At 38.6% G+C, this 72089-nt stretch overlaps 1 protein-coding gene across 3 annotated transcripts; it reads right to left on the bottom strand.

The window, feature by feature from the left end:
* Positions 1 to 18744: 18744 nt before the first annotated feature.
* On the bottom strand, positions 18745 to 63506 carry LOC18433358 (MADS-box transcription factor 23). Of its 3 annotated transcripts, none has more exons than XM_088862599.1 (8): positions 62352 to 63506; positions 59727 to 59802; positions 49720 to 49784; positions 49507 to 49606; positions 49313 to 49354; positions 36612 to 36653; positions 36331 to 36506; positions 18745 to 19270 (listed from the first exon to the last, which is right to left on the bottom strand). In XM_088862599.1, exons 1-8 carry the CDS (start codon positions 62531 to 62533, stop codon positions 19180 to 19182), a joined length of 774 nt encoding a protein of 257 aa, XP_088718725.1. In that variant the 5' UTR covers positions 62534 to 63506; the 3' UTR covers positions 18745 to 19179. The 3 variants fall into 3 exon arrangements, with proteins under 3 accessions (XP_088718725.1, XP_088718729.1, XP_020522230.1); XM_088862603.1 differs by lacking the exon at positions 62352 to 63506 and adding an exon at positions 61184 to 61240; XM_020666571.2 differs by lacking the exon at positions 36612 to 36653 and having other exon boundaries at positions 62352 to 63409.
* Positions 63507 to 72089: the final 8583 nt, after the last annotated feature.

Raw genomic sequence — 72089 nt, 5'->3', positions numbered from 1 at the left:
CACAGATGAGAGAGATATGATCCGCTAAAGTTGAACCCTCTCCATTGGAAATTACAGTAGCAAAATTAGAAATTTACGAGTACTACCACTTCCGCCACAGGGGATTATAGACCCTAGGGATATAATAATCTTGTGGAGGGGACTACAACATACATCTTTACATAATTTGGGCTCAAGACTTCCTATATAATGGGAGATACTATCCATTGCTGGTCAAGCTTTCTGTAAAGTGTTTATGACGACTGTTGCAGGGCTTACCACTTTCTCCTAAGAGAAGGAAATGATCTCTCACTTTTAATGGTGGAGGGTTAAGCCACCTCCAAACGAATGAAGCTTTGAGTGATGCCCAACTTGGGTAATTCTTGTACTAGAGGCTTAGGAGGCCTCATGGAACATATTTGTAAGGATACATCTCATTGTGATATCCTATAACGATGGTTCTTTAAGCTCCATCTATCAAATACTTTATCTTTGTCCGATGACAGATTCAAAAAGACTTATCGTACTACACCAAACTCCTCCAGTATCATGTGGAGAGCTATATATGGGCTTGTGAGTATATGTATCCTAGAGTTTGTCTCAAACTGAGATGGCTTGATAGTCTCTTATGATCGATTGTTAGTCAAATGTACATATATGACTAATGATGGATTAGGAACTATATTGTTCTGCATCAAATTCCTCAATATCATGTGGAGAGGCATATAACGGCCTTAGGAGTATATGTATTTTAGAATCAGTCTTAAACTGAGATGGTTTGACACCTCCCAATATCATTGGTTGTAGGTTAGGACATATATAGGTTGACTAACGACATATGATATTCTTCATATCACATCAGGAGCATATCTTTGCAAATATCTTTCAAGATTGTACCTATTGAGATTGCCTAGTTTATCTATTGTTTTTCACGACACTGATCTAGTGTTAAACACTTATCTTCTGATTACATTCTCAATTCATTGGTGCAATTACCAAAGTGTACTTAGTCTCATATGATGACTAAAAAATACACCCAACAAGAGCAGGTTGAATGATGATTCTATTTCAGACACATAGAATCTAACTATCTAAGCTACCAGACCTATCCTGAGAGTGATTGGCATTATACCCTTTACCTGCCTCTTTGTCCCATCGTAGGTGGTGATAGTGATGGTGATGGTGAGGTGAGAGGGTTCAAGAAAAGTTATTTCTATATCCAACTTCTCAATCATCCTTAATGGACATATGTTGAGGGCCATCCCTTGTCCACGAGCACTCGGGGAATCCCAAGGACCATAGCATGTATAGTAATGTAAAGGGGTTGCTTGTGGAACCGGCTGAAACCAGGCAGGATGTCGCCATCACTGAAGGTGATAGGCGTTGAATCCATTAATCGTGCAATCATTCCCCTAAGTTCTTCTAGTCTCGTATCGAGAGAAACACATGCTTTCCCAAGTATGTTCTCCACTTGTCGTCAATGAGTATGGGAGTTCCTAAGTAAATCTAGAATGGATATAGAGGCAGGTATTTTGCTTAGATGCGCTGGGAGGTTGTAGGTCGTGGGAGTGCTAGAGATTCCTCCCTCTTGGTTTGGCTGAGCGGACAGGCAGGGGATATTTACTGTAGGCTGAGGTATTGGAGTCAGGTTCCCCAATCTCTCCATCAAGGTGTCAGCTCTGAGCTGTGCTGACTGGAAGTGGCGCCCTTGCCTTGTTAGACAACTGATTACCCCATTGGCAAGGACTAAAGAAGGTTCATCTTCAATCAATGTGATTACCTTCTCAAGGCCTCCTTCCAACTCGATTACCTTTTAGAAAGACTTACTACACCAGACATGGGTCATCCCTATGTCGGTTGCAGGAGAGCAGATTTCTTGGTTGGGCTCCTCCTTAGGGAGTGTCTCAGGACTCTGGTGTCGGGACAAGGATTCCTAGGAAGTAACCCCCTTGAGAACCCTAGGCAATGCGACAGCTATCACATTGCTTGGGAAAATTAGCGTGGATGGGTCTCGAGTCACAGCTCCTTCATGGACTGTTATGATCGAGACCTTCCCTTTTGGGTCACCAGCTGGTACTAGAATCACGGCCGTAGGTTGCAAGCTAGGCTAGGGATCATTATTGGGAAGTGAACCACCATGGATCCCCATTTTTTGTTTGGCCTCTTTAACGGGCACTTCAGGTTTAGTCACATTAATTCCTCCTCCCTCGATCAAGTTCTGGACTTGATGTTTCAGGGAGACACATTCCTGTGTGGTGTGCCCATGATAGTAGTGTTATTCGTACTGTTTAGATTTATCTCTGACTTCATATGGAGCTGTCTTTTAACGAGGGAGTGTCAATTTTCCCACATGAATGGAAGTCAGGCTTTCTCCTCGAGAGGCCTCAAACATCTAATATTGTACTTACTGAACCGAGTGAGGTGATTAGATTATACCACTTTGTTTTGGCGAGAACCAAGCAACGGGAGAGTGCGCTAGTGCGAAAGCTGTTGAGCGGAAGCGCATCCATTTTCTTGCTGCGCGCTAATGCGAAAGCCATTACGCGGTAGCGCATACATTTTCTTGCTGGGACGAAACGAGCCGGTTCCCTTGCTTGCTTGCTGACCTTGAAGCAGGAAACCAGTAATGGACTTTATCGAACAGAGAGAAACAAACCTAAGTGACTTATGGTTCACTATAATCACACTTGCACTACCTTTTACTGGCTAGGAAACAGATAGAACACACTCTTTCCTACTCCAGGCAAGCAAAGCAAGCAGTACGATCGACTATAACTCAAGCCTACTGCTTTGTACAGAGTACGGATTCAGGGATTGAAAAAAATATAATGGACTATAACGAGCTGAGTATATAGCCCAGAGTGACTCTTGGCTACCTTCAGTGATACTAGCAATGACTCTTACTACTCTATTCCTACGAAACGAGACAGAGGGAAGGGACGGCTACCGACGTCTCTAGTGCTTGCTATAGAACAGTAGGGGCTTTCCTGGCATTGGGGAAACCTAGCTGCAGCAGGTAGGACTTGATTCTGTCGAACGCAGCTTGGCACTCTTCGTTCCCGTGCTCCTTTTCTGAGCAGTCGGCTTGCATTTTGAGGCGAGCTGAGAGACTTTGAATTGCTTGAATGTGTCCCTGTAGGCCTCTCAAATCCCTGAGTTTTCTCGACGGGGGCATGCTGACAATGGCCTTTACCTTGGCAGGATCGACCTCTATGCCTCGACGAATGACGATGAAGCTCAGGAGCTTTCCATATGAAACTCCAAAGGCGCACTTCTTGGGCGGAGCTCATCTCAACCGGTCATCCCCTTAGAGAGATGAAACTTTGTGGGTGCGCGACTTTACCATCATATCATCTACGTAGTCTTCCATCCCTACATGCATCATGTCATGGAAGATGGCTGTCATAGCCATCTGGTAGGTTGCCACGGCATTTTTCAATCTGAACAGCTTGGTAACAGTAAGTTCCCCATTCTGTGATGAAGGAATGTTTGATCTTCTTTTGCTAACCGTATCTAGTTGTAGCTCAATAAGCCATCCATGAAGGACAGAGCTTCAAACCCCACCGTATTATCATCGAGGATGTCGATATGAGGGAGAGGAAACCTTCCTCCTTTGGGCATGCTTTGTTTCAATTGAAAAATTCAGACTCTTACTACTGAATTATGTCCTTATTGGTAAAGGGGTACCACATTAGAGATCCATTCAGTGTGGTCCACCTCTCATACAAAATTTGCCTCCAGTAGCTTTTATATTTCCTCTTTTCCGGCGTATCTTTTGCTTCACAGGTCTCGCACCTAGTAGGCGATGCTCGACTAAAGAGGGAGCTAAGCCTGGCATGTCACTGTAGCTCCCTCTGACTGTAGTTGTTGGTATGTATTTTCAAGTTTCTCACTCAATTCAAGACTCGGCTTCCAGTGAGCCTATTTACGAGCGTAACGATAAGCCTTCCAATAGTGAGTTCAAGGGATTAAACGACTTTCTTTCCTGCCTTTATCTTTGCCTTCTAGTTTCGAAGGGGAGAAAGCTAGGAAGGAAGCCGAGTGAAGTAAGTGAGCTCTAAGCGAGTGAAGGAAGTGTGCTACAAGAGAGTGAAGGAAGGAAGCCGAGTGAAGGGAGTTCATGGAATCCCCTGAGTCTGAGGCGTCTCTAGTCCATGGGTCATATGCCTCCACTCCAGTCAACGAGTTTGATGACCTGCCCTTGAATTTCAAGAACGGACTTAATGAGAGTTCACCAAGTGCTATTGTACGCATTTAAACATCCATACATCGAGTTTTTCAGCTTCCATATCTTGACACAGATGCAGTGCGCTAGAAAGCGAGTTTCCCTCTCCCAGCGAGAGAAGTGCGTAAGCACTGAGTGAGCCAAAGTCTCTTGCTGACCAAGGTTCCCTTTCTAACCAAGCTTCCCATGCCTTCTGAGTGAGCTCCCTCTCCCAAGCTTCCCTTTCCTTTCGAGTGAGCTCCCAGGCTTGAATGGAGTAGCTAAGGCTGAGTCAAGTTAGTAGGTAGCAGTCTAAGACCGAATCCCTTATAGTGTGAATCTATAAGCTGGGTTCAAGTAGTAGCTGTTATCCTTGATCCTCGAGTGAGGAGGCTTCGCTTTTTGTTCAAGAATCGGTAGAATAAGTCTCTTGGTTTCAAGGGAATTATGAGCTTGAACTGCGTTTGAAGGGCTTTTGGTTAACTCACTTGAAGTGAGCTAGTTAGTCTCTCTCTTGCTCTATTAACTCGCTAACCATAGTCTCTCTCTGTCAATCTTAGACTATTCTCATAACATAATACGTTGTCAGTGGCCCGAGGCTTCAAGCAAGCTGTGTTTTTGCAAAGAGTCTTAAGGAAGGCCTTATAAGAGAGTGTAGAGTTTGATCTATCCCTTCTTACGCTTGACGTCTCATTCAGGCTAGTATGTCGAGTGAGGGATTACTCAGACTTCCAGCTTGGTTGCACGAGCATCTTTAGCTCCTCCCTGTCAAGTGGAGCCCTCGGAACGTCGACTCCACTGGTAAGAGGTGCTGCTTAAGTGAGTTGAGTGGGCCAAGCAGGCTCTCCATTCACCATCTCCCTTCAACTATATTCTTGGCTTACTAAAGATGAGGTTCATCTAGTCAGTCCCTTTGTCAACCACATGTGTCTATCTTTTTTATCACCTCATCATTCACAACATGCTCTGTCATTAGGTTGTTCTTTTCCTTCAAGATTTATGCCAAGGGGACATGAGCTCTTCATTATTGCCTGAGGTAATATTGTTCCCACTATCCAAGGATTGACATGGACCATCACAGAGAGAGGATAGGATTTGTTGACTTTGGTCTGTGTGTGTGTGTGGTCGTTCGACATGCTTTTGGCTACTCGACTACTAGCTGTAGTTGCTTGACATGCTTTTGTCCACTTGGTGTGCTTCCGTTGGGGCATTTTTGTGCTTGGGGTCATGTCGGTTTCCACTAGTCTATTAATTTAAGAAAGTAGTCAAGTAGAAAATTGATTTGTCTCTCTCCCAACCAAACTACCACAATGTTTAGGGTCAAACTCATGTGAACCAATTGAGAAGAAGTAGAGGAGGGGTTTAGAGGATTCAGTCACTTATTGACTGAGTTAGAGGATTCCTTCTCGACGGAACGGTGAGGGGGAGCTACTGATCTGTGAGGTTCTGCGGGCCTTGAGGAGATTGGTGAACTGCTCGGCATTCTAGCCCCCTACCCCTAGGTTTATAGTTGATGCGCTTTGCATCTTAGAGAAGAAGACAAAGGGAAGGAAGCGATGCAGAGAATACTCCCGAAAAAGCTCGGCAGGTTCCCACTCAAGGGGTGGTAGTCGATAATTTGGGAGTTCTAGAAGAGATACATTACAGGACATCTTCAACAAAGCTCAACCCTAAAGCCTCAAAGCTTGGAGAAGATTTTGGACGTCTCTGCAAAGGCAGTCGAGATGTGTGGCAGGGGTTTCTTCATCACCAGGTTCGCCCTGAAGGAAGGCCTAGACACAGTGCTTGCACATCCAGAGGACCTTATAGGTTATCTAACCTTAGATGGGGAAATGGGAACCAGATTTTGACCAGAGGAGGGGAGGGTCGTTTCTTTCTTCCATTCCCAGGAGGAAGCATTGTAACAAATCGGGAAAACCATAGGTCAAGCAGGTAGTCCCCAGGCGAGTGTCGTAAGGCCTCGCTCCATGCTTATGCACTCTACTCGCTGTCTACTCCACGAGCCACCACAAGATAGGCAATGGGTTAAAAACTATGCAAGGATCTACGTGTTGACCTGGAAAAGGGCCTCCCAGATAGCGATAATGGCGTCGTGATTCAAAAGGCGTAGTACTACGAGTGTCATTTCAATGTTCGAACTGCCATGAACACACTGTCTCGGGAGTGCCTGAGAAGGATCATCGAGGAAACTCAGACTGTGGATAAGAAGCCACCGAATGACCAAGGTAAACTTTGAGGCCTCAGAACCAGGAATTGGATAAGACCTAAGGGGCACAGAGGCCCCAATGTCGCCAAGTGTGGGAGAGGGTTTTGGCCCACTATGTGCCTCAGGGGGGATACCGGAATGATAGAAAGTGGTACGATTTTATGAGTGGCCGACTGTAGCAAGGAGAATCAGACTCCCCGGAGAGCTGTGAGGTTGTTTTTTTGCCCAAGAAAGCTCCAGGGGGCATGTACCACATTCACTGCTGGTGTCCAAGAATAAAAACAAAAAGAAAAAGAGGGGAGGTGAGGCCTCTAGCAGTAGGAGGGGTCGGAACAAATGAGGATCATGGAAGTGACCCCAGCTGTCAGAATGCAGAGGAAGAATTGAGATGGTTTTTGTCTACAGTAATGTCATTTGAATGGGAGAGCGCTTTGCTCAAAGTGTCTTCTCCAACGCGAAATTGATCACTAAAGGTCGTACACTTTCTTGACTGTGTGAACCCCGTTACTAAAATGACTGAACAACGAGAGGAGTTTACTACACCTTGAATTTAAGAAGGCCTCGTTCAGCTTGACAACTGAACTCGTTGTCTTAAACATTGGCGGAGGACAGAGAGTGGTAGCAGAGGGAGGAGCAAGGAATTCCTACTAGGAGCAGTAACAAGAAGTCTTCCTGGGAGGAGGAGCATTTTTTTAGTGTGGCGAGGGCGATGGAAGGACAGGCTTTTTTTTCGGAGCCATATGGAAGTAACCTAATGGTCTTTATGTCCCGTGGCTTCTACACGTGGTGCAATGGACAAAGATAAGTAGGATCGACAGAGCTGTGATTGATGAAACATATTCCCATGCATGGCTTATGAAACTGAATGTGATTCCAAGCCTCATTTCAGATCACATAAACTACGAGTATAACGGGCCAACTTCGGCCCTTCTCGTAAGCTCGATTGACCTCGGCTTCAAGAATTCCTGTGACCAGGATTTGAAGAATCGGTCAACCTTGGTACGCAATCAACAGCTGCTCCAAAGGGGGCTTGAAGAATTGGTCGATCGAACTTCCATTGGCGTGGGTCGAGGGCGGCTATCGACGCAGCTTTCGGAACTCTTGATTTCAGGACCATTTTTCGATATAATCAAACTTAGTTGACCGCCTAGCCAAATCTTACTATAGACCTATAGACATTGTTCCCATGAGGGGATCACCTTTTCAATGGGTGTAAGGCTGACGTGCCTATCTTGGAACTATGGAATTAGGGTTAGACCTTTCTCTCCTTTCCCAGGGAGGTGGCATCGAGAAGTGCTCCAACTAAAGTAGGGGAAATAGTACGCCCAGAAGCAACTGGCAAGCCCTTTCCTCCTTTTCTCTAGTTGGTCTTTGCTTTGTCGAACAATTTACAAAGGATTTTGTGACGCGGATGTATGGAATCAATCAATGTCTGGGCTTTCTCCCTCTTCTACCGAGAGGCCACGATAGTCAACTCTATCTCATCCTCATCCCCTTTTCAAGTCAAGCTACGCCCTCCCCTCAGCCTAGGATTGATTGCTAGCACCTGAAGCACGGGATGTCTGACAAGGCATGGGACCTATAGATTCATTGTATTCTACGCAGAAGCTTCCTTCCTGCATGCGCGCTTCTGCAGAGACACACATCGTAACAATTCACCTCGATAGCTACCTTTGGCTCTACTGTAACTGATTCCTCGGGCAACGAGGCAGTGGATTGATTGCTACACCTATGGGCTTAGGTTCCTTCCTCCTCTAAAGCTATCTTGATTCGGACTAGATGAATGCCTTCAGCCCAATTCTCAAGACTTTTTCGCTCATACTGTCGTGTGGTTCCGAAATGACACGCTATTTCGTATCATCCTTTCCCTCAGGAAGAAGAAAAAGGAGGAGGGGGCCGAGGAAAGGAAGACTCGGACCCGCTTGTTTGAATCACTAACAGTTCAAGAAGATTGCGAAAGCAAGATGGAGAGGAACTTTGAGAGAATGGTTCTCATGTTGTGAAATGAAATGACTTTACAGTGGTATTCATACAAAAGTCTCATAAAGTAAAGAAGATAAATAATGAAATCAAAGAATAGAATAAAGAAACAAAAGAAATGCTAAAATGATTCATAGAAACTGTTAACACTCCCCCTCCAACTCGAGAGTGGAGGTCAGCCATCGAGAGTTTGCCAACTAAGTATAGATGGTGGTCTCGGCTCATGGCTTTAGTAAAAAACTCTGCAGCGCTAGAGAGACATGGTAAGTGAATGAGGCCCGCAGTGACTTTCTCCCAAACGAAGTGACAATCCACCTCAATGTGCTTTGTACGTTAATGGAAGACCGGGGGGTCGGGTTTGTGGCAATCTGAATGGCGCTTTTGTTATCGCAGAACCTATCAACAGAGGTGAACGCCAAGGGAGAAGGGAGGTGAGCCACAAAACCTCGCTGGCAGTAGAAGACATAGCCCGCGGCGAGGAGTCGAAGGATATCCACCATAGGTTCCTTTAAGGGCGTGAAATGTATTGCTGATCCCATGGGCCGATTAATTGTTTCTTCTTGTTGTTCTTGTTGTCATTTTTTGCATAATTTGTTTTTTGTCAGTCATGCCCAGTCTCAAAGTCTTGACCCTTAGAGTTTTCCTAGTTGAAGGTGATTTGGTTCACTTCACCACTTTGTTATGTTTTTCCCTTACCTGTATTCTTTGGATGCAATGATCTTTTGATTTTCATCTGGCTTAGTACTAACTTTAAGGATCTTCATCCTCTCATAGAATACGACCCTCTCTAACATGATATTAAAGGTTAAAGGGATGCCACCATGGCTTAAGAAAGTTTTATACTCAAGGTTGGAGTTTTCCAATATCAAACCGATTTTAGCATGGTCTGATAATGGACATTCTGTAACCCTCGCGGCCATGCCATGGAATCTCTCTATGAAAACCTTGAATGGCTCGTCGGCCCCTTACGTGGTTGCCGCTAACTCTCTGAGTTAGATCATGTGTAGTTTGTTGACCGGATAATGTGAGATAAATTTAGAAAACATTTTCCAGCAGGAGACGTTTGGATACTCCCTCACGAAGTCATTGTACCATGTGACAACGTCTCCTATAAGACTATAAGCGAATATGGCCTTTGAGGCAGTTGGCTTATTGCGCAATGTGGGAATGGCATGCAAGTAACTGGTCATATGTAGATGTGGGTCATCTTTCCCATTAAAGCGATTACAAAAATCTAGCATCATAAAGCTTGGCGGTAAATCACCAGGCCATCCAAATAAGACTCGTTATAGGATTCTGTGAGAGTTGGGTCATGGACCCCCTAGCCACTTTAATGCATCTTGCAAGCACTTAACAATCCCTTCTAAGGCTTGGTAATTGTGTTTGAGCAGGATTGACTAGTGGGTTATTCCCGAGGGTCAGTAGTTCAGCAGTTGGGTAGACGAGTGTAGGCTGTTGAACTTGTGGGTAGGTTAGCACTGCAGAGATAGGTGGGATAGGTGAAGTCCCCATGGGCTGAATGTGATAAGAAGGGAGTTATGGCTGATAATACGAGCATGGTAGGTCAAATGTGAGATGATCGGGTGCCAACCGGGGATCAAGGTGAACCCGGCTGAGTTGAGGGAGATATAGATTAGTTTGGGCTGAAAGATTTCCTACATGTCCTGGGCTTAAAGCTTGGAGGGTGGCTTGAACAACAACTGGATTTGTCACGCTACCTACTATAGGCGGGCTACTTCTAAGAGGAAATTAGACCGCAGCCAGGTCTGTTGCACTCTTATTATATGAGGGTTGACCCTAAGAGGTCAGAATTGGTCTTATGACTACTGCCTCTATTGGAGGACTTTGACCTATTATGTCTAGTGGGCACCTCCCTATTATCTAAAGTGGATGTTGCTTGGACTTTGGAGTTGCCCCTACTATGATCATCAGCCTACTCCCCACTAAGAGCTTGGACATGCGCCCTAACTTTCCTTTTGCATCAAGTAGGTTGCAGCATCCCATATTCCTAGAAAAGTGCCCCTGGTCTGATGCTCGAGCTATTCAGGGTGCTCCTAGCTGTGCAGATGTGATGACCTCTGACATCTAGCTAACAATCTAGTTGATCGTCAGTGAGATAACTAGGAGGCCTGACCATCGTTTTAGGCCGGTCCCAGTCTATTGAACAAGCATGATTTTCATAGTTTCAAGGAATGGCAGCATACTGCCCCCTTAGGCAGCTAATAGACGCCCTCGATCTATGCCAAGATGAAGCGATGGATTTGTTATCCAAGTCATGCATAATCACATGTGGGTTAAAGTACATCTCACTAAACTACCCAATCAAAAGCATGTGAAACAGCTGAGTACACCTCCAAATTGCTAATGGGTAAGGTTAAGGTTGAGGGTTCCTACCTCGATATAAATTTTTTAAATGAGGTAGGGCTTCAAAGTACCCCCAGCTTTGATCATAACCACTCTTATAAGTAGTTATGGGAACAAAGTATTGTGGGCTGCTCTTAGAGGCTAGGTATATACAAAGGGTGCATTCCTGTTGAGTGCTTACTCTCCTAATTTTCCTTCCTTTTGGAATTATGTGCCCGCTCCAGAAGCCTTAAGGCCAGATATAGGGTTTCTAAAAACAATTTTGAAGATGTTTTTCACTCGTGCAACGCGTGTCTGGAAAAGTGTGTAAATCAGCGCACGAGCACATGCAAAAAGTGTGACAATCAAGCATCAGTGCGTAACAATTAGGTACGCTCAATACATGCTGGGCAAGGTACGCTTCAAATCAGTTGGCCGATAGAAGCATGCTCTAAATGGAGGGGCTAGACGCCCCGACAAGTTCTAACAATGGGCACAGTAGTGCTTAGTGGTGTGTGCAACGGATCTGGGGTCTGATCGAAAGGAAATTTGAATGAGGGTTGAGAAACCCCAGAGAGGTGACATGGTGAGACTCAATGCGAGGCGAAGCTTGCGTCGGGGGCAGGGCACGCTCAAATCCAAGTGCAGTTCTTCTCGGAGCACGATTAGGGTGAGGGCATAAGGACCCTTGGTTGGGTTTATAAAAAAGGAAAAAAGAGATACATGAATGAAACAAACACCGAACTGGGCTACTATGAAGAATAACAGTGATCTGAGGTAGCTTGAGGCCAACAAGCACAGAAGCGGCGTCAACGAAAGCAGTAACCTCACTGTAATGAAAACCCACTGAAACTCAGTGACGGGGTTCTGGTTCCAGAGTGAATAGTGTTGATGTCAATAAGATTTTTCAAGCATTAAGACGACCCCTCACAACCCCGAACACAGGAAGCACAGACAACGAAAATAGAAAGCAAGGCCCACGAGGAAAAGAGGGCCAATGAGGGTCAGCATTAATGCCACTTTTGCTGACAACAGCAACAACCTCCTTGTGGTTAGACCTCAATATACAAACTCCAGGGGTCTCGTTACAACGAAATTCATGTAAGTGTCAATGAGTGCCTCAGTGGTGTAAACTGTGGCACTTCCTAACCTGACACAAGAAGCAAAAAAGGGCATGGGAAAAATCTAGGGTGTACGAAGCCATAGGGGCATGACGATACCAGCACCAGTGTTGACATTGGTACTGGTCTCGTAATGAAGAAACACTCTAAGGTTCTGAAATCCTAAAAACTAAAGAAGGTAGGAGGGGGGGAAATAGTGCAAACGCTACTAGAAATGGCATCGGCGCTACTTCCAATAACACATGGCTGCTTCAGGCTCCACGAAGAACGAAAGGCCTCAAGACGAGCCGAAACAGACTCGGGTTGATGGAGGCCCTTCTGGACGGAGTCTAGAGTGTCACTTCAACGATACAACCGTATCAGAAGCTTGACATGCCCCACGGTGGGCACTAAACTATTTATACTCAAACACTTCGTTAGGGAACGCAGTCCCTGCTTCATTTTCGCGTGTAAATTCATCAAAAAGGAATTGATAAAGAAATGACTCCTATCAAATTGCAATCCGATTAAGTTCGCTCGAATTTCTGATAGAGCCGGCTCCTGACACGATTAAGTCTGAAGTCTGAAGGAAAGTTTCAAATTCATGGTCGAAGAGGGAAAGGTTTCGAAAACAATTTAAGAAATAGAACTGAAAGTGAATAAAAGGGAAAAAAAAATGGGAATGTCCCACAATCAGTGCCGATTCAAAGTCAGTATGTGTGCAAGTTTTCTTGAGCCTTCAGGGGTCTGTCAAGGGAGGCAAATAGAGAAAATATGGCTGGGAATGCATGAGTATGCAGGGATTTTGGTTTGGGCGAGTTGACAAGAATTCTAGAGTCCAAGGGTCTAGGTTCGGCAAGAGTACAATACGATTTAAGTTTGGTGCGATAGAGTCTGGGCATACATTTTAAATATTCCATCCTCCTAAATTCGGGAATTTACCCCATATTATTTACAGACAAGTGTTTCCTATAATCATCGTCAAATCTAATATTAAATCCGGACCGTTCACTACAATCGGTGACAACAACAATGGTAGCCTCATTGCCTTATCATTACAGGTTGCGTAACACACCACCCATGATTTTATAATTAGATGTTATTTTGAGCAATGATGTGTTGAGTACATAACGAAAGTTCCACACTTGTTGGTGAAACTAAGAGCTTCTTCAGTGTGAAATCATGCGTGTTACATCAATGGTATTGTAGTTAACGCTACTGGTACCATCAACAATGTGATGATGACCATATCTTGCGGCTATCTTTCCGTCTTGAAACTTGGTTTTAGGCTGTGGGTTTGGCCAATTAGAATCCCTTGTTGCATGCAACAGTGTTAACAAGAATAGTACCCTCGTTACGGTTAATGATGAAAAATCTTCAATTCAATTCACGCATTCCAATGTCAAGCGATTGCTGACAGTTTCGATGAATCAGAAGCTAACATTACTGCTAGCAATGTTGACAAGCGTGTCACCATCATTGCCTATAATCATCACTTGTAAGCTTTTGTATTCCGAGATGTCGGTTGATGTGTTGGTGTAGTCAACTCCACTTGTTGTGTAGTTGCTCCAGAATTGGTCGTCCCTGATTCTGGAATGTCGACTTCCGATTTTATCTTGCCCGTGGGTTCTTTAGGGTTTGGCTCTTTAGGGTTCCGAGTAGTTCAGGTTTTAAGGTGGTCGTCTTGGGGGACTTTGGTTTTTCGATAATTTCCTCGATCTACATCGGGGTGTCTACAAGAACTAGATTTGGGTCAAAGATTAAGGGGAAAAAGTTCTTAGATTTCTCTCTAAATCATGATGGAAGATTTATGGGATGAATGGCTTAGATTTATTTCTCTCTCTCACCTCACAAATTGCCTAGATATCCTATGACCAAATTGAATTGTAAATTACATAGGCACACCCATAGCCCTTGGGCCTATATAAGGAGTGGGACCCATTCTACACACATATTTCTAGCCTCTCTCTCCTTTTCTCTCTTCCATGCCCCTCTCTCTATCTATTTCTCTCTCCCTCCCCTCTCTAATCTCTAGAGGGTGGCACGCCACCTATAGGTGAGAAAAAGGGGCATGCCCATCCTAGGAAGACCAAGGGAGGTGCCACTCTTGGCATGCCCTAGAGAGGTCCATAAGGGGTCTAAGAAACCCCAACTCTTATTTATGCTCTCAAATAGACCGTAGAATTGAAAGGTATTGCCTAAGGAAGCTTCCTGACTCGAAGAATTCATCATGTCAATAAGATCAGAGTGCACCATTGGTCAGGTAATCAAGCGTAGGGTATACCAAATCTTAAGAGGGTGACTGCAGTCAACATCAAGTAAGTTTCCTGGCTATTTTGATTTTAGTTTCAATCAATATTGCTCAATTTATGTCAATATCCATTAACATTATGTAAATTAAAATCCATAGTTAAAGCTCATTTTTCAGTCCAAGATTCAATGATATTTATTTGATAGTAAAAAGAAAGATCCCAAGTTGTATTTAGGTTTGTTCCTGTTTATAGCAGTATATTATGGCACATATAAGTGGAATTCAAATATATTAACTAAAAATAATAAATTTACTCTTTGGAATTCCACATAGCCACTACTTCGAATAAGGGAAAGGTTTTCATACTTCCCCTACTGCATAGAAGATATATACTTCCCTCCCTCCCCCCCTAATCCAGTCGTCAGCCGTCCAATTTAAATCAAGTGAGCCACTGATCGTTTGTTCTTAGATCTAACACCTCATAGCATTTATTTTTAATTTTTTTCTAGGTTATATAAATATGAAATCTGGTATGTATCACCATCTCAATGGAGTACACCTAAAAAGAATTTTTATTATAAAATATAATGACCAAAATACCCCTTGAAGGTTTCGGGTGTATTTTGGTTATGTTATTTTATTGAGAATATTTTTTATATTTTTTACAAGTGCAAGTTTAATAGAGGAGTGGACACCCAAAATTCTATGTCAAAATAATTTAAAAAAAAATTAAAAATAAAATAGTGTATAGAAATAACATTGTGAATGGGGACATCTCAGCCGTCCATTCAGAATGAACGAGTGGATAGGGGGAAGTATATAAGTTTCATGCGACAGGGGAAACATAGAAAGCTTTCCGTAAGAACAATGCCCAAAATAGATTCTCTAAAATATAAAGTAGATACACCAATTGCAAGGCAAAGATCTTGCCAGAAAACAAAGAGATATTTCACTACGAGAGTTCTGATAACAATAATTATCCGAATTTATAATTCCTTCTTTCTTCTTCAGGAAGGCTCAGTATCATTGTGAACAATTTGAAATGGACTTCCATTCAAATAAAAATAATAGCCAGGTTAATTTAAAAAGAGGTATTGCATGTTTTAATTCTAATAAGAAGATAATTAAATGCAAAAAAGATTTGAAGGCATTTCTTGATGAAATTATTGAGGTATAATGATTGGGAAAAGATAAATATATGTTGTCAAAGAATAAACTCTATTGAACCAAGAGTTATTAAAAGATACAGGGATGAGTATTTAGCAAATCAAGATCATGTTGAGCAACAAGAAGCAACTTTGGCTGAACTCTTCAAGTTGTTCAACCAACAGACCAAACAATGCATCCCCTATTAGAAAAAGACAAAAAGATTCTATATTCTCCGCATGGAAGAATAGTGGGAACTATTGGGAGACATACATGAATAAAATCTTTTTTTCTTTTTCTTTTTTTTAGGTAAAGATGACAACATAGATTCTCTTTGTTCTCTATTTATGTAAAGATTTTCTTTTTCTTTTTGTACAGAAAATATGTAGAAGAAAGATTCCTTATTTTTTCTTTATACCCTAAGATATGATGTAAATCACCTGATAAGTGTAAAGGTGATCTAAGCATCTTTTTCACTGTGTAAACATGTACCCATGTCATTCAAATGAGGCAAGCATGAACTGAGGTGTAAAAATTATCTCAGTTTTGAGATCTTTTTCTTGGTGCGTGAATCCAAGAGCATGTATTTCCTAAGACCCATATTACTAGAATTAAGACCATTGTGAGGAGGGACTACTAGGTGTTCATAGGTGAATATCGCATCACAGCCTGCAAATCATAAGTCCTAGTAAGCCTCTTCAGGATTTCTAGCTAGATCCTCTCTCATCTCCTTCAGTATCAACAGCCATCCAGGTGATTCCATCTCTCGTGTATTTCACATCCCATCTTCCTCTATTGACAATTTTTTTTTATTTGTCAAAAACAATAATTATATATTAAAAGAAATTAATATGTAGTCTATGGGCCTAATTCTCTCGTTAATTTTTTTTTTTATATCAAAAATACTGAAAACAAAGCAAAACTTTGTGTGCTATCCTCTCTGCCTTTCTCCTTATTAATAATAAGTCACAAAAAAGAGTCAATGTCCCTTCTCCCCATGTATCAAATAAAAAAAAGGGCAAATTGTATAAAATTTTCAAAAATAAACTTTTCTACTCTAATTTTTTTTAGCTTATTTTTTTCAAAATCAAGTTTTATAACAAATACCCCCAATACAAAAACTTCATTTGTTTTGGCGAAAATACTCTTCCCATACATAACAAATTATTTTTAGATACCAATAAAAGGAAACGCCAGACCGCAGTTGTATATGTTGGACCCATCCATTCTACCAGACCGGAACTGCACACTGTCGGGCTACCTATTCTAGACATAATTTTCAATTTTGCCGGACCGTAGCTCACAAATGCCGGACCGCTCATTAATCCAAAACAAATGCCGGACCACCTCTTCCAAACTCCGGACCGCCATTATGAAGTGTCGGACTGCCATGGTGAAGTGCCGGACGGCCATGGTGAAGTGCCAGACTATTTCAAATCAGTGACTTAAGCGCCAGCCCGCCATGGTCAACGTGTGAGGTAAAGGAGGGGTGTTTTAGTCTCTCTTTTTTTTGAGTTGGGAGGTATTTGCTAGGAAACATTGTTTTGGGGAAAAAGTTGTTAGAAAAAATTTGGTTGGAGGTAAATTGCTTAGAAAATCTATTTTTGAGAGCTCTATGCAATTTTTCCAATAAAAAAAGAAAAACAATAGTCAGAACCTTATAACCAGGAGTAAAAAAAGAAAAACAATAGTCAGAACCTTATAACCATTAGATCATTCATGGTCAACTTGCCAGTTATCCATCGGAAAAGCAAAATAAAGTCAAAACTTGTAGGTTCAACATTGATTCGAACCTGGCGCGCCTAGATTTCACCTAAACTTAGACCCGAGTGGGGTCCAAGTGACACCCACACCCATGTCTAGATATTTTACAAATTAAAATTTATTCTATAGACTGAATGCTATATGTAATTTCTATTTTTATATATTTTACAGCAAGTTGGGTCAGGTCAGGTCGACCCCATAGGGTCCATGCCAGACCCGGACCTGACCCAAGTCCAGTTCAGATCACTACCCAAATCGGGTCCAAGTCATTTAGACCCATACCGGATCCGTTGGGTCCAAAACGTGGTCTGGGACCTAGACCTAGACCTGGTTCAGGTCAACCCACCGGGTTGGCAATCCACCCGACCCAATTGCTACACCCTTTAAAGCCAATGGTGGGAGAGAGAGAGAGAGAGAGAGAGATCAGGTTTCATGCCCAAAAAGGAAAAAGAAGAGAATATAATGCATGTATGAAAGATTTTTATGTGACCCTGGTCTCAGCCGTCAAATCTGAGTAGATGGCTGAGATGACTTGAGTCGCAATGTCACAATGACTTGAGTCGCAATGTCACAAGCTATCTCTTAATCGTTACACTCACAGTTTTTTATTTTTTATTTTTATTTTACAAATAATTTTGAAGCAAAATTTTGAACATGCATAGATCTGACAAGACACATATGATAAAAAGAACAAAAAACATTTTCAATGATGAAAAATCATCAAAATACCCACAAAAATTACAGGGCCATTTTGGTCATTTATTTTTACAAAAAATATTTATTTTATATTTTTTCTAGGTGCGCCCTAATTTTGTGATGGGACATCCAAAATTTCTTCTAAAAGATTTTCGTAAAAAAAAAAAGAGAAAAATAAAACAGTGTTTGGTGTGACATTGTGATATCATAGCTTTTCAACCCAAGATTAAACGGCTAAGAAGTGCGGTCTCTTATATGTTGGACACATATAAACATTTCCTTATTACTAATGGGTTGGGGCTTTAACGGTTATGTATATTCATGGTAGTCCCCATCGCTATTTCTCAAGTTCAAATCTTTCCTGCTCGCTTTTCCGGACAAATCAATATTAAGGCCAGGTTCTAATTTCTCAAGTTTGAATTCCCTCATACCCGCCTTTTAAATTTTTATTCATCCTTAAACAAATTGAATCGGAATCCCCTCCTGCTTACCTTTTTAATTATTTATATACCCTAAAAGGATTATTTGTACTAGGTTGGGTCCTACAATGAAGGATTGGGCACTATTTCTCAAGTCCGAAGCCCCTCCTACCCATTTTTCTAACTTTGATATACCCTCAATAAAAAGGCCAGGTAGGGAATGGGGTCCGGACAAAGTGGTTACGGGGCAGATGCCTCAACATAACCCGCCTCCATTCACGCCATTAACTTATCAAAAAAACAAAAATAGGGCCAGGTCAGGCAGCCCACCAAGCAACAGATTTAAGAACAAATAACGCTCGTGACATTTTCACATAGGGTTATGTTAGGATACTTGTATATGTGAATATTTATTTAATGTACTCAATATTTTTTAAACTTTAATACCCTTATCTCATAAAGTAGTAACTTTTCAGCCAAGGGCATTTTAGATAATTATTCAAGGGTGAAAGAAAAATTCATAATAGAAAGAGATAATTTATGAAAAATGACATCAGCCACATGGTGTATGACATCACCCATATGAAGCATTAAATATCACTAAATAACAAAAATTACCCATGCTAAAAAAAGTTTATACTACCAAATAAAAGTGATTAGTGTCCAAAAATATTGAGTACATTTAATAAATACTCACATGTATTTGTACCATAACATAATCCTTCCACATAATATTTGACAAAAGAAGTAAGTTTGAAGACATGCAAAAGATCTGAGTATTTGTAAAAGCCATGACAGAACAGTATCCATCCTATGACATCTCATGCTACAAAATAGTATTCTCTCCCATCCAAACTTTCACCAATGCAAGACACCTTGGTGAACTACAAGCCCAAGAAAAAGGGAAAGCACTTGTGCTAGTTAAAATTGTGTTGAAATTCTTCCAGGGCCAATGATGTTGCCATGCAAAAGCCTCTCAAGGATGATGCTTCAAAATTCAATGGAACTCCAAGCACAGAATCATGCATGCCAACAATAGACTGAGATTCTGAGACCTAAACTTTGTCACAGCGCTGGAAGAGCTACATCACTTATGCCCACGGAGGCATTGGGGATCCTGAATCACCATTAGAACATGTTGTTCTCTCTACTGCTTTCCTCTTGCAGTAGATATCCGGCAAACTGAAAATCAGGTAACACAAATTGTGGGAAAAATCATTCACCAGCACAGCCCAATCTTTATGTAAATAAGTGTGTATGTGTGTGCGTGTGAGAGAGAGAGCAAACAAATGATAACTTCTGAAATAAGGACTAACGGCAGTTATTTAAAATCTGCAGAAACCAGGGACATGTCAGATGTTCTCCAAACAAAGTCTCGTAGCATCAATTAATTTCTCAGAATAACACAAAAGAAACAGGTATAGGAGCTTCAACTATAATAACATGCCTATTCAAGAATTCATAGAGACAACTTTGAGTTAAATTCCACCAACTACTAAAAGGTATTTACCAAACCATCATGTCCCATTTTCTTACTTTCTTCTATAGACTTGACAATTTTATTGATATAAAATGCATACATAATGCGAAAGCACATAAGAGATGTATAAATTGGGTAGCACAAGAGAGTGATGGTAGTTAAAGAATGAAATAGTTAAAAGATGCTATATATCCACAACCACAAGGGAATCAACAGTGATTCCCTCAGAGAGACCGTCCATTAACTTCCTTATGTTCATGTTGGAACGTAGAACCAAAATCACTAGGAATATTCCCCCATGATGTCCAACTCTGCCAAGGATAAGAAGCCTGGTGAGATGCTGTTAAGGAATAACATTGAGAGAATCACCCTCAATATAAGTGGCCCGCTAAAATGTCATATAAACAATCAGAAACGCATCATCAAAGCCAACAATTCTACCATGCTTGAGCTACATGTCTGCATGGCATAATCATATGGCCTTCACAATTCCTAAGAACCCAACCCACCTCTCACCCGGCCACCCTGGGGGGAAACCTTCTAGCTCTGGGTCTCCCATTGAACTACCATCAAAGTTGAACTTCAGTGATGCATTGGGTTAGGGGAGTGAAGAGAGGGGGCAGGGAGGATTAACTGAGGCATCGGTTGGCCCAATCCATAATGAAATCTTCCATAAAGACACCTCTAAACTCTGCCAGGCAAAGCTCCACGACATGATATCTATAATAGCTTCTCTCTAGGTCAGGTTGTCGGTCCTGCGATGCAGGAAGATCCTATTGTTCTTCTCTTCCCATATGCCCCTTTTAATTACTGGGAGGCCGCCATAATAAACGTCCCTTCCAACACAGTAGAAGAGATTCCACCAAAGCCAGCATAACCCATTAGGCCCAAAAAGCTTCAGAAAGAAACTTTCATAAAAAGTGAGTAAAGGGACAATGCAGTGGTGTAAATGGTAGACTATCTCCTCCGCATCCTAACATAGATAACATTTTGGGAAGGCCACAATGATGAAAGTGGCCCCCTGTGAAAGCTTTATCCAATGTGGCAATCTAGCCAAAGGTCAAGATTTTTGGCCGGGCTGATATGGTCCCACATGCGTCGCCGGGTGTGAGCCATATCAATATGTTACGTGATGAATGAGTGGAATGATCTGAGAAAAACACCACCGTGTCGTGGGCCCAAAAGCCTTGTCCATCCAATCTTCATCAAATGGAATTAAAACTGATTCATGCCTCAGAAACAATTGACAGAACTCACTAAACTCTTCATACCATGGATTATCCTCAAAGGAGAGCACTGCCTTCCACCACATAAATCACTCTCTGAAAGTACTGTTAGGATCAACAGCCAATGTTGCAATTGAAGGAACTCATGATTTTAAAGCCAACTTTCCAATCCACATTCGCGCCAAAACTTTACTATCCCCATTAATCTTAACACCCTCCTTGAATAAACACCTAATCACTGATTAAGTACCTCCCCATAGCCATGACATCCCAGTCTGTCTGCCCAACACCTGAACTCCCCACCACTTCCCTCCCCTCCCATACTTTCCTAATATGGTTCTTAACAAAAAGCTATTGTGTTGTATAGCAGTCCTCAATTGCCATTTCCCCAATAGTGCCTGCTATTTCCGTGGGGCGCTTAAATACCCAAGACACCACAGAACCTGGGCCCACAAATATCTTCCAACTTGACAGCAAGAAACTTTCTCACTTCCTTGTCTCCTTGCAACAAGAAATCCCTTTATAATAACTCAATCAGCATTGCCCATAGGCATCTGGAATAATGACATAAAATGTGCTGAAATGCTACTTAAGGTGAATTTAATCAAGGTAACCCGACCTGCCATGTGAAAGGTTAACAGCCTTTCACGGGGCTAGCCTCTTCTCACATCTTTCAACAACCGGGCCAACTATTGCTTTCGAGGATTTATAATTCACAGCGCACTACTAGCCAACTGGTTCATCGCATGATTTTCAACCCCACAGCTTTTGTGCAGATTGACCCTTGGTCCTCTACTAAGTGCCTCACCAACCAGTGAATGAGGTTTAAAAAAAACCTAGGGGAAGCACTCAGGTGGCCATGGGGGCTGGCTGCCTAGGCACAAGGTGGGCGCCTCAGTTAACATGAATGAGATACATATGAATATGTGCCTCTAAAACGCCCAATAATCCCTCTTATTGTTCCTCTAAATAACCCAAAACATTTATATAAATCATCTAAAAGTTACTCTTATAACCTCTCTAGATAATTCACAATGAATCCAATAAAAGAATTTTGGATTGAGATGATTTCTCAAACTTCTCAAATTCTTTCAATCTCAAAAAAAGAAAATGAGAAATCGGAGGATTGAACAGAAACGGGCGTAAGCGCACCTTGCCCAAGGGCAATTTCTACCCTCCGGACAAGGGTAATCCAGTAGGTACCCTTGGGTGCTTGAACGCCTATTGTAGGGCTGTTGAGGCCATTTAAAGGCCTTATGAGAGCATGTAACCAATTTTATTATAGTGAAACAAAGACAGAGGACCCAAGTCAGTAATATTGATGTTGAGACTCAAACTACACTTGAACTAGGCCAATTAAAATCTAAAACCCTAAGACACCTGGGTATATAGTACACCCGAGAAGGGTTAGCAGGATTACGCCTTTATGAGGTCAAAGAGATGCTCAAGTAGTTATCCAAGGGACTGTGTGACCCTTGTGTGTGTTTGGTAGGCTTGAAGGGACAAGGGCCAAATCCTCATCGTGACCATCACACGCTATATACATATGACAGTCGTATCATGAAGTAAACTCCCACTGAAGGTATTGCATGTACATGTGCAAGAGAAAGCCCTCATGCACCAATTGCAATGTGTGTGCACAAGTCGTTGTGACTAGGCTTGCTCCTAAGGGGAAACTAGGATTGTGTTCTCATCACCTATTGCAATGCAGGGAGAATGGAAGGAAGTAATTAAATAAAAATAATAATAATAAGTGAGAGAATAAACCCTCTCTCAAGGTCTGCATGGAATCCACCCCAAAAAGATCTTGACAATATCAGCTTTACTCAATTTCAATCTCTTCTGTTTACAATGAGAAACCTCTTCCCTTTAAATACACTTAGAAGCAAATAAATAAATTAATTAATAAATATGAACCCATAAAAAATTAATTCTATCCCTTTCTATTCTCCATGTAAATCTCCTCTCTATCTCTCTCATACGTTATCTCTATCTCCATCTATCTCTCTAAATCTCATGTTATCTTCTCTTTCTAAAAGATAATAAAAAATAATTTCTACTAATCTTAAAGAATAAGCTATTTCCTAAATCACAACTCTGGCCCCTACTAAAATTCACGCTATAAAACTCACGCCCAACCTAACTTATCCCAGCGCACTTTCTATTCCCAAAATTAAAAGAAATATAAAAATAAAAAAAAATTAAACAACCCCAATTTTTATTTGCATCATTCTCCCTAGGTTGGGAGAAGCTCGTCCTCGAGCTTATAGAACTCAAATATTTTAGAGGCCTTATCAAAAGTAGAACTCAAATCTTTTAGAGACCTTCTCAAAAGTTGGTGATGCAATCCCACCATGTGCCTCAGTACTTTTTTTCAATAAATAAACAATATATCCAACACGATTTGTAGTGGAAATTTGAGACACCAAAGTTTAGAATACCAAACTGAATCTTGATTTCTCCTTCATGCTCACAGGGTGGTATTCCATAAGCTGCAACACACATATCATTTTCTTCACAATTGATTTTTGAAATTTCTTGCACGTTTGGGCTATCAACATCGTCTTTTGCATCGATATCTACCTCTTCACACTCTTCTTCCTATTGTTGTAATATACTAAGTCGATCTTGTAGATATTGTTGTATTTATCTACAAACGTCTGCCATGTCTCTTTCAAATTGTTGATCTTGTAGATATTGTTATCTTGATCTGCAAAGGTCTTCCATGTGCCTATCGGATTGTTGATCCAATTGCTCAAATCAATCCATACGCTCCAATTGCTCAAATCAATCCAAATGCCTCATATGGTGAATGGATCTTTGATCAAGGCTCTGATACTAACTGATGTAGGGAGAATGGAGAAAAGTAATAATTAAATAAAAAATAATAATAAAGTGTGAGATAATATACCCTCTCTCAAGGTCTGCAAGGGAATCCACCCCAAAAAATCTTTTACCAAGATAAACTTTACTCAATTCCAATCTCTTCTGTTTACAATGAGGAACCTCTTCCCTTTAAATACACTTAAAAGAAAATAAATAAGAACCTACAAATAAATTAACTCTCTTTTTATTCTCCATGTAAATCTCCTATCTCTCTCACACGTTAGCTCTCTGTCCATCTATCTCTCTAAATCTCATGTTATCTTCTCTTTCTAAAAGATAATTTAAGATGATTTCTATCTATCTTAAAGGATAAGCTCTTTCCTAAACGACAACTTTGGCCCCTACTAAAAATCACACCCAACCTAACTTATCCCAATGCACTTCCAACTTCTAAAATTAAAAGAAATATAAAATACAAAATTAAACAACCCTACTTTTCATTTGCATCATATTGGCTGACTTTGGTAGCCCAATCATGAAATCCTATGATGGACTGAGGGTCATGAGAACTACTGGGTCGGTTTTAGAAAGTGAGTGTGGGACATGGTCTCTAGTACAGATGGAGTGCCTCAATATTTTTGCATTTTTCTTAATGAAATTGGATCCGATTCTCATCAAATTAATTTAAAATAATTAATTTAATTATAAATGATTTTTAGATTATTAAAATAAATTTTTGGAAGTCTCTGGATATTTTATTTTCTCAAAACAAATTTAGAAGTAGGTTGAAACTACATTGTATTTAATTATTCAGAGAAAATAAAAATGCTTATCGATTTCCAAAAATCATTTTCTTGATTTTAAAATTATTAAAACCTTTAAAAGCCCATTATACTCCATGGGCCCCACCTAACTAGCACTCTTGATAAGGGTGTGAGGCCCACTAGTGCCTCCTTGGGTGGCACGCCCCACATCTCTCCCTTTCTTTCTCTTTTGATAAGGCTTGTGTAATAAGCCAATATTTGATTGAATCAAGAAACTGTTTGAAAGAGGCTAAGTGAATTTTCAAAAGAAGCATCTATAGAGAACGAATAGAAATAAAAGGAAAGAGCGTTTTCTATACATTAAATATTTGTTGAGAGGTTAAGGAAGCCGAAGGATAAGTTCTAGCACTTTCTATGAGATCATGATGGTTGATGAATGGATTGTAAGGCTAAGATCTCTCACCCCACAAGTCTCCTTTGATCAATGGTCTAGATGGGGTCTTCATAAGGATGGCTAAACCCTAACCTTAACCACAAGTCTATAAAAGATCCTTTTGGGGGGTTTCTTCTCTCCACACCACAAGACTCACCTCTAGGTGGCATGTCAACCTCTCTCTTTATCTTTCTCTCTCTATCTCTGAAGCTCTTTAAGGAACCCAAAGGAGGGCACGCCCTAGCCTTATTAGACACCTAGAAGGGGCATGCCCTATACATTGAGAAAAGAAGTGAGAAAGCCATTGTTCCCCAGACTCTCATGCATTGTAGAGTTTTAGCCTTAGCTCCTCATAATTTGTGAAATCCAAGAAAAGACCTTGATCCGGTGCGCTATCAGTGGAGAAGACCCGGAGTAGGGTGTATCAAGTCCAATTGACGTACTCTTTTCGCATCTTCTTTTATTTTATTGCAGTCTATGTTTCTTGTTCCCAAGTTAATGGTTATGTATCATGATTAAAAATAGTTGTTAAAGTAACAGCAAATGAGAATCCAAATTTATGATCTTATTTGTTTATTTGAGTTTATTTTGCAATCTTTGGACTTATGTAAGTGTTTTTGCCGGTTTGGTAAAAGTTAAACAATTTAACTACATAAACCGTGCTAGTTCACGTTGTCCACTTTCACCAACTCAAGGACATGGAGCCCATGGAGGCCAATCTAGGCCTAAGCAGGCACTTTGGCCCTCTAGGTGGGCCAAGGCCACCTAGATGCTAGGTGGGAAGTTTTTAAACATTGTCAATGCAAATAGAAAGGTGACAGAGTATCACCCTGGCAAAGACCTGCTGAACTAGATAAGAAGCCTTTTGGTATCCCATTAATAAGTGCATAAAATGATGCAAATGAGATACTATCCCTATTCTACCGCCTTCATTTATCCCATGATTGCTAGTAATGGAGGGGGACTGGGAGCGGGAGCAAGGGATCATGAAAGGCTAGAAGATCCATGTAGTTGGGAAGTGTCATCTATAAAATAGCATATAATGGGCATCAGGGCATCGAGAAGGCATCTCGATCGTAATCTTTTAGGGATCTAGATCCAGACTTTTCAGGATCTTGTTACCAACTTTGAAGAGTATATAATTATATATAAACCAGAACTATATCTACTATTTAAAGTAGGGATTTCTTTATTTATGATCAGCAAGCAATACAATTATACATTGTTCAAAAAACCGGACTGCCCAGCGCTTAGGCGGTACGGAACCTGCCTAGGCGGCCACCCAGTGCCTAGACCTAGGCCGCCGCTCAGGACCTGCCCCCCCTAGAGGCAGAAAAGTATTTTTTTTTTTTTTTTTTTTCAAGATATAAAAGTTTAGAATGATGGGTTTTAGGTTAATTTGAAACCTAAACCCACAAGAACCCTTATAGAGAGAAGAACCTTCAAAAAACTACATTTCATTGGATCGAATCATCGAAGTGTTTCTCAATGTTTGGAGTTTGAGCAACCAAAGCAAGTGCATTTTTTAGATTGCTTGTTTTATTTTAAGATGTCTTCTTCAAGAGTTAGTTGGAGTGGAGATCCGGGTTCAAAATATGGATACAACTTGAATCCAAATGACAAAAATTGCGTTAGATGTAATTTTTGTGAAAAAGATACAAATGAGGCATAAACCGGTTTAAGAAATATCTTGCCGATATTAAAGGGGATGTTGCCCTCGTAAGAATGTTCCTGAAGCTATCAGAAAGAAGATTAAGCAATTTATAAGTAATGTAAAACAAAAACAAGAACAAAATCATTGTCATAGATCTTTTTCTATTTCTGCTACTTCTAGAAGAAGTGATCTGCTTTGGAAGTATGGGTACAACCCAAAACCAAATGATAAAATTTGTATAAGGTATAATTTCTGTGAAAAAGATACCAATGGGGGTATTAGCCGATTCAAAAAACACCTTGCTGATGTTAGAGGTAATGTTGCTTCTTGTACAAAGGTTCCTGAAGCAGTTCGGGATGAGATTAAACATTTTCTTAATTTTGAAGAACCAAAAAATGATGACAATAAGCCTTGTTCTATGGAAGTATCTTCTCCAAGTTGTAGTCGGAGTGGTAATCTGAGTTGAAAGTATGGTTACAACCTGATTCCAAGTGATAAAAATCGTATTAAATGTAATTATTGTGGAAAAGATACTAATGGGGGCATTTACCGGTTTAAAAAGCACCTTACCGGTATTAAGGGGGATGTTGCCCCGTGTAAAAATGTTCCTGAGGCTACCAAAGAGAAAATTATACAATATTTGAGTTCAGAGAAGTACAAAGAAAAGGGTAAAGCACCCAAGACTCTTAGGACCTCATATGTACAGACTGCAGATACTAGTAAGAGGAAGGTAAAAGAAGAGGAGGAGGAAGAGGCAGATTCAGAAGAAACAGAGGAGGACGAGTGTTATATTGAAGAGGGAGATGACTCTGATATGATGAGGCTTGCCCTATTGATATTCCCTCTGATGATGATGATGACGATGACTGAAGACTCTTGCCTCTTGGTGTTGAGTATGTTAACTGCTGTGTTGAGTATGTTAGCTGTGTTGAGTCATGAGTGTTGACTTTTGTTAGACTGTATATTTTCTAAATTTTTGTATATTTCTATTGTGTGGAGTGTTTACTTTTATCTTCTACACTTGTATGGCTTTATATTTTATTGTTTTAATAATATGGATTATCAAAATTCTCTTCTCAACGTCTGTTTGTTTTTTTTCAACTTGGAATCTGGTATATTGGTAATTTGGTATGTTTTTTACTTTTTTTCAATTGGGCAGCCGCCCAGGTTCTGGGTTCCCGCCTAGGCGGTCACCTAGGCGCTAGGCTGCTTGGACCCCCCAGGCCGCCTAAGACCCGCCAAGCGCTTTTTGATACACTGCAATTATATTAAATATATAGTTGTAGTGATAGCCGGCTATAAATGAAAAAAAACATCAATTTAGTTATTAGCTTGGTCTTTAAGATGGTGATTGAGATCCCTAAAAGTGGGGATCGAGATCCCAACATCTAAAAATCGAGATCTCTTGAAGATCTTTTTCCCAAAGTGCCAAAGCTAGATTCTACAGTGAAAGTGGACAATGTGAACTAGCACAATTTATATAACATTTTTCTATTTCAAATCGGCTAGAATACTTACAAAAGTCCATAGATTACAGTAAGAACTAAAATAATCAACTAAGAAAATTAAAAATAGATTATCACGTGCTGCCACATTAACAACTATTTATTTCATAACTAAAATGTATATCAACTTGAACTTGGGAACAAAAAACATAGATGTAATAAAATAAAAAGAGATGCCAAAAGATTACCTCAATTGGACTTGTTACACCCCGCATCAGGTTCCCTCCATCGATGGCGCACGGGATCAAGGTCTTTTTTAGATCTCACAAACTTTGGGAAGCTAAGGCTAAAACCCTTGAATAGATGAGAGCATGTGGAACAATAAACTAGAGGCTTCTTTCTTTCTTCTCTCTGTGGGTTGTGCCCCCTTTATGGATGTATCACTATGGGGTGTGCCCCTTTCCTTTTCCTAAGAGACTATGAGAGATGGAGAGAGAAAGATGGAGAGATATCTAGAGATGGTGATGTGCCACATTGAGTGCGAGAGAGAGAGAGACACAGATCTAGGTTATGTTATAGAGACAACCCCCTAAAACCCCATTGAGAGATGTTATAGATTTGTGGCTAGGGTAAGGGCCATCTTAATGGAGATCCCATCTGACCATTGATCAAAGGTGACCTGTACGGTGAGAGATCGTAGCCCTACAATCTATAGATCAATCATCATGATCTAATGGAAGATGCTAGAACGTTCATAAAATTCATTACATGCTCTCATAAGGCCCTTAAATGGCCTTATGATTTATCCCCAAATCCCATCCAACACCTTAGAGAATCCAAAGAGTCCCAATCCACTATATTTTAAGCCTCTTTTCCAAATCTATCGTGACCACCACCCCCATTCTTCACTTTAGGCCTCGAGTCAACGCATTCTTTCCAAATAGGCACCAAGCAGAATCTGCTAATCCACACAAAATGTTTCTTTCATTGGTATTGAATTAGATCTTGGCAAGACTTTGTGAACACCACTTCCAAAGTTGATTGGCCTGAACTCCTTGAAGTGTACAAGCCTTTTAGTTTCAATATTAGGGAGGAAAGTATAAGTGTCACATTTAGCCCTCAACTTAAAGTACACTTAAAATGAAACTTCTTCACGAGTGATAATATATTTGGTTTGATTACATCGGAAAAGTCTTGGAAAAATCCATAGTCAACCTATCACACCCAGGGGCCTTGTCCCTTCTGACGGAGGATAGCTGAATTAATCCCACCCTCTTATCAAGAGGCCTTGCTTGATCTTCATGGATATCATATCAAACTCCAATCCTTGAAGCTTGGGTCTCCATCCTCTATTTGCCAAATGAAAAAACATTGGAAAGTCCAATAATTGACGTTGTTATCCCTTATTGGTGCCATGTTGCAATGATAATCTAGTGAAAATATGAGGAATTCTAATCCGCTTCCCACACCCATTTAACATATCATGTCCCAATTGGTTTTGAAATTACACAAATGTTGAGAGGATGTCTAGTAGTAACGCATTGGAAATGACTTATCATACCCTTTGATTTCCAATTTTTTAGTGATAAGAAGATGTTTCCAATTTTAACAATCTGAAATAATTTCTTGTGTGACACAAAGTGCCATATCTCGTTCCCTCAATAAAAAAAAGTCACTTTCAATCTTGTACTTAACCTATCAAAAATAGACAACTACTTGAGTTCGTGAGTTAAAAGGAAAAACCCTCACGTTTTGCTCATGTAGTAAACCACACTTTTCAAATATGTAGAAAAGGTAGGTGGTCCACAAAAGATCTAATTGTTGTAGTGGTCCAAAATTTAATTATCCATCCTATTTAAATAAAGAAGTTGAGCCTAGATTGGCTTAGGGGGGGGAAGTTGACACATACTGGCCCTTTGTGTGTTTTCTTCCCCAATTACATAAATGGTATGGATAAAGGATATTTTGCCAAAAATAAACATATAAAATAGTACAGAGTTAAATGAACTAGAATAAATCCAGATTGAATTAAACAGGTCTTAATACTGAATATGATGGTCATCAGGCAATAGGTACTCCATCGGGCTATTCCTGTTGACCACAAATCGTTTCCTCAAATCAATCCAATAGATCCCATGCGACACAGTCCGAGCCTGGTACACATCATTAGTTCTGTCAAAACCGACCAATTGACAAGGCGACTTTTAGGATTTCGGTGGATTACAGGTGCGCCCCTCGAGGACATGCATTATTGAGAATGCGGGGGCTCCTCTCTCTGCACATGCATACATTTCTGATTTGGTGGATCTAACAAAAACATAACGGCTTACCAATACGACTGTTATTGTGTGCATGTTGTGAGTGACTATAATTGTCAGGGTTTTGGCATCTGTCCTCGCAATGCCTTAGTACACTCACACAAGACAAAAATATAAATCATAACACAATCCAATCACAAGTGCCCTGGCTAAAAACATGAGTTGTCTATACCGACCCTGACTAGAGGGAACCCATTAACCTCTCGGTTTAAGTGGATTCATATATCAACCTCATGACACATGGTTATTTAAGCTCTATCCGAGTCCCAGTTCGTATAGACTTCGGTTGCCTAAAAGTTCTCATCTTACTCCCACTGGAACTAAGAACGAAGAATAGATTTTTAGGCCTTGAAAGGCCACTATACTAACATTCTCCCACTTGGCCTTTTGAGGCCTAACTAATAAAAAGATAGAAATAATGTGCTTTAATATATTAAAGAAAAACTCTTAATAGAAAAACTGGTCTTTCTCCTTTGTTGCACATTTTGTACATCATAAAGGCTCCATACAACTCAATCCATCCTCTTTCTCATAGAATCCATGGATTAGTTTCAGGAAAACATCGTTATATGTCCCAATCTGGTTGAGATAAGACTGTCTTAGGACACTTAAAACCTTCAATCTAGTTAGTAAGGTCATTGTGTCATTTTGTTTATCTTAATAACAAATTTCTTGCATCTTTTAAGAATATGTGCTACTCCCACTGTTATAATAAGGGGTTTAAGAAAATCGAAAAGTTATGTTTTTCAAGATTTTTTGAAAAACGGTATTCTCAATTCCTTTACCCATATTTAAAGAAATTCCATACATCTTTAAAAATCATTTGTGGGTTAATTCATAGATGCACCAAAGCTATCACAAATGAAAATCTCCTTTTAATAAAAACAACTACTTGTTCATAGATGATGTTTTTGACATAAAACATAACATAGGACTATTGACAGCATGAAAATGTAGTCCATATGGTCACAAAACATTGAGTCAACAAAAACATAAGGTCCTTCAGTCTCACAACAGTCATTTCTCAATCAGATATAAGGCCCTTATGCAACAAAATGTGATAAACTTGTTATCAACCCATTCAAGAGCATTCCCCATTGCTCCTTTCCTCTCTTAAAATCACTCTCTCATAATTCCCGTAACTGAAATTGTCCTCTACAACACCCATTTTCAGAAGGAGGGGAAGAGGGTGAAGTAAGAGAGACTACCTGCCCTTTTGAGCAGTTCAACTGCAGCAAATGGATCTCACGATCTAGTTCTTTTTGTTCCAGATTTTCAGCTATCTCCTCAAAGGTGAATGGAGGGTCTCTACCTACCAGGTTCACGCCATAATCTTCCCACTCCGTAGGCAATGTGTACACAAGTAGTAATTGCGCATACTGAATGCTGAAATCAACCCCGATGGCTTTCAGAACTATATAGATTGCATTGATACTCATCACGTGATCCCTAACGCGGGTTCCTCCCACCATTGATTGTCCAAGTACATCTATCACAGCTTCTTCATTCCCCATTCTTTTTTTTCAAGAATGACTTACTCAAAATGGCTTCTCTATACTCTGAAATTGCCTTGAATTTACTCAAAGTGCCATTGTAACATTTGCATTGTAAAGAAGTGTCTTTAATTATTCAGAAGGAGTTGTTATGACTTAGCTCCAAGGCAATTGAAAAAGTGTTGATGTTATCAGATCGATTGTAAAAATTTTAATTTTCATAGCCTTGTGTAGTAACTCTGTTGTCCCAACAATTGGTATCAGAGCGAGGTCGATTCAGGGCAATCTCAACGGATAAAGAAGCCATTTTGAATAAGTAAGTCGTTCCTAAAGAAAAAGAATGGGGAATAAAGAAGCTATGATGGATGTACTTACAAGACCAATGGAGAGAGGAACCCGCATTGGGGATCACGTGATGAATTTCGGTACAATCTATGGAGTTCTGAAAGCCAACGTGGTTGATTTCAACATTCAGTACGCGCAATCACTACTCGTCTACACATTGCCCCTAGAGTGGGAAGATTATGGAGTGAACCTGATAAGTAGAAACCCTCCACTCACTTTTGAGGAGATAGCTAAAAATCTGGAACAAGAAGAACTAGATCGTGAGATCCGTTTGCTGGAGTCGAACAGCTCAGAGGGCAGGTAATCTCTCCTACTTCAGCCTCTTCCCCTCCTTCTGAAAATGGAAGTGTTGTAGAGGACAATTTCAGTCACAAAATACCAAACAGCAAGGACAACCTAGACCTTCTTATAAATCCTTTAAACATGTCCCTGAACTTCTTCAAAGATATACCTGCAAATTCTTCAAGGATAGTTAACATGAAGGTCAAATAGAATAAGATCTAGTACAGAAATATTCGTCGCGTAGAAGTTGGGAAGCCGTCCCCTGAACAACCAAACACTGCCAAATATTACCTCCCTGGTCTTTAAGACAACCCTTGAAAATGTCACTCTTTCAATGGCACTAGAAAGGGCTAGGATATTCAACCCACTTGGAAGCCGATAAACAAGCACTATATTGTCACACATGAGCCCAAGTATTTCCAATACTTGATCCCTTAATTTCCACAAGGTAGGCAATGCTCAACTTCAAAAGAATTCAATTGCTCGCACATTTACCAAGTTGCGTGTGTGTGTGAAGCAATCAACCAACCAAGAAACAATCATTGTTTCATTCATCATGGTACTCTCTCTCTCTCTCTCTCTCTCTCTCTCTCTCTCTCTTCTTTTGACTATCTCAAAGCATAAGAGATGTCACAGCTTTCCAAAATACTTTCAAAGATTTAAACTTGTATACCGAGCAACCAAAAAGGATCTCAGGTGTGACCAAAGGTGTGAGTGCACTATAATAACGTAAAAATCATGTAAAGGTTCGTGCCTTTAATAACATGCAGATTGACCTAGAAAGTCAAGATGGACACGAGCTGAACCAAGAATGCTTTAACATAGAAGAGTACGTGAGAACAAGAATGGCCATATCAGAAAGAGATCATGCTAAAAATTGAGCATATAATGAGGAAAGGAGCTCAACCAAATTACAATGCTATTGTTTAGCAATGAACTATGGTTCAAGCTCAAGCTTAAATAATGGTCAAAATATGATAGATAAAACTAATCTAAGCACATACGAAACTACTTTTCAGTAGCTAGAAAGTTTAGAAAACCAAGTGTTTTCCTGAACCAATATCCCTCAACAACAAAAGAGTGAAGATGGAAGATTCACATTGCTGGTTGGCAGCAGCAACAGAACTGCATGGTGATAAATTCGTCAACGATTAAATACCAGGCAGCGTGAAGGATTTTATGGCAACACCAACTGATTACAATTAGGTCTTATGGGGATCACAACAATCCTAACAAACAAGCAGCAGAAAATGGGTAAAATTAGTATCAATGGTGGTCTCCATGGCGTGAAAAGAAGACCCAATTCTCTGTGGTTTGTTTTGGATCACAGTTTCCGGTTCATGAAGACAAGAGTCTTTCAGTTGTTGGTGAGATGAGATGTTAATGATGGAGACCATTCAAGCAATGAAACAAATGGGAAGCCTCAAACATCCTTTTGCTGCTTGATGAGCAACAAAAACCAGCAACGTCAAGACAGGCAGCAGCATCTAGAACCAAAAGAAATGGCAGCAGAAAAACGAGAAGATACAACTCCAAAAACAGATGTGTTCTAAGGTTAGAGCCAGTCTTGAATGGGATAAAAGCTTTTGTAGAAAACGTGCCTCAAAGGTTTGCACCATCTGCTGCAGGAAGGTTTGAAACAACTGTTATCTATATGATAACAGTTGCTGAAAATCAGTTCTTGGATGATCAAAATAACTGCAGAAAAATACTAAAGGAGAAAGGACCTCTTTTAACTCAAACTGCTATGGGAATATATGAGCAACAAGTGACCAAATTAGCATGGTAATGCTTCTTCTTGCTACAGAAAATAGACCACAACGGTTTTCACGATTTTCTCAAAAACCAGTCACATATGTATTCTGCGATTTTTTTGAGCGAACGCAAGCTTATGAAAACATGTATCCCACCTCACAAGAGCTCCTTGTAAAACCAAAACTATTTTATAAAGATCATACATCACAAAATCAACCTTTGGTTTTATGAAGCCAAGTTCGTACTTGATACTATGAAGCATGGAAGCAACCAAGCAAACCACACTTTGCCTTCAAGTCAACTCCCCTTTTTACAGATTTTAATCGAGGGTAGAGAGAGAGTGTGATTTAATCCTAGCCCTAGGAAAAACAAATCAAGGGTTGAGAAAGGCCAACAATATTAGACTTATTCCATCACCATGCCTTGCCATCATTGGATAGTGAGGATTCATCTTAACACCATTAATCACCATGAGCCTTTTTAAAACCATCCATCATTTTAATTCACCGTATCACCATCTATTTCAAATATAAGAACATCACAAAGGAAGAAAGAAGCCAACATAGGTGGTGCGTGCCCCCTTGTTTAAGGTGACCCTCATCCTTAAGGTGACTTGCAATATAAGAAACATTTAAAGAAACTAGTCACGTGTATGACACAAAGTGTCATATCTTGTTCCCTTAACAAAAAAATCACTTTCAATCTTGTACTTAACCTACCCAAAATAGACAACTACTTTTAGTCCATGGATTAAAAGTGAAAACCTCCATGTTTTGCTCATGTAGTGAACCACACTTTTCATGTGTGTAAAAAGGGTAGGTAGTCCACAAACAATCTAATTGTTGTAGTGGTCCAAAATTCAATTATCCATTCTATTTAAATAAAGAAGTTAAGCGTAGATTGGCTTAATGGGGGGAAGTTGACACACATTGGCCATGTGTATATTTTCTTCCCCAATTACATAAATGGTATGGATAAAAGATATTTTGCCAAAAATAAACATATAAAATAGTACAGAATTAAATGAACCATAATAAAGCCAGATTGAATTAAACAGGTCTTAATACTGAATATGATGATCATCAGCGAATAGGTACTCCACCGGGCTATTATTGTTGGTCATATATCGTTTCTTCAAATCAACCCAACAGATCCCATGCGACACAGTCTGAGACTGGTACACATCATTGGTTCTGTCAAAGCCGACTAATTGACGATGTGACTTTCAAGATATCGGTGGATTATTGGTGCACCCCTCGAGGACATGCATTACTGAGAATGCGGGGCCTCCCCTCTCTGCACATGCATACATTTCTGATTTGGTGGATCAAACCAAATCAGAACGGCTTCCCAATATAACGGTTATTGTGTGCATGCTGTGAGTGACTATAAGTGTCAGGGTTTTGGCATATGTCCTCTCAATGCCTTAGTACACTCACACAGGACAAAAATATAAATAACAACGCGAACCAATCACAAGTGCCCTGACTAAAACATGAGCTGTCTATACTGACCCTGAGTAGAGGGAACCCATTAACCTCTTGGTTTAAGTGGATTCATATATCAGCCTCATGACATATGATTATTCAAGCTCTACCCGAGTCCCAGTCCGTATAGACTCCAGTTGCCTAAAGGTTCTCATCTTATGAGAACATTAAACCAAATGTAGCACATAGGCATTCGTATTCTTGCATTTGAATAAACATCAAGAATACTAATTCTATTCCTATTCTGATTACTACATCAATAGAGTGCATAAAATTTTATTAACTTTTCTTATCCAAAGGACTAGATGATGCTAATATTGAATAATGAAATGATTCCACCTGCAGAAAACCCACTCTCGATTTTATAGACATTGGTTTTGCCACAACGGACACATTGTTTAGAAGTGAATATAATGGAAAGTTCTCATTGCAAAGAGAATAATACGAGAAATGGAAAACAACCCAGCCTAATGATGTCATTAAATAGCAGAACAGATATCTACCTGGTTCCATATCGTTCAGTTTATTAGTTATAAAAGATAACTGTAAAGAAAACAGGGGCATACAATCATCATTTATGACAATAAAAAGAAGAAACAATCGAACATTTCAACTTCCCATGAACATTTTGCGACTGGGAAAAAAGAGGAAAAGTATATGACCGTTGTGGAAGACAATAAAAAAGAATAAATCATGCATCACTTAATTATGCAAGCATAAAGAATGAGTACTACCCCAGGTGCAAAGAAGTGTCAGAATGCTCTGCCTTTTCAAATGTGCACTTAAATAATGCACTCAGGTTAGGGAGCAATGGCTTCGTATGGGAAACTTTCCTTTCAACGGGATGAAAATCAAGATATTTTGTCACTGATCTTTCAGTTCCTGGCAGCAGACCCCGCAGATCCTCTACCTACAAAAGTTAGCCGGTGAATACTCAACAAAAGGTTACATTTCACTTGCACTTAACTTCATCAATGACATTGTAACAATGCACCAACAAGCTTCCATGGATTACCTGCTTCCGCAAAATCTCATTCTCCCTCACAGCGCATTGTTCCTAGTGTAAAATATATTCTCATGAAGAAATTTCTAACCAGTTCAATTGCAAGATATGAAAACTCATGAAGTTATAATTCTAAGAATTTATCTTGTCATGCATAACTACCATCTATTCCAGATGCCATGTGAAAAAGAAAAATAAAATAGTTCCTATTAAAAGGCTTGACAAGAAAAACATAATGTGTTGCATTGCAGCTTAGCAACTACTACTGCAAGTTACCCTGTTGTCCATTGTTGGTGGTGGATGGTTCATGTGACATGTCCTCCATAATATCCGCTCAGGCAAAGGAACTCACCACATCAACCATCCTTTGTCCCAGACACTAAAGGTGATGTGCAGTTTGCAGCTTGTAAACGGCATGCATCGTTCTACATGTACCCAAAATAAAGAGTATCCAATTTTTACAAACAAATGAACTTCCTTTGGATGTCACTTGTGCAGTAAATTTTAAAACTTGCATTTTATTTTCCAGAAACAGAGCAGCATGAGTGTCTTTTAAATGGAATACATGGCATTTTGAGCAATGTTGTTAAGAATGGAATGGTGGCTGAACCAATAAGGGCACATGTCGGTCTGACCGACCGGTTAAGACTAGTTCAATAGTCTGATAACTTAAAAATTTACAGAATGTGAAATAATAAAAAAAAATGGAAAAATTAATAATAATACGGAAAAATGGAAAAATATTAAGAAAAGGAAACAAGTAGAAATCTTTTAGAAATAAAAATAACCCATCAATATTAATATAGATAATAATACTGAAAAATGGAAAATATTAAGAAAAGGAAGCAAGTAGAAATCTTTTAGAAACAAAAATAAACCATCATTTTTAATACTCATTCACAATGAAATAAGTCAAAAATAAAGAGCCCATAACAACATGAAACTCATTAAAGAAAATGCAACATTGTTTTAAACAAAAAAGGTAGGAAAATCATTTCTAAAAAAAACCTAAATTTCAATTTTTCTATATTTCCAAATATAAATCAAACAATCAAACGAAGGGTATAATGAACTTACTTGGGGCTTGAAGTACGGCAGATTAAGGGCCAAAATAGAAACTCGCTAGAGTTTTCCCAAAAATTGGTAGTTTTTGAGTACACACAGACAGACACACACAGAATCGAACAAAAATCGCCAAAATGATCTCTGTCTAAAAATCCTCCTTTTAACCCCAAAACCATCCCTACTATGAAAAAAATTGAGCCAAAGTGATCTCTTTGTCTAAATATCCTCCTTTAAACCCAAAAACCATCCCTAATAAGAAAAACAATAGTCAAAATGCCCTAAACGAATTAAAAAGGATGAAAAAAAACCACTAAAAACACAATTTAAAGAACAAAAGTTTTCTAGTGTTTCTTTTTTACCTCATCTAAACCAGCCAGTTCGGTACTACACCAGTCGACCTGCCGATCCCCCAGTCCCGTACCAATTCACTAGACTATGCGGTCCAAAGGTAGAGCAGACCAGAGAGGCCACCGTTTCACAAATTTCCAACTCAAACCACTCGTCTGGTCTTAGCATCACTGGTTTAAAGTTTTCTTTTTTTTATCGTTCTATTTTTCTTTAGTATTTGTATTCATCACTTGGCCAACAATTCAGGTTTCAAATGCAGCCAGCATTTTTGTGACTGAACTCCTAATATTACATATGTTTGACGCCATACTTGGTTTCAGAAAAGTTCTCTCCTATCATCGCACTTCTACATATCAATGAATTGTGAGAGCTCTCTCTTAGGGGTGAATCCATATTCCAGCAATCATCTTAATGTTGACAATTATGTATCCTAGAATATAAGTCATACAATTACTCATATTAGAAACACATAAAGGGCAAGGGGTAGGCCCAAAAATACATGGTTGGAAGTAGGGAGTAAAGATACAGTGATTTATGGCCTCACTAACCCTTGATAGAGTAGAATGGCGGACCAGGATTCGTGTAGCCAACTCCAAATAGTTGGGAAAAGGGTTTGATGGACAATCTCATATTCAAACATAACCGCACCAATCATTGATATTCTGAAAGTGGATTGAGCCAAACCAGGGCTTAGGTGAAGGACTGCCCTTTTATTATCAGACAAGAATCCTAAACATTAAAGTAGTTGAATTGATTCGAAGTTCCCTGCAATGCAGGAAATTTTCCTGGTTGCCAAGTGTCGTTATTCACCAACTCTGTGAAATTGTAGCAAAGGATTCCCTTTCCATTGCTACCTTCAGAAGACACCAAAATCAGTATCTCCATTTTTTTGGCATGGGATTCAAGGGCTACTTTTTCTTGGTCCAAACAGTTGTTTCATCCTATACCAAATATTCTCACTGTCTTTTCTTGGAAGAGGGTTTTAAGAAGAATATCAGTGACATTAGAGTTAAAGAAAACGGTGTCTTTTCAGCCTCCCCATTGCTACTCATGCCACAATACAGGAGCTGAAGGAGATTCAAAGCAACTTTGCATTAATTGCCATGTTGTGATTAGGTATGGATAGAGAGGCGAGCATTTTCAGAACAGGGAACCCATTATATAAGGAAGAAACCAAATCATATTCTAAAGTGAAATGGGAAAATAAAAACCAAAACTAATTGAGCAGCTAGGCCTTTGTTCATCATATGACAAACATGAATGAAACCAAGACATGGTAAAGGCTCCAAGAGTTCACACAATTTTTCACAACTACTGCTACAGAAATCCCACAAAATGAACGCGACAGAACATGTAAAACACAACCTGGGAAGTGTCAAGGGCCAAGGGATTATCTGAAATGAATATAGTGACATAATCAATGCTTTCTTAAATTTGTATGGCCATTCAACCAGTAAGGTAGCATGGATGGGTTAAAGATTTATGAGTAGGCATTTCCCTCATACTGATTGAAAGTGATTTCACAATTCCTGGTCAACGCCATTACCTTTAACTCTATTTCCTGGAACTTTAGGTCTTTGCTCAAATATTCTTTGGCAACAAACCACAAAATAATTAACAGGGGTATCAAGCACATGGTCTGAGAAGGCAATGTGTCGGCTGCATGTCTAGAATATTGGTCATCAGGCTGTTACATGAATGGACAATAGCTATCATTCAACGTTGAAAGAGGTGTGCCAGACAAGCACTTAAGCCTTCTTTCCATATGGGAGTTAGAGATTAAAGCCCAATACACCTTTCGATGGCTGAGAGAGTTATATGATCATTCCAGATATATGTTTTGCACAACGATCTGCATTCTTTACGACATATACTATAAAAGATTATATTATTAGTTGGTTATAATGGTGTTTTTACAAGACAAAAAAGGTTCCCAACATATAAAGTGTTCATAATAAAAAGTGAACAAAGATTATAAAGTGACCAAAGTAGCATTTATTTGTGACAGTTTAAGGGTTTCTTCCTTCAAAGATAGAGGCAGCAATCAAGAACTGGAAAACTAAGGACTTCAATTTCTCAATTTTGATTTTCGATAGGGGTGCAGAGCATACCAGATATATTTATGAACAATAAAAAAATGCATAAAAGATTTTAATGTACAGTGACAAGCAAACCATGTGTACCATACTATAATTTACACAATACAAGACTAAGCATTCCAGATTGACCTACAAGTAACATTCCTAAAGAGAAACAAAGAGAACCTCCTAGTAGATCTACAGGTGCTAGTTTTCTAATTGAAAACATGTCAACTGAGGCCATCCCTGTGGTGAGAACAATATCAGCAACCCAAAGATCAATTCTAACTACAGGCATGATGAAACTGGCTTGGAGAATCATTGCAAATCCATCTAGCTACATTGCATGCTTTTTCGAAAAAACATATTTGGAATTCTTCTATCTGCCATGCAAGGGCTCGCATACGTTTTATACATGGAAAGGCATTATGAGGGGAATCAACTTGTTGCAATATAATGTGAGATGGATTATTGGCAATGGAGACGTGGTGGATTTTTTGGCAGATCCATTGCTTTTTAAAAAGTATTTGAGGTTCTATTGGCCTAGATATTGACTGTGACCTGAGCAGTTTTGCCAAACATATGTTTGCTGATTGTGAGGGTTGCCACCGCCATGGAATCCCCACCCAACTTCAGGTCTTCTTATTCGTGCATGGGAGGCAATTTAGTCCTCTACATTGCCTTTACTACCAGGGGGCAATTGTCTAGTTTGGATCCATTACACCCATGGCTAATTTTCTATCAAGGACTCCTATGAACATGTAAGAAGAAGAAATTTCCCAAAGTCTATCATTAAGGCACTTTGGTCTTCACACTCCCACCAAAGGGTGCAATGGTTCTCCTGGTTGTCCCTACACCAATGGCTTCCTACCATGTCCTATCTCTAGTCAAAGGGGATATTTCTAGCCAGATGCCCTCTTTGCTTTTTGCAGAGAGGAAAGAGAACCACATATTTTTGCAATGTATGTTTTTGAAAGCTATTTAGAAGTCAATTGCATGGAGGTGTGAAAAGCATTAGTCCTGTCAGGAAGCTGTTACCCTTGTGTTTGCCAGTGGATCAAGTTTCTTTTCAAATCAGTAGGATTACACAACATATGGACTATTGGTAGGGTATGCTCACCCTTTTTTTTTAATATGGCACGCCCCTTTTTTCTAATATGCCATCTTTTAGTTGGATAGGGAATCTTTTAGTTTTAAAAGAGATTTGATTTCCTATTCGACTGGGAGTTTTAAAAATGGGCGTGGTTTCTATAAGGTTGCAACCTTAAACAATCCAATTAAGGCACACCTCTAAATTTTACCATAACATGTAATTTTGGTGTAAAAACTCTTAGGATTATCTCAAAATTTATTTTCACATCTAATGATAAAATTTGAAACTCCAAAAATGGTTGAAATCAAGAAGATTTATAAGCATATGAAAATCTTGAAAATGGATGGTCTAGATAATATGTTGCAAGATGCACTATTTCTGGGACTCAAAATATTTTTTTTTTTTTCATATTCATACATCTTGATGTCGAGATGATCAATTAAAGAGTTTTTCAACACTAAAATAACCTTTTCCAATGGATTTTTGAGGTGCATCTTTAATTCCACATTTTAAGGTTGCAACCTTATATAAACTTTTTCCTTTAAAAATATTATCTTGATCACAACATGACTCTAGGATCTTAGCGCAATGGGACCAAAAGTCATAAAGACTCTGAGACAGTCATAAGGAATATTTTTGTATATATGAGACGCACCAAGAGGTTTCAAGGTTTCATCTAGTCAGGTTATTGTTATTGTTATGGAGCTCATTGGGCATCATGATTGGATGATTGGGCCAGAGCAATGATTTTATGTGAATGATATTTTGAGCTCAATCAATGATTAGCCCTGTAGGAAGATTAAGACTAATAAATCCCCGACTCATAGAACCCTCTCATGGCATGCGCATAAACAGTTACAAAGAATGGGAAGCCAGCTCTTCTAGGGATCCAATGAGCATGTGCCAAGAGAGGAACCCCTGCACCTTGTATGTGCATTTCCTCTAGGGGATGCACCTGAAATCCACTAGTACTTGGGATTCAGGGTCACTCGTTGGTTTGACTTGCAGAAGCTGTATCATGAGCCCATGATTAGACACCGTGGGTCATGAGTTTTGTTGGGTTATACCGAGAAAGTAGTTTTGGATTCTGGGTCTAGCCAAGTGTAGTGCTTTAATTCCTAATTCAACTCCTAAGATCATAATTCCCCTTAGAAATGTTTGTAAACAGTGTTAAAATGAATTATTCTTATGGAAAATGATTTTTGTGGACTTTTAAGAATTTTTTCAGATTTGTTTGAGCAAGAGAATGTGTTTTCCATAATTATTTTTGCAAAAAGGCAATAAATGATAGACCCCTTGGGACCCACACAAGAACCCAAATGGCTAATGGGTGTCCACGTGAGGCCATGGGGGCCTCCACGTTAGCCCCACGTGGAGATGACATGGGGTGATGTCATTCCCCATGATGGCCTTCTAGGTCATTATGTAATTGCTATGATGAGGCAATTTTGTAATATTGGATTTTATGTAATTTTGAAAATTGGGAAAATTAATTTTGAACACATTAAATGTGCAAAGCAAGTGGTTTATGTACATGTGTGAGCCCTTATAGAATGGGCATAGCGTCTGACATTAGAATTGAAACACTAAGGGTATCTATTAATTGTGGATTTAACTAACTAGCTTGTGTGGTATGATTTCATTAGCCTCCCCACATGCGCTTATAAAAATGAGAAAAGTTTCAAATTTGATTTTTACTTGAAGTTTTGTCAAATTAACTCAAGGGTATGCCCTCCAACTTAGCTTTAAGTTCAATTATGTGAAAAGAGCAAGTGTATTTTCATACAAGAGAAATTGGAGTGAATTATCTTTATTAAAAACTGGAGGATAAGGGTATTAAATCCATACCACACATGAAGATAGCATGATGAGGGATAGTGAACTCGGATCAAGCCTCTCTTTGTAGCCATGGATGTTGAATTTCAATGTCCAAGATTAAAACACATCTAAAGCAGCTCCACACTCAACACTATAAATATCATTTACCCAAAAAACCAACATAAATACCCCCTCAATCTGTCATTTTGAAAACACAACTCATTTTTCTTTCTCTCGCTAAGGGATACGCCCCTCAGTGTTTCTTTTCTCTGTTCTCTCTATTTTGAAGAATCCTAGTGAGAGAAACTTCTTCATATGAGATATGGCCCAATTCTCTCTCCTCTTATATTTCCTTAAGCTTTTAGAGAAAGATTTCCTCTTATGAGTGGCATGCCCATCTAAAGTGATTCTTTTCTTCTTCTTCATGAAAACCCAGTTTTAGTGAGAAAACGAAAGAAAGGTGTGAGGATCTAGTGAGAGAAACCTCAAATTGAGTTAGATCTCAAGCCTAGACGAAACCCGAGCTCCAACGTCAATTGATGCCTTCAAGAGATCATCATCAAGCCCTTTTTGGAAGCCTCTTGATGATCGTAAATCCACAATTACAGCAAAGTATGATGATCTAATTTCATCTTGGTTCATGAGATCTTGTGTTTCAATGGTTCCTTGAGGTTGATGATTTGATTCCTAATTGATTAATCCAAGTTTTGATAGATTGTTTATAGTGTTTTAATGAGACTTAATTGGCTAAATTTCTCTGCAATTTATGATCTTGCTATTGAATTTTGCACAAAATTGAGAGTGATTTATGCCTCTTTTTCTCCTACATTTTCCCTCGATTTTGAATCCAATTTATTAAGCCCTCTTATATGTTAAAATATGCCATGAAAGTGTAGATGATATAAAGCTTAAAGGCTTACTTATTTGATGTTACTCTTGGCCTATGTGAATATGTCATTAGAAGTCCTCCCATAGTACATAGCTAAGACCCAAGGCCGTAAACTGGACAAAATGAACTCTATAATCAGCTTCCCATGATCAAATTCTATGCACACACACAATGCTTGTATTTCTATTATTTGATAATGTTTTGTATATTGCTGTATTTTTTAGACCAAGTGTAATCTCATGTGTTTAATCAACATCCTTGATGTATATTGTATCTTGGATTAAGACAAGGGAGCAATTAGAGTCTTATTTTTATTTTAAAAGTGTATTTCAGGCCAAGTTTAGTAGCTGGAATTGTATATGATAATGTAAAGTTTGATGTAATTGAGTTATGTTGCATTGAAATAAAAGAAATTTTATTTTGTGGCACTTGGACTTGGTATCTATAGACCTTCATTCAGAACCTCAGAGCTGCAAGAGGGGACAATATTCTAAGAGAAGATATGGGTCGCTAGATTGACACTTTTTCATTACCTTTGTGTACCTCCTCGAACAATATCCCAAAATTTAAGGCTTTCTAAACAAGGATCGATTTGGCCTGTCAACTTCACTGTTTCCTTTGTTCATTGAAAACGATCTCAAATCCTTGTAGGGATAATATGCGGCCATTATAAATCCCCTTGGAGACTGCACACCCACGACGCCAACAACCTCTACAAACTATCGATCGCCAGTCACAATTGGACAATATCTCATGTATACCACAAATCGAAAGTGGTAGCGGATTCCTTAGCTAGAAAGGCTGTCAACATACGGAAAGCCACCGTTTGGAGAGCTCACCCACCGGACTTTTTAAATTCATTACTTTCTTATGATGTTGCTGAAATTCCCTATGATAGAGTTGTAAATCGATGAGCATGTAATCTCTCTACATTTCATAAATGAAAACTGGTAGGGAGCACTTCCCCCCACTGATTTACCCCCCCTCCCACCCCTCCACACCCTCCCTAAGAAAAAAGTTAGTAATCAGTTATTATATGTTGCAAAATAATAGAGCCAATCGCAAACTGAAATTGAAAAAAAGAAAAAAGATAGATGGCTTCAGTGTGCTTAATTTGTCATGGAAAACTTGTTTTTTAACAATACAATAGCACTAATATATCTCTACAAAAGAGGATAAGAAATGCCATGACCACGCCCATCTCGTTAAAGACAATATTCTTTGAACTCATGTTCACTTATTGTCATGTGTGAATGTGTTTGTGTTTTAGAGGGGAAACAACCATTGAAAATCATATACCACTATTTCATGTCCCTCACGAGATGGCAGCAGATATTTTGGTCAATGAGGGAGTGGCTGAGAGAGCCTTTGCATTCCTAAAACGGTTCGTTGGTTGACATGATGATGAGCTATCATCTCTCCATCATGTCTCTCTTTTCTCTTGCCTTTTTTCCATATGGTTTATTATTTGTTGACACATACAGTTCAAAACAAACTTCAAATGATATTATGATATACATTTGGTCTGTAGAACTTTTTAAGTTGCTTGAGGTACAAGTGTGTTTTCCTTGGTGCAAAACTGGCACTTGGAAAAGAGAGATCCGAGACTGATTTCCCAACAACAAATTGACAATGCCCCAGTGGGTCAAACAAGGAGGAAACTCCCTTGATCACCAACAAGGAACGAAAGGAACTAGGGGTCTTTCACCATATGTCTTTCCACTACACCAAGTAGAGGCCTTCCAACTCACAAGTTGGGAAATTTTTCTCTCTGTACACTAAGTAGGAAGGAATTTTCAGCTTCATTAATCAAAATATCAGTAACAACTACAACTGTTAACAGCAATGTTCAAAGATATGAACCCACTCTTGGGCCCTAGACAACGACCAAAGTAACCCCACCAAAATGGTAAAACAACTAACCTATAATTATACCTTGTTCCCCATACACTAAAATCAGGTTTTCTACAACCACCAAGCACCCAAGTTCCCAGGTTGCAAATTCCCATTCATGCAACCAAATTTCCAAGCATATGAACTCTACATCATTGATTTTAACTCATGGGAACTCAAGACAACATTACCCTTCTTTGACTTATTGACTGCATGGGTATCTACAATACTCCTACCTCTGACTTTAAGCTAAAAGAAAAAATAACCCCCTTAGTGACAAATTAGAAATGGTACTCAACAAATAAAACAATCCCAACACATCCGATTTAACAAATACTACAATTCTAGACTCATCCTTACTTCAAATTCAAAAATAAAAACTCGTTCCAGCCACCCTTGATGTGATTTGCATCAATTCCTATGTATGAATTTCCTACAGAAGTTAACCCACTCCTGAATATTGTAACTCGAACAAATTAATAAACAAATCTTCCATATATAAAACACCACTTGGTTCAGCAACCACGTGGCGCTCACTAAATGTATAAGACGTTTGGTATCTAGGATCGGCAAAATAAACACGAAACTATGCCAGTTTTCAAATGGGAGTGAAGAAAAATTTTCAAAGATAGTGTTTTTTTTTCTTTCCCCATTTATATCTCTCTTCAGTATGGGATGGCCATTGCCTCTTTTCGAGATTTTTAATAGAGCAGAATGGCGAACCAGGATTAGTGTAGCTGACCCCAATTAATTGGAAAAAGGCTATAATGATGATAATGATAATGATGATGGTAAAAACATTTCCATATGTTCAAGCGAGAGGAAGATTCATAGAGTAATATCGTGATTTTCTGGTAAGTCTTATTTATCTTGCTTTGTTACTAGAATTTTAAAAGGGATTAGAGATTATAATACAAGGCGCTCTTTCTTATCTCAAACTTCCAGAAAGTAGGGTTTTTACAGAGGTTGTCAGATGATTTTAATCCATTTGCAGTAGATTATATAGCTTGACAGCTTCTAAAAGAATCGAGTTAATTAGGTTTTCTATTTAAGGTTTTCTCTAAGACAAGGCTTTGTCTCCTTACAACAAATCCTAACTTATCTAAAATTAGGGATTTTAGGTGATTGAAATTAGGGGTTTACTGGAAAACCATTTATTATTTTTTATATCTTTAGGTTTTTCATCTGAAAGTATATAACTTAATTAAAATTAATATACAATAAATTTGATTTTTAATCTTAAAGTAGTGCTTACATTGAAAATTAGGATATTTGAAATAGGATTTTCTCTAAAAAATAGGGCTTTCAAAATCAGGGTGTCTTTAAACTTGGGATTTTTTGTAAGATTTGGTTTAACATTGCTTAGTATTAGGACTTTACCTAGCATTATTCAATTATGTAGGAAATAACTTGAAATTAGGATTTCAAATGGAAAATTTATTATCTATAGAATTTTTAGGGTATAAAAAATTTAGAAATCTTGAGGGTTTTATAACGCTTCAAATTAATTAGGGTTTCTAATTTAAAGTTTTTCTATGATAGAGGGATTTTCTATGGGACCTTCAAACCAAATCCTAATTTCTCAAAATTAGGTTTCAGAGATATTGAAATTTAGGATTTTTTATATAGTGTTTTCTCTTAAAGTAGAATTTCTCAAATAAAGTGTGCCTTTAAAATTAGCATTTCTTTTTTCCCTCAAAAAAGTTATATAGCTTCAAATTATATTTTTCTTTGAAATAATTTGGTTATCTACGAAATAGCATAGAACAAGATTTTAACAAAACATTTTAGGGTTTCTATTTGTCATTATAGAATTCACATTGTTTTCTCCTATTTATGCATAATTAAGGTCCTCAAAATTAAAGTTTTAGATCTTTTTATTTCTTTTACTTTTTTTCTCATAACTAACTAGCGTAAATGTCAACTTGGTTCAAATATGACAGTCAAGACTAACCATCTTATCAGCAATCTCTCCATCTCTCCCCTCTCACTCTCTTTAAATTTTCTTACACAACATTGTCATTGGTATTACTATGTAGTTGACGTGATTGACCTAATACATTGCTTCATCATGAAGATGTAAATTTTAGCTTTTCCTCGATTTATCTGGAGAGAGAGAGAGAGAGATGGGTTTAAGGAGAGAAAACAAAGAGACCAAGGCTTTGGAGAGAATTGAAGTGTGCCTCTTTTTAGAGAGAGATAGATACATAGATAGAGAAAGAGAAGGAACGTCTAAGATAGACATACAAGTGAGAATTTGGGTAAGGGCTTTTTCAACTGATTCCATTCTTATAGTTTCTTAACAGTATAATTTATTTGGCTCTAACAATGTACAACCATATCTCAGAGTAGGTTGTTGTGTTATATACAAGTGGGAGAAGTCACAAATTGCTTTTTCTTAGCCTATGTGTAATATCAACTCGTGTACATTAATATAGTTATTTATTTAAATCATATTTTCTAAAACAATTGTGCACCTTTAAACTCTAAAGTGAAAATACATCCAGTTCAAACAACTTTTACACTTACGTTAACTTCTGTAAAATAAATTTGACACAAGTTGAGCAGATAGCAAAACATAGTACCAACACAGAAATGACACATTGCACCACTTTCATATTAATTAAAGACAAGCCTATAATCTAGTCTACAAAGACCATAATAAAGAACTTCTGGTTTCAACTTCTAAGCAATCCACACCACATACCCCTTTAAACTATATAATGAAACAACATGTCCAGTTTTAATAAATTCTACATTCATGTAACTTTTTTAAAATAAGTTTCACACAAGTGGATAACACAAAATAGTGCCAAAATGACACATTGCACTGCTTTAAGCAGTAGTTTACTTAAGATTAATACTTCTTTATAATAAATTTGACATAAGTTGAGCGAGTAGCACAATTTAGTGCCATCATAAAAAAGATACACTTCGTACTTCTAAGCAGTAGTTTAGTTAAGATTAATACAAAAACCTATTTTAAAAATCATAGCAAGTAGATTAGCTATACATTTTTGAGTGACTACTTCATAGATGTAGAATAGTCACAAGTTATTTGAAAGGATTTGAGACTATCATCATGCCTTTACATGCATAGAAATGGATTTTTAATAACAAGGCCAGTCAACAAAAACATAGAATATGATTAGAGATCGAAAAAATGTGTTTAGAGAGAGAAAAGGAGATAGAACGATATTGGAGTTGGAAAAAATGGATGTAATTATAGAGAGAAAAAAGACATGGTTAGAGAGTTGCCTAAGGTAGATTGGATTCAAATCACACGTGGAGCACGTGCACTCTACTAACAAAGAGTAAAGATCCTAGATTTCGTGCAATTTATTTGCATAGGCACAAAGTGAATCCAAGTGAGAATAGAACATTTCGTATTTCAGGTTGTTCAAAGAAACTGCTGCCCTTTTCTCCTACAAATGATCTCAAACAAAAACAAGGAAGCAACTACCACTTGCTTATTGTCTTGATGCAACCCCCATTAATGTTTCAATAGCCAATTTGTAAATTTGTTTACCTTTAATTGTGATTGCTCAAGTTGCTCCAACAGTAACTTCTCCTGAAAGCATGATATCAATCAAGACTTGAAAAAGTAACACCGAGAGACGACACACTAACATAAATAAACAAAGATGATTTGATTTGGACAAATAGGAATCCTTGAGAAGTCCTCTCATGAGAGATGAGACATGAAGGTCCTAGATCTATTACCTTTCTATCCTTCACAGAAGTTATCCCTTCATTTAGCATATTCTCAAGGTGTTGCAATTCCTTCAAACTCAAATTCAAGAGTTCTTTACCCATCATGTGCCTACAAGAAATACATGGTTCTCAAATAGCTATGACCAGTACTATAAAAATCAACAAAAAGCATCCATTTAAAAGGCCATATGTAATGAAACTCGAATTATTATTGTGACATACATGTGTGCCATTTGCAACTTCCCAATTTCTTCCCTCAAAACTGCCACCTCCTTTACTTGTTGCATCTGTTCCATATAATATGCCTCACTTTAAATCCCTAACAGTATGAGAATCAATAGTCCAGAAAACAACAACCATTGGAGTAACTCATAGCAAGGACATTGTGGGCAATTGGAGTAACTCATATCAAGGACATTGTGGGCAAGGTTAGTCCTGAATATGAAGTCTATAGAATGCCACGAAAAGATGAAGTCATACAAGCATCAGATTCAGAACATAAGCAAAATAAGGAAACTGGATGCAGCAAAACAAACACCATGGCATATTATAAGAAGACACGAGTAGTATATTAAATTCCAAATAACAAGTAATACCATGACAATATTTTGGTCGTTGCTAACAACTATGTTTATCACAGAGCTTTTCTAATTAACAAAACTAGTTCATTCCGATTTTGTTGTTAACTAGACATTATTGTGAGGAAGATCAGATGGGAAGGAGCATTAAGCCTTCCTCCACAAAATAAACCCTCAGGAGGATCCAATAGAAATGCACGCATATTTTGTAGAACACCCCTCCCCCCTTCTTTCTATTTTTGTTAAGTTACATGCCATAGACACAAGGAGCTGTGAAAATCTAGTTGTTCCAAAGGAAAATCCGAATGGGGATATGCACAGAAGAGGAATAGAGCGAAACAAAAAGTGAAAAAAAAGTAAGAGCTAGTAGGCAAATTTAGCTTATGGAGTGTGTTGCCCAGGACCTACAACGAGATCCTCACAGTGGCACCCATGGCAAGGCAGTGCATATGCTAACTAGTTGGCAGCCTACAAACAGGGTGAAAAGGGCCAACCCTCCCTCCCCACAAATTAAAATTCTTCTCCATCAGATTAGCAAGCATCCAAGTATAAGGACCTTCTTTTCAAGCCCATTGAATGACATTTGAAGGTTCCCCCCCTTCAACAATCATTGGGCTGTTATACTGCATGAAGAAAACTCTAGGACCAAGAAGAGAGCAACAGCGTCCATAAAACTAAGTCGGGCTAGTAAATGCAAGTCTTATAGGGCCTAGATGGTCCTGAATCATACATTCCACACTAGATTGTCCCAGATGCACAAACTTCCACCAAAATGAAGGACACGTTCTGGGGGGTTTAATTCCATGATACATGAGGGGTGGTGTTAGTACCCATCGGTTAACAGTCGCCTATTAAGCATGAGATCTTGCACTCATAGACCTTGAAATCCTCATAGAACGTTGAAATCCTCATAGAAGCCAATAGCGAATGAGCCACCAAATTCTATTTCCACTATCTTCTGCATGGAATACCTCCCTTTCAAATATGATGGGGCATTTGGCCTTTAAGGGCCTTAACACCATTGTACTCAAACCCATTATTAGCGAGATGCCTTGGCTCTAAAGGAAGCATGGTCCTCAAAGGGAGAAGGATGTGGCTTAGGCCCATCCAAGCTGATGCAAATTAAGCTTGTCTGTATGCAGTGCCTATTGCAACCATGTGACGCAACCGGCTTGAACAGCCAGGTAAGAAAATAGTCAAAACCCATAAGCATTAGTAAAAGCCGAGGACGGTTTGTAGGTCATCCCTAGTTCAAGTTGAAGAGATGCTCAGTGGTCGTTGGCTAGGAGAAAGACACATGCTTGCGTGCAGGCTGGAGGCTTGTGAGGGCAAGGTCAAATCCTCGACATACCACTGTAATGTGCACATCAAAGCCGCACTTTTGGGAAGCTACTTCCTTAGGGAGGAGGTACATAAGTGCCAAAGAGAGGAAACCCCGCATCTTTGAGTTGTGGTGTATAATGCTAATGCCTGAAAGGGTGAAGACTTGTCCTTAGGGAAGCACCTGAATCGACATGCTATTTTCGTACTTCGACCCCCTGTTGACCAGCTTTGATGGATCAAGCACGAGCCTTTGCAAATATATTTTGGGTCATGTGTTGCATCAGATTTGAGAAAGTAGTTCATGCAGCTAGGAAAGCTCGAGTGGAGTACCCTAGTATAAATGCGAAATCCTAACCCAAGTTGCCAATTCTTCTTTAATGATTTTTCCTTGAGAGTGAGAGGCTTGGTTTTTATATAGCCAATTGAAATATTATTTTTGGGGATTTTGTGATTTTTAGGCAATTATTTTGACACAAAAAAATGTAATACAAACAAAATGCAAAATGACAATTCAGGACACACATGTGGGTTGATTACACATGAGAATGCCCAAATGGCCAAGGGCCTCCACTTGGGCCCATGGGTGCCGACATTAGACCCCATTAGAAGGCTCATGCGCCACCCACAACTAGGCCATAGATGATGACATCATCCTCCTTTATAATTTGTAAATAGGCAATGGTCTAATTTGGTACTAAGCGAGAGACATGCCACAATATCTTTTGAACACATCTAAAATTCACTTTTGAGTGCTTGGGATGCATGTCACAAAAATATTTGAACACATGATAAGGTTGTTAGAGGGAATCAAGAAAGATATTTTCTCTTTTCTTTTCACATAAGGTTGAAAAGAGAGTGAGAAAAAACCACCCATGTGGCAGAGCCTACCTCTCCTTCTAACTTAACTAGAAGCTCAATTTGAATTTAATTGAATTGAAAGTTAATTTTTCTTAATAGAAGTGAAATTCAAATTAAAGGAGGATTAGTATTAAGGATAACTACGGGGATAAGGCATAAATCCTTCCCTTGATCATGATGGCTGACCAAGGGAATGAATAGCTTGATTAAAGCATCTCTTCACCTCATAAATCAGAATGACCAATGGCCCATATTGCTCCTCACTTAAAGAGGAAAATTCTAGAGATGACTAGACGCTAACCTGACCCCTAATTCTAAGCTATAAATGGGGGCCATGGGTGGCCTGTTTTGGCATCCATCTCAACCATAATAAAACTCCCTCAAATTGTGCCATATTCCTCACTTAGCCTCCATGCCCCACTCATCTCTCTCTTAGCTCACATTTTTCCAAGGAATGTAACACATTAGGCCTTTACTCGCCCACATCCAAGACCATATACTAGCCTCATTGAACTCATCTCACCAAGGGCAGATTAATGCCTATGTTTTCATAGCCTCCACACAATTTTGTGGTCTGATCTCACGCCCAAGACTTGTGAGGCCCTAACCCCTCTCCTCTCTATTTTAGGGATTTCAATCATGAGGCGTACATACATACATACATACATACATACATACATACATATATATATATATTTATATATATATATTTATATATATATATATATATATATATATATATATATATATATATATATATAAATCAAGTCAAAGGCACTCAATGCCGCATCAAATTAAGGATCCGGAGCAAGTCGTGGGACACATGAAACCTGTTCAGGTGATCAAGAGCAAGTCAAAAAGACACTCGACCCCTACACTCCAATTTCTCAGTTATATTCAATTTTTGGTGACAGGAATTTTTAAAGGTCATACATATATGTCTAGAACGTTGCTTCAGAGCTCAAAACAGCCCTGAGAACGTTGCTTCTACATCTCTCTGAACGGGTTGGGATCTAGATCTCATCGAAAGTGCGCTCCCCAAAGTGAGGTGAAGTTCGTGCACATACCCATGAAGTGCCACACAAGCATCCATGGTGGGGGATGTCGTGCATAAACCCCACCATGCTCACACAAGGTGAGCTCTATGTCAAAGGGGTTTATCTCCCTTTGATTTAAGGGCAAGTTATCAAGAAAATTTCATTCTTGCCCGCCCTTAATTCCTTTTCTTTTTGTTAGGGCATGTTGCCTTTGACAATTTGCGGAGAGCAAGTAATTTCTTCTTTATCAACTTTAGTAGCGCTCATCATTCACAGTAAGCCGACCATTTCTGCTCTCTTCTTCTTTACTCTTCTCTTCCTTTTTTCATGAGAGTGTCCACCCTCATTTACACTCGACAATGTCAAAGCTATGATCTCCGAAAGTTTGAAGGGAGTTCAGAGTTCAGCCCCGGCAACGCCCGTAATGTATAGAAAGCCATACCCTGCTTACATATACCGGCTGCCTTTCCCTCCAAATTACCAAAGGGGTAGGTTGCCTTTGTATGATGGGACTAGATCCCACAGCAGCATGTCGCTCATTTTGTTGATACATGTCAAGAGTCGTTTGTAGATGACCACTTGCTTTTGAGAAAGTTTGTGGAACACTAACTGGCCCTGCATTCAAGTGTTACTCGCATCTACCCCTGATTCCGTTCATACAAGGGGTGAGATGGAAGCCAAATTCTACAAACAATTTACAATGTTGAAAGAGAGATATCACCCTATTACTCTTTACTATTTTTGGCAATTGCAGCCTCATAGCTTTAGGCAACTTCTCATAGACTTTGCCGATTGATTTGGCTTCAAACCTATAAACATTTTATATTGATTCGAAGAGGATAGAGTGAAGCCGAAAATTTGAAGGGAGTTAAGAGCTCGAACCCGCCATAGCCTGAATTGTACAAAAAGCCATACTCTACTTACACTGGATCCCCCCAGCAACAAGTCGCTCATTTTATTGTTGCATGCCAAGAGTCAGCTACAGATGACCGCTTGCTTAAGAGATAGTTGGTGGAAACACTAACTGGCCCCACATTCAAGTTGTACTCGTGTCTGCCCTCGAATCCCATTCATAACTGGGGTCAAATGGAAGCTAAATTCTACAAACGATTTTACGATGTTGAAGAAGAGAAATGGCCCTGTTATTCTTTACTATTTTTGGCAATTGCAGTCACATAGATTTAGGCAACGTCTCCCTAAAATTCGCCCACTTGAATTGACTTCAGACCTATCAATATTTTATACTGATTCAAAGAGGACTGAGTGACACCAAGATATGGAACAATGAAGCTCAACCGTCCATCTCACAACATTGATCAAATAGTTAAAAATAGGGTACAGTAAAATCCCTATCAAACTGGCAATCAGCAGGTTTTAAACTCCAATCTAAGGTTCTATAAGATCATTGTCCAAAAATCATACCGATCTGACAAAGGACAATCAAATATGGCTTGGCAAGGCTCAACCATCCATTTCACAACATTAATCTAAGGCCAATTTACAAAGATTCCCTATGGTATCCAAAGCTAAATGGCGCAAGAACTTTATGGATGAAAAAGGAATTGATTTAGGAATGCTATGATTCAAATTTGAGCACAATCCGATATCGGATCAAGTAGATATAGCCTCCCGAACGCCTTGAACCGTAGGCAGGGTCCACCAAAATCGATCAAACATTAGACAAGGATCCAAGAAATCAGTAACCAATAAACTCCAAATTTTTATGAAAGGAAGCGGATAATGAGAAAATCCTTTGGTAACAATTGCTACTAAATGTGATGTGAGAAATGCCCTTGTGGTGTTGTCTTTGGCGCACCACAAGGAGACCACAAATAAAATAAAACATATCATGTTGTGCCTGTAGATCAACATTTTCATAAGGATTGCAGCAGCCCACAAAATTTCTTGGCCCCAAAGATCGAACCATAACTCGAGATCTCTAGGGCCAAATGGGCTAATTTTAGTATGTTGATCATCAATTAATGAGCTTTCTATTCATATACAAATATCAAGGGGATTTTCAGCTCGGATCCTCATCAAATCGAAGCCAAGAGTGAGGGGTTGCACCAAGTTCATGTGCAACGGTCCCCATGACCTTTTTTGCTTCCAGACATATAACTCACAATCCGTGTGAAGCTTTTGGCTAAAATTTTGCAGAAACATTCCTCACTCAATCCTCTTCAAATCAATATAAAATGTTGATAGATCTAAAGCCAATTTAAGAGGCGAATTTTAATGAGAAGTTGTTTAAATCTATAAGGCTACAATTGCTAAAAATAATAAGAGTAAAAGGGCCATATCTCCATTTCAACATCGTAAAATCGTTTGTAGAATTCAACTTTTATCTCAGCCCAGGTATAAATGGAATTCGGGGGCAAGCGTGAATACCACTTGAATGTAGGGCCAGTTTGTATTTCCACAAACAATCTCAAAACCAAGCGGTCATCTGCAACTGACTCTTGACATAAATAAAGGTTGAGGGTTCACTGACTCTCTTCCATTTTGCTTGTTTTCCTTTCTCTCTCTAATAGGAGAGGAAGGTCAACTGAGAAAAAATAAAATGAGGAAAGAGAAAAGGAAATGTGGAAAAGAATAGTGAGCATGAGAAGTAGTGAGAGGGAACAACAGAGGTTTCAATTTGTTTTTTTAGAGACCCAAGCGATTCCCTTTGTTGAGTCATAGAGGAAGTAAAGGATTATATGGCTCCGATTTAGTTTATAACTAGCTTGTGGTAATTTTGCTTCGTCTTGGCACACACTAAGTGAGACTTACGGGCTTCGACCTGGTTAGGCTGCCTCCTATGCAACTAAGAGCATCAAAATCCTCATGTGACTATGTGGACAGGCCTGATTCAGCGCTTTAATGGTTGGATCGGGTTTGAAGAGCTGATCTGTCAAGGGATCCTTGGTTGCTTCAAAATCTCGATGCCATGGTTGATGCTATGTCGCCTATGCCAGCCTTGGTCTTAAGAGAGCTCATAGATAAGTTCTATGAGAGGAGGGTAACTGAGCTTCTTAGGGGTTGGGAAGGAGAAGCTTGCATTCAAAGTTGCAAAGCAAAACTTGGACACTCATAAGAAAGAAGGGAGAGAAAAGTAGAGAAGAAGAGAGTAGAAATGGTTGGCTCACTGTGAAAGATGAGGGCTACTAATGATGACAAAGAAGAAACTAAGTACCCTCTACAAAATGTCAAAGTGCAACATGCCCAAACCAAGAAGTAAAGGAATTTAAGAGAGAGCAAGAACAAGTATTTCCTGATAACTTGATCTTAAATCAAAGAAAGATGTACTCCTTCAATATAGAGCTCACCATGGGTGAGCATACCCTACCATGGGTCTATGCATGACATCCCCACCATGGATGCATGCAAGGCACTTCATGGGTATATGCACGACCTCCACCTCATTGTCGGTGCACCATCTCCCCATTGAGGGTGAGATCCATTAAAGATAAACATGAGCCCATAGTGTGTACCTCTCACCCAAGCGGTACAAAGAGATGCAAAAGCCAGGTTCCTGAGCGCAGTTCTAAGGCCCGAAAATTGTCGATATGGCTTCCAACGGCCCAATTATATATAGGACTGACCTTCAAAAATTCTTCTCACACCAAAAATCAAATATATCAAGGAAATTAGAGTCCACGGTCAACAGCAGGCGAGAACACGTGATACTGCCTCAGGCTCAAGAGTACGTTGCCAGACACCTGAAGTCTTCTCAAAATCCGACTATTGGCAACAAGCCAAAGATACTCAATGTTGCATCAAATCAAGGATTCAGGAGCAAGTCATAAGACACTCAGAATCCATTCTGGTGATCGAGAGCAAATTAGAGATACTCAAACACTACATCAAAGCAAGGATCTAGGAGCAAGTCGCGAGACACTCGTAATCCATTCTAGTGATCGAGAGCACTTCAGAGATGCCCGACACCGCATCAAATCAAGGATCCAGGAGCAAGTCATACAACACTTCGAATCTGTGCTGGAGATCGGGAACAAGTCGGAGACACTCGACAGTGCATCAAACCAAGGATCTAAGAGCAAGTCATAAGGGACTTGAAATCCATTCCGGTGATCGGGAGCAAGTCCAAGACACTCTACGCCACCCTAAAGCAAGGAACTGGGAGCAAGTAGTAGGATACTGGGAATCCATACCGGTGACCGAGAGCAAGTCGTGGGACACTTAGAATCCATTTTAGTGACTAGGAGCAAGTCAAAGACACCTGGCACCTCTAAGGCTCAAGCGGGAACAAATTTCAATGAAGTACCCAACACATCTACAAATTGTGAATGGGAGGAAACAATAACGATACCTGACACCCAAAATAAAGTAAATCCCCAGATGATGACACCAAACTGGAGTCTAATGTACTGCTCTTCATGTGTTTTCTTGATCCTGCTACATTTGGGGGACAAGTTATTCGGGGGTATTTTATCCCAAATAAAATGACACTAGACCCAAGGAGTAGTGATGTTTAGCAGAACAAATTCACAACATAATAACTACCAAAGTATCGAAGGAACCACCGGAAATGGCTAAAATGGGTAAAAAGCAATCTCATAATAAATCCAAATATGAGAAATCCTCTTAACATAATGAAAGAAGCTCCCTCCCAAAAACAAGAAAGATCCAAGCTCAATCATACCTAAAGCAGTAATTAGATGATCCAGTATGAGATGTGGTCACGCTTCGGTCAAACAGGATCAAAATCATAATCTGACTGTTGAATCGTTAATCCAAGGCACCCCGAGGCTACCCTCAAAAACTTAGGCCAATCTGATATCGGATGACCAAGATATAGTCCAATGAAGCTCAACTGTCCATATCACATCATTGATCAAATGTTTAGGAGTAGGGTAAGTCAAACTGGAGATCAACATGTTTTAAACCTCAATCTAAGATCCCATGAGATCATTTTCTAAAAATCAAACTGAAGTGCCACCGTGTGGTGTGCAGGTTCGTGCACCCACCATCTATGATGCGCACTAGCCTTGTTTGCCTCGTCTCACCAGTTGAAACACGGCACCATCCCCACAATAAGAGATGTAAACATAAAAACTAGCTACATGTGAGTTGCAACAAAGGATGACCCTTCAAAAACCCTCAATAGTAGTACCTATGCCCAAGGACAAGGTTTTCGAACATGGCCCAAGCTGTAGACGGCCTAACCTTGGGTCAGTCAACCAATCATACACTCCCACTAAAGTGTACAATTCATTATATCCATTATATTTACATGCTCTCAAGGGCTCAAAAGGCCACAAACCCCTACACCAATAAGAAAATTGTTCAGTGTTGAATATTATATGTAAGTGACATTGTCTTGAGTGTTTGTTAATCTCCAAGTGGTTGTTTGGGTGGAATTTTGTTGGGGACTAAAGTGAGATCTTATATTTTGTTTTTGGAGTGTATGTGATGCCTTTTGTTTGTAAAAGTGATTATGGTATTGTAATTTGGTTTAGAGCATTGTAAAGTCAAGTTTTAAGTATGTAAGTACTTGTAAAATTTTAAAAGTTGTATACTTGAGCTTAGCCCTATACACTAATCACAAGTGAGAAAATAAATGATTTTGAATTAAGGATAAACTAAAAACTGCCATGGGATCAGTAGTACTGGGAGCAAGAACACTACCCTCGTATTAAGTTTGGAATTTAGATCCCATTAATTGAAAGAATGAAGCCCATCATCATGCAGATGGCCCCAGGGTGAAACTTCCTAGAACTAAAATGAGAAATAGCACAAGCACGTCCCTTTAGAATGTCCCTTTTCTAGTCAGACCGATAGTGGAATCTCAGAGCACTTATTCATAGGCAAGTCTAAAGGGGAGCAGGCTCAAGCAATGAAACAGTACATCCATAGCAGCTATGATCATCTACAATTTCAGAAGTACAACTGAGTTAAACTTTATCAACACATGAATTCAGGCACTTGACTCAGTGCTTAGGGAGCTGAGGGCCACAACACAACATCCAAGGTTCAACATCTTTAGTGACGCATTTCAATCGAACTCTCCTAGAAACACCTCAAAGAAAATACACTATCCGTTTTTACCAGGCTCCCCCATTTAGTACGCTATATTAAACAGTTTGTTTCAAGTTGAGTATGAACTTTGATAAGTGACCCTGATACAACATATTGCATTATCTAGAAGATATGATACAGTGAAGACAAAGCCGGCCGCCCAGCGGCAGCCTTTGTCTTTTTGAGCATTGGATATATATAAACATGTTGACCCATTCCTCAAAAGAAACACACTTGAGCTTTTGAAATTCATGTATATTATTAGCACATCTCAAGAAAAATAATCAATGGTTAATAACTTGTCAGGAAAAAAATATTTGAAGAAACTTGAAAAACCTGTCATTATATGCCATAGAACATTGGCAAATGTTTTTGGGGTAATTTTATGAGCAGATAGAGGATATTGAGTAAATACCTCAAAATCGCACTCAACAAGGGAGGACTCTGAGCTGTCTGAGCATTGGTTGTATCTGGCCAGTGTTTTCTTCATGCTAGAAAGTGCAAAGCAACAAACTGTTAATACACTTACCTTCCTAATGTGCATTACAAAACTTATTTTTCCAAATACAGAATAAGGAAACAATTAAGAAACAATAATTCTTAACTGTTCACATATGTCTAAAGTACTTCTTACAGTACGCCAGTCAAACACAGGGATTACAAGCTCAGGAACATGTAAAAATAGAACCTCCAATTCATCATTTATCAACATATAACTAATTAAAAAACTCTCATTGATCAATCTTTAATTGCAATGAGAACACTCTATATTTGATCAAAATTTAAAGCACCAAAACCATTAATCGCACTATAATTAGAATGAGAACAAAATTAACAATATCGACAGTTCAAGCTACCTGTATTTAAGTCTTATTCTTAATAAACAATTTGTAACCATCAAAACCAATGTTGCCTTAAACAACTGCATGGTGTAAAGAAACAAAAACTAATGACTGTTCCTTTTTTGTCTAAATCAGAAAGGGCTTTGAGAGCATTAACATTGTGCACAGTGCCTCCAGATAGAGAATAAAACCTATCCAATAGGTAGACTAATGGATAAAAAAACATTTGATAAGAACCATAACACTGAAGCTTTTGGAACTGGTTACTTTTGTGAAACTCTAAATGATGGAAACAGGGGAGATTCACACAAAAAATTCTATTGAACTAAATTTTAATTGGAAAATTACAATGAGGCGCAACTTTTACTTTAACAAAAATCCAGACTGATATCTTCAAGAGGTCATTGAATAAGATTCGGATAGACTTAGTCTTGCTCATAATGATCTCTTCACAAGAGTAGTCGTGTTATCTACCTCCATGAAGTTGGTCACGATACTTAATCCTTTGGATCATGCTTCCTCACTAAAGACTCAATGTATTGGAAATCTCACGACTACTTCTAAAGTTCCAAGCTAAGTTGAAACAAATACTACATCAGGAACCCAACTTCTAACAGCTATGCATATACTTTCCTCTGATCTTCTAAGCCCCATGAGATTTCAGTGAGACAGGGTCCAAAATATTGGCCCTTGAAGAAAAACTCAATTGCCTGAGAGTATTTGAAGTTATACTTTCCATGATGTGGAACAATGAACCACATACTAGTTGTAAAGTACATTTTTTTCTTCGAGGCCATCTCACAATCTGCATATATCTTCTGAAATTAAAATGTACAAATTAAGCTAGCCCATCTAACTACGAGCTCTTGGCCAGCCGCTTGGGGTGTTAGGGACCAGAGCACCACCCAAGGAAGGAGCTCATGTAAGCAACCTCTGTTTCAATCTTGGAAGCAAGATCAACAGTGGAAGAAGAAGCATGCATCGGAGAGTTGGAGCACCCAAATTTGAATAAAGAATCCTCGTGACTCACCAAGGACGGTCATCCACGAGGGAAGGAGGCCTACAACCAAAGGATTAACCTATTTAACTTTTTGATAATCACCCTACCACCACAGGATATTCTGAAGTTTAAATATTTTATTGATTCGGCCCTCATCATTATGAGTGTCTTTAGAATGTAAGTAGAATTGTCCATTGTGAGTTAAAAACATGTCAATGTGCATAACCCTGATGTGTGAACAGACGAAACAATTATTATTATGAACAATTCAAGTGAGTTCAAAACAATTGTTCCAATGTACCAAAAGATCAAAATAAACATTTTGTAAGGTTCGGACTTCTTTTCAATTTTCTTGGACCTAGGAAGCTATTGCTGCACAATCAGCTCTATAGATACAAATCTAAGGAAGCGAAGAACATGGAGTGTTTTCTAAACTCTTTGTATTCTTTAACAAATTGAAAATAACGAGCCATTTTAGGGACTTGACATGCTAATGCTCATGCCACCCCTTTGAATCTCATAATACCAAAAGTGAGCTTACTCATGTATATTATGAATGTAGATAAGAAATGCTTCAAATTCCACAGATCATCCTTTTTGTCAAGGATCACGTAACTTACATATGAATCTGTATGTGTACCACATAATACATTCAACGGAAGTGGAACTTGCATATTTGGAGCCCATGTGCGCTCTACTAAATGAGGTATGAATATATATGTCAAAATTCAATTAGTTTTCCAATACCATAGCGTTCACATTATCAATGTGTATAATAAGAATCCTCTGTTTCCTTTTCTTATCATAAATTTCCACAATGTGATTGGTGATAACCTAACAGGTCCTAGACATGCAAGGGAAAGAGAAGAGCAAACCAACAGTATATGTTAAGATTGGCAAACCCATTTCTTTTAGCATAAATCGGTGGAAATTGGGCAAGAAATAATAATAGTTATCAAAATAGATATATCTTCAGCAATTTAAAGACCACAATCTCCATCATTCATGATCTAACCAAAAGGAAAGGGATGCTGCAGCAATCCAATCCACATATAAACAACAAGAACCCCATAACTAGAAAAGGCTTCGAATCAACCGAAAGTTTGTCTTGCTTTTTTCTCTTTTGTAGACTGTCTAACAAATTTCAAAAGAGAACAGAAAAACATGGGCGAAAATAAGCATGCTTAGAAATTCTTACCCAGAACTAGGAAATTCAAAGAGTTTTCCAGTGCTCGAGAAAATAATGAGCGCAACCTCCGCATCGCATAATATAGAGAGCTCCTGCGCCTTTTTGAGCAAACCAGCCCGACGTTTGGAGAATGTGACCTGCCTGCTAGTTGCATTCTCTATCTTCTTAATCTCAATCTTTCCCCTTCCCATCTCTCCTCTCTCCCATCCAAAAAACGAGAACACCAAATGATACAGCAAAAACCAATAAGTCCTCTCTCTCTCTCTCTCTCTCTCTCTCTCTCTCTCTCTCTCTCTCTCTCTCTCTCTCTCTCTCTCTCTCTCTCTCTCTCTCTCTCTCTCTCTCTCTCTCTCTCTCTCTCCAAAGAAATGCAATGCTTCAGAGAGGGTTTATCCAAAACCCAGTAAATCCTCACTCTTTCTTTCTCTCTCTACAATTATATCCAATGCTTCAGAAAGGGTTTACCCAAAATGGAAACCAACAATGCAGAGTGGCACAAAGCCAAAGGGGCCATAAAAATGTCCAACACCGATGAAGAAGAGAGAGAAAAGCGATATAAATATGGAGAGAGAAATATGAAAAAGTGGGGTGTTCCAGAAAAGGAAAGATGTGCTCAAAACAGTAACTTGCGTGCATGCCATTTTATCTCGAATGGGGCGTTGTGGATTTGTTTTCACAGAGTCGATGCCCCATTTAGAGAGAGAATCAAAACCTCAACTGGGGAAATGCATACATTTTTAGAGAGAGAGAATAGAAGACCTCCACTTGGAAAATCTATTGCATATATGTCCATTAAAAGAGCTCGATATACAGCTCTAAATTTAGAAGGCGGCAGAGGCTGAGGATTTCCATGGCCAAAAATAGGGGAAGATTGGCTGAGGTGGGCCGAATTGATGTTACACTCTACGAGGAAGACTCGCCTCATTTTCATCTCTCTACCCACCAAACCCTATTTCTAGAAAGAGAGAGAGAGAGGCCCCTCTGCTCTCCTCCTTGTATTCATTTATAAAAATGGTAAATCTGGACAAGAGAGGGAAGACCCATTCTCTCTCTCTCTCTAACACTGTGTATTCTCCTGTAGTCCTGTGACAGTTTAAAGCATACCAAAAAAGGGCACCAGGTGTTTTTGGCGGGAAGAGGGAACGGGTGGCCAAATGTTACCGCAACGGGAAACCCAAAAGGCGGAGTGACTCAAAAAATGGAAATTAGGGCTTAAAATAGAAACCCTGCCTCCATTTCTAAATTTAGTCAAAAAGAATTTTCCAAATTTAGCAGCATTTATGTGGCCCAATACTGTTCTAATGCCCCCATGATGCATCACCGTAAACTCATTGTGAGCATGTGTACTATGGGAGCATAGTGTATATATAATCCCCTAATCAAAAAGACCAACTTAAGAGGATTTTTTTCGGAGCTAAATTTTACATAGAAATGTAGTTTTGGTGTTGGACAACTTGCAATGGCTTGAAAATCTATTTTCTATCCTTAATTATGAAATTTAAAATTCTGCAAAAAGTATAGATCGAGCAGGTATGTAAACACTTGAAATTCTTGAAAATGGATGGATTAGATAACTTGTTACAAGATGAATTATTTTTAGGACTTGAAATTTTTATTTTTTTTCATATCTATAAATGTTGAGGTCAAGATGATCAACTCTAGTGGATTTTTTATGTGCACCTTATTTCATTAGTATAGGTTGACTACTTGTATAAACTTTTTCTTTTTTACAATCTAAATTTTTTTAAACCACTTAAGTATCATTACATGATTATTTTCAAAATAAAAAGTTTGAATTTTAAGTTTTCTAATACTTAGATCCTACCCTCTAAAATTTGAACTGTATTTGTTAAATAAGGGGATGTTACTTTCTTCAAGGGCACTGAGTTCTATTGGGAAATTCTTTTTTATTGAAGTTAGCCTATATGTTGAAAAGTTCACGTCCCAAAAATTCCGTGCCCTAAAACTACTCCTGAGTCTACCCAAAGGACTAAATGAAATATATGCTCCATCAAAAATATAAATCTTTTGGCATTCTAAATTATGGTTTTTAGGTTAAGGCTCTTTTGCTCGTGTGGAAAACCTTATAATGGTTTGATTATCTATTTTAATCCCTATTATAAAACTTAAAATTTAAAAAATGGTACAGATCAAGCAGATCAATGAACACTTGAAAATGGATGTTCTAAATAACTTGTTACAAAATACGTTTTTTTTTAACTTGAAATTCTTTTTTATTTCATGGCCCTACAACTAGAAATCGAGATGATTAATTGGAGGGTACTCCGCCACCAAAACACCCTCTTGGAGGATTTTTCAAGTGCACCTTACTTTGATAGTACAAAGTTACAACCTTGTGTATACATTTTCCTTTTATAAGAGAAAAGTACACAAATAGACCATTTACTTTTAATACTAGGAGTTCATAGTCATTCATGTCCATCATATTTCAAATCAGGTGGCATGAGTGTGACATTGAATAGACTCAAAGTTCAAAAACAAATTTTTGTCACAACCCAAGCCATCAAATTTGACATCTAATAGCTAATAGCATTTATGAGTTCCTCGTAATAAAGATAAATAGTTTCGTAAGATACAATCCCTTTTTATAAAAGTCTATTTTTTTTCTTTTTTATTTCTATGCCTCCTTTTTGTCCTTTGTTATTTCTTTTCAAAATACCCTTACTTTAGACAGAGATATGGAATGACGACGACTTTAGCCAAAGTTGAGAATAAGTTTTCTTTAGGGAAAATTTCGTATATAACTCTAATTCTTCGTATTATTTCATGGTAGACTCTCTTTTTGTTTTTCTTTCAAGCGGCATAAAGAAATCCCTAAGAATTTCACCGTACCCCATCATTTCTTATCTCCCTCTTTTATCGACTTTTAACCATAAAAATTAGCCCCAACAAATCTTTTTATAGTATTTCATCCCAAAAAAAATTTAATCATCTTTTTCCCTTTCCATACATTAAAAAGTTTTTGGGTTGAAATGTTATAAAAAGATTTGTTGGGCCTAATTTTTATGATCAAAAGTCAATAAAAGAGGGAGATAAGAGATGATGGGGTATGGTGAAATTTTTAGGGGCTGTGTAATGGCACCTGAAATAAAAATAAAAGAAGGGTCTACCATGAAATAATACAATGAATTAGGGTTCTATATGAAATTTTCTCTCTTTTTTACTTTAACTTTGGACCTCAAAGATAAAATAAAAATATGAAATGAATACATTATTTTTTGACCAAGTTTCCAAATATCAGCTACATGACATATTGGGCAAGGAGGTAATATATTTGGAACTGCAATTATATGGATATGAAGCAAAAAAGATGAAAATCAAAGTACTTTGTGCTAACGTAAAACCTAACATAGAAGTATTTTTGGGACACCAAAATCTGGGGGCTAAGGTTGTGACCTCTTTAACTGTAGACTAACTTGAAGAGGAAAAAGAAAAAGAAATAAAGAGTTCAAATCTAATGCCCTATGCACTTCAAACAAAAAAGTCTTAAGATAAGTTGAATTTCAGGGTGAGATTTAATTGTTAAAATGGATAAAAATCAAATATTTTATTTTCAAAATAATAATTTGTGATTATATGACGGTTCCCAAAGTTTCAGATAGGTATTATGAAAGTTCCCCAAGTAGTTCTTTGCAATGAGTAAGTATATAGTATGCTCTTCAGGGAGCATTATATCACTCTTAGAGTAATACTAAGCTCATAATGAGCATGATTCGAAATTATACAATCTAATAGTGGCATGATGGACCTTCAAAGCTAATGGCCATTTACTTGGAACCTTCAAGATTTGAATGATCGGACTTCGAACCTTCACTTTGTAAAGGTCCGGAATGAGAGCAATTCAAATACTGGCCCTTCAAGGTCCGAAGTGATCAGGCTTTGGACCTTGAAGGTCCATAGTAGGCACATTTTAAGAAAACATTAAAAAAGAAAAAAAAAAGTGACATAAAAATTAAAATTTGAGGGGATTTTCATAATAAAATTAATTTAGGGGATATGAGCATAAATTTATCATTTTCTTCCCATGAGGACAGTGGAAAAGAAATGTATTATTTTTTCCTTATGTCAAAAGATTAAATGCTCAATTGGAAGAATATATTCAATTCACTCCATAGCATAAAAACCCTATGTAGAAATACTTCTAAGATCCTAAATTCATGAGATGCAATTTTCTCAAACCAGCTGGCAACGTCCGAAAAATAAAAAAATCATATTGTGTTTAGCTGAAAAAAGTAATGTCTTCAAATTAACACTTAAAAAGAATTCAATGCCCCGATATTGACTAGAGACCATATGACACTTTGGTATTCAGGAACTCACAATCTTTTTTTTTTTTTTCTTGAAAATATTCATGTGGTGATTATAAGGTGATCACAAAATCTCACAACAAAATAATCTTTGTGCCTGAGAGAGTACATGCATAGTGCCACCTGCAAGGATATATATATATATATATATATATATATATAGAGAGAGAGAGAGAGAGAGAGACACACACACACGCTTTTTCTTTCTTAACAAAAAGGAACTATATCCAGACAAAAGTTGGTTTATCTGTGTTGGGTTAGTGTGACCATTAAAGGCCTTATGAGAGTTTACAATAAGAATTTTATGGAACTTACACTGAATGGGAGTGTGGATCATGCTGTGCAAATGTTATTTACCATGACTCATATTAGGCTTTTCGTACAAGCCAGTCGAGTTAGAAAACACTTGATACTTAAGTATAGAATAAACATGAATGAGGGTTGGTGGGTTATCTCTTGATGAGGTCGGAGTTACCTAAATAAAGGAGCCAAATGACTGTGTAACCATTGTGTGTGACGGTTAATCTTTAGAGACGAGGACTAAAAGCATCATCATAATCCATCACACGGCATGTGCATATGATGGTCATATTTGGAAAGCAGTTCACCATTTGAGGGTGATGCATGCACATTTGCTAGAGATTACTCCTATGCACCATAGAGTTATGGTTACATCAGGTCTGTGTGACCTTAGAACTCGTATCTAGGGGATAACCTATAATCTATAGACTGGGATTATATCCCATTGCCTATTGACTGCCTTTGGTAGCCCAATCATGAGCCCCTGCATTAGACTGTGGATGAAGGGTACCATTGGGTCAGTTTGAGAAAGCAAGTGTGGATTATGATTTACAGTAGAAGATATAGTGCTTCAAAATTATTAATTCCTGGACCTTAAGGATCCTATTCCTATCAAATTTATTTTCTTAGATATTGATTAATTTTAGAGTTTTTTATTGTTTGTATAATATATTTATTAAAAATAAATTAACAAAAAAATAAAATTGTTTTTTTCAAACTTTATTAAATAATATGGGCTCATATGGGTCATTAGACCCCCATCCTGTTTTGCATGGGGGGCCCACTATGTAACCCGTTGTGGCAGGCCACTTATAGTGGGGCCATGTGGTCACGCCCCACTTTGTGGAAGCTTCCTATTTTCATGGAGCTAGGCACCACTTTTAGTGGGGGTTATGGGGGAGTCACGCCCCACTTTTAACAAAATCCTTTTTATGTGGAATAAAGCCCTCACAGGGGGCCACTCCCATGAGATTACATTTGGTTTTGATTTCAAATTGGAAGATATCTCTGGAGTTAGTTATTTGAAATAAAAATGGTTCTGATTTTAAATTTGAAGATACATCTGGAGTTAGTTATTTGAAATAAAAAATATACTTTTGAAATATTTAATTGGTTAAAGAAATATAGATTTATTGACTTAGATACAATGTATCTTATATTTAAACATAGCTCTTATTTGATGGGATAATGGTCTAGGAACTAAGGGATAAGGTTCTAACCTATTCTTTTTTATTATAATGGCTGATCTAATAAATGGATAACTCAGATCTCTTACCCCACAGATCTTTAAGATCATATCAAATTTTGTGATGGGTACCTTTATGGAACTCTATCCCCTCTAAGAAGCCTATAAGTAGGGGCATCTTCTCTCATTCTCTGCACTCTTCTCTCTTTTCTCTCTTCTTACTTTCTCTCTAGGGGACACACCCCATTCTAAGCCATTTTTTCTTCTCTCTCCTAAATATTCTCTCTCATAAATTATGTTGTAAGGGGTGGCACATCCCACCTAGGTAGAGAAGGTGGTACACTCCACTTACACTCAAGTTGAGATTTATTTTATTGATGTGGAGATTTATTTTATTGAAGTTCCGAAGCTCTAGGAGATATCCAAAGCTTTTTAGATCTGAGATTGATTTTTTTTTATCTCATGCGTCATTAGAGGAGGAGACGCAATGTAGGGTGTTTCAAAGACTGGTTGAGGTAATCTTTCGGCGTTCTTATTTTTATTCATGCATTTCATTATTTCTCAGTCTTGTTTTATTCTTCTTTTTATTTAATAAAGTTGATTGTTGTTAGTGGCAGCAAGTGAGGGTCGTCTTGTTTATTTTTATTTATTTATTTTGAGATGAAATAATTGTAAATGATCATTGTAAGTGTTCTAGTCGTTGCAAAATAAATAAAAAACAAGAAAAAGGTGTGCATCGTACTAGATCACCCTAGTCCTCTTTTTCGTTAGTATCAAAGCAATGTCTCTTACTGCTCATAGGATTTTTATTTTCTTATTTGCTACTTATTTTGATAAAAAGAGAATAATAGCTACATATATATTCATCTCTGAAATCTTGAAAACAAAGAGTTCTAATGGAACTCACTATGCCTTATGGAAGCGCAAAATAAATATGTGCTCTATGAAGAAGGTTTGGATGGTGTACTAACTGAGGATCACCCTCACTACCCGAGGTTTAATTCATCTCAACGAACTAAAAATGAATATGCTTCTTGGAAGCACAAAGATAAGTGTGCTAGGAATATCCTCATATGCTCAATAATTAACTTATACGAATCTGAGTATGAGTTAATGAAGACCGCGAAAGGAATGCACAAGAGGCTTGAGAAAGAATACACGGATTCAACTATGATGAGGCAGGCTATGACCATGAAGAAATACAACGAGCTGAAGATAGACGAGGGTGCAAAGATATCAGATCATGTACACGTTTTCTGCGCTAGTTCGAGAGATGGAGGTAACTGGCATGCGACAAATTGAACCAATCCTAGTTCACATGATGAACTCATTGCCGAATTCATGGGAGACCTTCATCACTTCACTTTCAACCCTGCAAATGGCTCCAAAGCTTGAGGAGCTCATCATTCTACTCAAAGAGGACGAAGAAAGAAGGGCTACACGTAAAACACCAACTCCGGGAGACAGTTCATGTGGTAAAATCCAAACTGTTCTTTAAATTTAATAAAGCAAAGAAGATGAAAAAGAATAAGAAGAGAGGAAACGAAAAGAACAAAGAGAGAGAACCTGAGGAAAGAAAAGAAACTAGAACCTGCTATGTTTACAAAAAGGTAGGCCACATAGCAAAGTTTTGTCGGTTCAAGAAAAATACTAGAACCAACAAAGAAGTTGCTTTTGTGGTATTTGAGTCATTGCTAGCCGACCATAATGGGATTCCTTGGTGTCTTGACTTGGGAGCTACGGATCATATCACAAACACCAAAGATAGCTTCCGCACTTTCGGTTTTATGGTGCTGTCGAGCAACATATATACATGGGAGGAAACCAAAAGATTGGGGTTTTAGGAGTTGGCGACTATGCGCTCAAAATGAAGAATGGAAATATTCTAATCATAAAGCAAGCACTTTATGCTCCTAAAATGAGGAAGTGCTTCTTTTCGGTTCCCAAAATTGCTAAGGCCGGTTTTATCACCATTTTCTATGGTGATAAGGTAGTTGTGAAAGACCGATCAACTTGTGAATGGCCTTTACTCTATTGAAATAAAGGAAGAAGTTACCTATGTCTCATCTTCAAGTGATTTGGAAGTTTTTCTATGGCATATGCGACTAGGGCACATAAGTTACAATAGAATGGAAAATGTTAAGAAAAGACGAGATTCTTCAAAATTATAAAGGTGACCTTTCAAAAGTGTGTGAATCATGTATGCAAAGAAAGTTAACAAAGGAAAATTCTACTAGGGGCAAAAGAGCTTCTAACATGTTAGAAATCATTCATAGTGATATATGTGGATCTATGAATGTGGCTACTAAAAGCCGAAAAAGGTATTTCATTACCTTTATTGATGACCACTCGTGATATGGGCATATATACCCTAATATATACGAAATCCGAAGCCTTAAAAAAATTCAAGGAATACAAAGCCAAGGTAGAAAATCAAACCAACTTGAAAATCGAAGTCCAAAGAACTGATAGGGGCGGAGAATACTCATCTGATCTCTTTAGAGACTTGCGTGTAATGCATGACATCATTCACCAATACACCATGCCCTACACACCAGAGCAAATGGAGTTGTCGAGAGACAGAATAGGATCTTAGTGGAAATGGTGAGAAGTATGATGGGCATGTAAAGCTCTCCCTAGATTTCTAGGCAGAAGCAGTATTAACGACAATATCTTGAACCGAACTCCCACCAAAGCAGCTCCTCTTACTCCTTACGAGATGTTCACTGGTTGTGCTTCGTCCCTCGATCACCTAAGAGTATGGGGTTGCTTTGCCCATGTTCTCATCCCTCACATAAATAAGACAAAACTAGATCTGAAAACTGTCAAGACTATATTTATTAGATACCTTGACCATAGTAAGAGTTATTGATTCTGCAACCTTCAAAACGGGGCGGTTATTGAGAGCCGTGATACTAATTCTTTGAGGATGAGTTTTTTGAAGCGAGAGTTAGTCACAAACAAGCTGATCTCTTTGAGGAGGCAAGTGACGTGGTTGAGAATTAAGATCCCGAACCTGAACCCCAACCTAGAAAAACGACCGAGTCTCAAGACCTCCTATGTACCTTGAAAATTTTGTATAACTGGGGGAATACTATGAAAGAGTTAAGGATGAACCAGACAATGAACCTTCATCCTATCAAGAAGTCATAACCAATGCTGAGAGGGAACATTAGGTAAAAGCCATGAATGAAGAATTTTCTTCAATAAACCAAAACCATGTATGGAAGCTAGTATCTCTACCTCAGAACCGTAAAGCAATATGATGCAAATAGATCTTTAAGAAAAGGCTTAACTCTAAGGGAAAGTTAGAAAAATACAAAGCTAGGTTAGTAGCCAAGGGATTCACCCAAAAAGAAGGGATTGATTATGATGAAACTTTCTCTCCTGTTGCGAAGTTTCCATCTATTAGAATTCTAATAACTATAGCAGCCCATTTTGATTTTGAGGTCTATCAAATGGATAAATACTGTTTTTCTAAATAGAGGTTTGGAAGAGGAAATTTATATGAAGCAGTCCGAGGGATTTTATGAAAAAGGTAAAAAATAATTTAGTATGCAAACTCAACAAATCCCTTTAGGACTTAAACAAGCATCGCGTAAGTGGTATATCAAGTTTCAAGAAACCCTTTCTCTGGCTGGTTTTACCTCAAATGAAAAATGTTACTGCATATATAAAAAGGTCAGTGGGAGTGATGTTGTATTCATCTCCCTATATGTGGATGATATGCTGATAGCTAGTAGCTTGATTGCCCTTGTGTCAGAAACAAAGAAATTCCTTGTACAACACTTTGATATGAAAGATCTAAGGGAAGCCTCTTATACCTTGGGTATAAAGATAATAAGAAATATAAAAGGAAAAACCATTCAACTTTCCCAGGCAACTTACTACCAAAAGATACTGGAAATGTTTGAAATAGATAAATGTATGCCT

The sequence above is a fragment of the Amborella trichopoda genome, chromosome 1 (assembly GCF_054954075.1).
Source record: "Amborella trichopoda isolate Santa Cruz 75 chromosome 1, AtrichopodaSantaCruz75HAP2 v2.0, whole genome shotgun sequence".
NCBI classification, from domain to species: domain Eukaryota; kingdom Viridiplantae; phylum Streptophyta; class Magnoliopsida; order Amborellales; family Amborellaceae; genus Amborella; species Amborella trichopoda.
Note: the sequence above shows the minus strand (reverse complement) of the source record. Positions and strands in the feature narration are given on the sequence as shown.

Excerpts from the sequence above, each read along its gene's own strand:
- LOC18433358 (XM_088862599.1), bottom strand. The coding sequence starts at position 62,533 with ATGGGAAGGGGAAAGATTGAGATTAAGAAGATAGAGAATGCAACTAGC. Across the intron at positions 49,785-59,726 it reads TTGTTGAGTGCGATTTTGAG|ATGCAACAAGTAAAGGAGGT; the intron begins GTATTTACTCAA and ends TATATGGAACAG. Across the intron at positions 36,507-36,611 it reads ATGAGATTTTGCGGAAGCAG|GTAGAGGATCTGCGGGGTCT; the intron begins GTAATCCATGGA and ends TAACTTTTGTAG.